Source organism: Odontesthes bonariensis, chromosome 22 (genome assembly GCF_027942865.1).
Source record: "Odontesthes bonariensis isolate fOdoBon6 chromosome 22, fOdoBon6.hap1, whole genome shotgun sequence".
In the NCBI taxonomy this organism is placed as follows: domain Eukaryota; kingdom Metazoa; phylum Chordata; class Actinopteri; order Atheriniformes; family Atherinopsidae; genus Odontesthes; species Odontesthes bonariensis.
The window spans coordinates 2,591,100-2,662,992 of record NC_134527.1 but is presented as its reverse complement, the minus strand read 5'-3'; the positions used below and the strand labels follow the sequence as shown (position 1 = coordinate 2,662,992).

At 40.7% G+C, this 71,893-nt stretch overlaps 4 protein-coding genes and 1 long non-coding RNA gene across 7 annotated transcripts in view; 2 read left to right on the top strand and 3 right to left on the bottom strand.

The window, feature by feature from the left end:
- Positions 1-9,927, bottom strand: part of shroom3 (shroom family member 3) — a 100,479-nt gene extending 90,552 nt beyond the window's left edge. For 2 of the 3 annotated variants that reach the window (XM_075456183.1, XM_075456182.1), the window contains exon 1: positions 9,188-9,926. In XM_075456183.1, coding sequence (XP_075312298.1) covers positions 9,188-9,343 — 156 coding nt within the window. In that variant the 5' untranslated portion in view covers positions 9,344-9,926. Of the gene's footprint in view, positions 1-9,187 lie in introns of all 3 variants that reach the window. The other variant, XM_075456184.1, reaches the window with a different exon arrangement.
- A 3,626-nt stretch (positions 9,928-13,553) lies between these two features.
- Positions 13,554-23,372, bottom strand: LOC142373088 (uncharacterized). The gene is made up of 7 exons (XM_075456155.1): positions 23,260-23,372; positions 21,855-21,974; positions 20,701-21,063; positions 20,270-20,383; positions 17,840-18,418; positions 16,439-16,555; positions 13,554-15,155 (listed from the first exon to the last, which is right to left on the bottom strand). The coding sequence occupies exons 1-7, from the start codon at positions 23,339-23,341 to the stop codon at positions 14,569-14,571; spliced, it is 1,962 nt and encodes a 653-aa protein (XP_075312270.1). The 5' UTR covers positions 23,342-23,372; the 3' UTR covers positions 13,554-14,568.
- A 2,488-nt stretch (positions 23,373-25,860) lies between these two features.
- mfsd14ba (major facilitator superfamily domain containing 14Ba) lies at positions 25,861-45,057 on the bottom strand. Its single transcript, XM_075455730.1, has 12 exons — positions 44,766-45,057; positions 39,025-39,123; positions 38,868-38,930; positions 37,543-37,670; positions 36,160-36,274; positions 35,056-35,274; positions 32,845-32,958; positions 32,686-32,757; positions 31,709-31,821; positions 30,250-30,347; positions 29,985-30,148; positions 25,861-28,612 (listed from the first exon to the last, which is right to left on the bottom strand). Exons 1-12 carry the CDS (start codon positions 44,862-44,864, stop codon positions 28,340-28,342), a joined length of 1,557 nt encoding a protein of 518 aa, XP_075311845.1. The 5' UTR covers positions 44,865-45,057; the 3' UTR covers positions 25,861-28,339.
- Positions 45,058-56,555: 11,498 nt separating this feature from the next.
- LOC142373299 (uncharacterized) lies at positions 56,556-66,015 on the top strand. The gene is made up of 9 exons (XM_075456503.1): positions 56,556-56,617; positions 58,568-58,640; positions 58,721-58,760; positions 59,167-59,245; positions 60,702-60,790; positions 60,896-61,042; positions 63,686-63,737; positions 63,845-63,945; positions 65,873-66,015. Exons 1-9 carry the CDS (start codon positions 56,556-56,558, stop codon positions 66,013-66,015), a joined length of 786 nt encoding a protein of 261 aa, XP_075312618.1.
- Positions 66,016-67,868: 1,853 nt separating this feature from the next.
- Positions 67,869-68,294, top strand: LOC142373201 (uncharacterized). The gene is made up of 3 exons (XR_012768427.1): positions 67,869-67,952; positions 68,033-68,118; positions 68,207-68,294. It is a non-coding gene; the product is annotated as an uncharacterized LOC142373201 (long non-coding RNA).
- Positions 68,295-71,893: the final 3,599 nt, after the last annotated feature.

Here is a 71,893-nt window from a genome sequence, read left to right as displayed (position 1 = left end):
CTGACTGATGTGACTGGAAGTGATAAGAGCCCAAACACACACACACACATCTTTACTCTGAAAGTCCTCACAGGTTTCCTGAGCTTCTCAAAAGTCTGGCTTTTAGTCCACAGCTGTAGATCTCAGGTATCAACATGTCTAATGCAGGTTCCATGATCTTTTATTGGCTAGTTAAGCATTAGTGCTTACCATTACACTGCAAATTATTTGGTTCTTACCAAGAAAAAAAAAACTTACATTTAGAAGTGCTAGATATTTTTTTCTTGTTCTAAGAATTAATTTCTTATTTTAAGTCTTCAACTTAACAGTATAATCTTGTATCAAGCAAAACTTTACTTTTTTTGTCTCAAACAGGCAAGGGAATCATAAAATGAGACAATTAACACTTAAAATAAGATGTTTTACGTTTCTCCTCCAAAGTCTCATCAAAATAAATCTTTGTTTTAAGATTCAATAACAAACTCAACATGCTTGATTCAAGAGTCACACAGAAATTATCTGAAAACACACTTTATTCCTTGGATTTTAAGCGTATGACAAATGTTTGTTCACGAAACTGCCTTTGTTAAATCTAGAAACAAGACTCCTACAATCTTAATTTAAGAAATCTTGCCAAATCAAATTATCTTGCTGCATGGAGAGATTTTTTCACTTGTTTTGAGTACCTTTTCCCTTAGTTTCAGTGTTTTTATCTTGTTTGAAGACCCCTATTTTTAGCAGTGTACAGACTGTGTGTGTTCTTTTAAGAGAGAACCTTGGTTTTCAATCACGAGTACAGCGTAGTTATTATATCATAAAAAAAGGATATCTTTAGAATCCAACTGCCACAGCAAAGCATCATCCCGTAAAATCTGAAAAACCGTCTTAATGATCAACTCCCAGATTTAAAACTTCCAAAGTTCCAACATTAACGTTCCACTTTAATTTGATAGCATAACCCTGGCACACACACATGCAGTTTGATGCCAGTCATGAGACCTTCCGATTAACACTCATTAAAACTATTCAATCTGAGCTAAGCAACCTGGATTAACACAAACCTTCACCGTGACCTTTGACCTCGGCCAAGAGTGCCAAGAAATGTGTGGCGCTGATGATGGACAAGCTAAAAGGGGGGCCGGATTTACACTCAAACTCACAAGCCAGTGTTGTAGTCAAGACCACCTCAACAAAGATCAGCGTCCCACACTGCATGACACACTTATGATAAAATGTGGAACATGCAAACCATAGGCGCCCCTCAAATAGACCTGTAAGCAATATCCGATATGATTGGACTCATCGCTGAGAGACAACAGACCCGTCCTAGGCTTTACACTGGGTTAGCCCCCCATTTATATTGAGTCCCGACTGTTACCAGCCTATGGTGAAATAAATATATATCACATTTATGTACAGATTATAGTTTTAATTTACCTTTGTCATTGTTTATATAATCATATGCAGAAATTTTAAGTATTTTGTTCCCGGACCTCTGACATGGGGTCCTGAAGGGGGATTAGAGTAACAATTTCCTTTTCCACTTCTTGGAGGTGCCACAATTTTCTTTCCCACCCCTTGGGGGCGCCACAGCACGATTCTGAGCATAATTTTGAAGTCACCATTGGATTCCTTGACCAAGAAAACGTAGGATTGGCCGTGTTAAATTGAGTTTTTAGGTTGTTTAGAGGCCAAGGTAGCTGAAATTCTGTATTTTATGGCGCCCGTTTTGAAATTCCAAAATGGCCGCCATACAGGTGTCTGTTTAAGTGGCAACATTGGTTTTTGGAATCCCCAAGGTCTGCAGATTCCAAAAATGTATAGGTCAACAAATCCCACAAAAGTACATTTTTGTACACAGTGAACCTGACTATAATAACACTTCCATAAAAAACACCCACAGAAAAAACAAATGTCAAATGAAGATTCCTGTTCATTCACCTCTTTTGTTGACCTGTATTATATATGTCTGTATAATGAAATGTGTTGATAAAATAATCAAAAGGCACAGCAGAGATGAATCTCATGTGTGGGAATTTTCCTTTTTTTTTATAAGCAAACAAATACAAACACTAAGTAGCTGGAATCAACTTAACCAAAAATAGCACTTCTTAAAGTATGTGATGTGTGGTTATAGCCAGGAAAAGCATATTTAATGTGTAACATCGTAGAAGTGGAGCATTAATGTTACTCTGCTGACGCGTTTTGTTTACGTCAGAGTTGACCTTGACATAACATTACTATTTAAACATTAGCTACATAGCTTTACGCCAACCTAAAGAAGTTCGACTCTAACATTAATGTAAACTGTACCTTTTGTGACCTTTGCCCTGAGTCCGTTACTCATTTGTTCTGGTTGTGTCCTCATTGTAAAGATTTCTGGCAACATTTTTGTAATTTTGTTGACTTAAAAATATCAGCAAGCTTCCAGAGGTCCGTTTCACGAAGCAGGTTTAGTGAAAACTCTGAGTTATCACCCGAAATGAGGGAAACTCTGAGTTTTCCGTTTCACAAAGGGAGGTAACTCAACCCAGAGAAAGAGGGGTAACTCTAGCCTGTTTCACAAAGAGAGGTAACTTAACCTCTCGGTCCGTTACCGTAGTAACAGACTCTGAACATAACCTGGTCGGGAACAGGTTTTATTCAAGAAACCTCGAGTTTCTTTCTGTCTCCGCCCTCTTTCAGCCACACACGACATTTGATTTCCTCATTCATTCAGTCAGCAGAGCGAGTTCTTCTACTTCTAGAAGTCCATAAGGCACAGCAGGAGATGACTTTTTTCACGAACATGTCCTTTTGACAACGATCCCGTGGATGAAGGAGCAGCATTACTGCGCAGAGAAATAAATATTCATCAGGAGATGGTTATCAGACCGCGTATAGATGTTTTTGCATTTACAGACAATTATCTTTTTGAGCGGCACCATCAGAATGTGTTGGGACAAAAGAAAAAAAAGATATAAAAGACAAATAAATATTTGAATGAATAGGCTTAAAAAAGACATATATAGGCCTGTTATATTTTATAAAGGCACTCACTTCGCTTGGCGCTATTTTTGCCTCCCTTGATATCAATGCGTCCAATGTAAAATTGTGCAGACCGAAGAGCAGACGGAGCACTCCCTAGCCATCTAGCGATAGCTGCACCTGTTACGGTGTTTACTGCTCGGAAGCAGGGGACTGCGCGGTTCAAATGAGTCAAGTTATTGGTTGTACTGGAAGCAATATGTTTTTTACGCAAAATCACAGTAATGATATTAACAAGTAAACACAAAAAATTCACAGGCAATTTATTGATATCCCAACAGTTGTGGTCTTGAAATAAAATCCTGAGTCCGCTTTGTCCGAGACCGACAAGACCGCGTAAGAACGGAGTCGATTCCGAGACCAAAACCGATCTCGAATACTACAACATTACTCACAACTGCTACAACATCATAAGTTGACCAGTAAAGAAAATAATATTTTCAAAGTCAGGTGGCATTAAAACACCACAGAAGAAGAGGGTGCAACTACATGTGGATGGCTGTGTTCGAAACCGCCTACTACATACTACATACTACATACTACATACTACATACTTCCATACAACATACTTCCATACTACATACTACATACTGCATACTGCATACTACATACTACATACTTCATACTCATCGATCAGACAGTATGCAGAGCGTTTACCCACAATGCATTTCGCTCCTGCCCGAGCCGAAATCAGCCGGCCTGAAGCTGATTTCTCTTAAACTCTAAACTCTGTAAACTTTAGCAACATTTGAAACATTTTCAGGCGAGAAAGTATTCGTTTAGATCCCCAACGTGTTGAAAACCTGACAAAATACCGGCTGTTTACAATTTTGTTCGCTCGAATTCGGCGCTACTAAAGCTAGCCGCAGTGAGCAACGCACTTCCTGTTATTTTCACAAAATAAAATACCCGTTGCCTTTTATCATAGGGAAAGCCATTACCATACAATTGGTGCTTTTGTTTTGAAAACAGGAAGTGGACCTACCCTCGTTGTAGCTAGCTTGAAACTGCCGTTTTGACAGGAAATGACGATCGGCGACGTCACGTTACGTTGCATCTTGGGTAGTTTGAGTATGAGTAGTAACCTCATGATGCATACCCAACATTTAGGAGAATCTAGTATGCATCCGGGAACTTCTCGCTTACTCAAACTCGCATACTAACTCAGAAAGTTAGTAGGAGTAGTAGGAGAAGTACGCGGTTTCGAACACAGCCTGGATAACAGAAAATGGCCGCCGTTGATTTCAATGGAGCTGCTCGCCTGGCGCATACGCTGAAAAAGTTTCTGACTTCCGGGTTTACTTACGCGTTATGCGGCCCATAGAGCATACGCAGTAGAGTCACCCCCCATGACGCTTTGGGGCCTCCCATCATGCCCCAGGGCGATGAGGACGTGCACGTACGTACACATCACAGTGCACGTGCACAGCTGTGACATCACGCTGGGAAAAGAGACTTTTCTGGGGCTTTTCTGGCCGTTAGAAAACTTTTTGACGGATAAAAAGTCCATGACTTAAAAATATAGAATACATAGATTATTAAATAACAGCGGTTACAGCTGGAGGCGTCCTGTGAACAGTTTTACAGGCATCTCTTTTACTATTGCGGTCTATGGGAAAAACGCTTTTTGGGCCACAGGGGATTTTTGGTTGCAATACCACAAGTGGCCACTGGGGAAAAATCCACTTATAATACATCCATGGATTTATATCAACTAATGGAAACAACTTTTCCCTCCGAGCCAAGTTCAAGAATTTTTTTGTCAATCCTCAAAAGCAGGTAGCTGTTATAAAGAAGAAGAAGAAGAAAAATGGAGTCGGACAGTGAGAAGAAAGAAAGAAAAAGACATCAGGCGGTTGTTGGGTCAATAATGGAGAACTGTGCTGATACTGACCTCAGTGCAGAACCAAATAAAAGCAGGACTGTGTTCAAAAGCTCCAAGGAAAACACATTATTCACATTCTTGTCCTATTTTACACCCATTTGGCCTCCATCCCAGAATAACCTCCGCACACACACACACGCACATGCACGCACCAGCTTGATGATTTGCATTTTAATAAAATCAGGGACGGGACGGTTTATAAGGACTGAAGAGGCATCACTGATGGTCATTTTCCATCTGAGAGCTGATGATTTCTGTGTTTAACCCGACTCTGACAGCATTCAATCCGCAGTCAGTCAAATAAAATGTAATTTAATTTAATAAAATTCAGTTTATAGAATGGAATAGAATAGAAAAATATTTTATTTATTTATATACTGTAGCTACAAATCACAACCAAAGTCACCCCGAGGCGCTTCAGTGAGATTATCTGATCCAGTCAAATCTAAATGTCTCATTCAGAGGCTGCTCGAAGCTGCACCTTAAAAGATTTTACTTTTTAAATGCCAACTTTTAAAAAAAGAACCAAACTGTTGTCCTAAATCTGGTTCGTCTGGTACTAACCCATGTGATCTGTGTCCGAAGTGTGCGAACAAACACTTTACAGCGCGAGCACCGCAGGTTTCTGTGGGTTAAAGAAATAACTGATTGTTTTTTAATTGCACGACTTTGGATTCTTAGTTAAATATGAAAAGAACAAATGATTCACGGATCATCCTGAATACGGATGGGAACTGATAAGATTACATTTTCGAATCGGTTCTTTATCGATTCTCTTTGGGGGGAAAAGGACAACAAACAGGTCGATTAGCATCAACTTTGTTTAGTTTAGAAGTAACATGAGTCATGTTAGTTAAACTGTTTTATATTATTTTATGTGTTTTTAATGCTTCTTCCACTCCCTGCTGCAATGCTTTTATTTGATGTGAAGCACTTTGAATTGTTCTGTACATGAAATGTGCTATATAAATAAATTTGGCTTTGACTTTGGGGCTTTGTACTTAGGGTTGAGAATCATTGTCATCTCCCTAGAAAACATATAGTGTGAAACATCTGGAAAACATGCAACTTTGACATTCTCTGACTCAGCATACAATTCATTCTACTGTGACAAATGGGCCTTTCACCACAAACTCTGTGACACTCGTGTATCCAGTTTAGCTAAAGAAGGGAGAGAAAATAGGGCCAAGCGATTGTGAGGTCTGACTTTTTCCTGGAGAACCATTTTGTGATGCAAATGTATTACTCTTTTGAACGCATATTGTTTAGAGAAGCAAAACGCTTTATTTTTTAAACCCCAGCCAACTAGCCGGACTACCTTCATCAACACCAAAACGAGGCTGGAACTCTGCTCACAGGACGCAGCAGGGGGTAAGAAGATGTTCAGAAATGATGTTGCTGATATGGGATGTTACACAGCTTCATGTCAGAAGAGGCGAACTGTCCCTTTAAACTCTGAGTTCTGGTGGATTTTGTGGAAAGAAATTGGCAGGTTATTTTTATCCATGTATCCATCTATCGTCTGTGGAAGTCGGTCTGAAACGTTTGGCTAAAAGAAAATCTATCGCTCAGTGGTGTAACTCTCAGCCCGTCTTCAGCTTAATGCTCAAAGTTCCCATAAATGGCAAGAAAGATACAATTTTTAATTGACCTAATAACTATTTCCCTCAACTCCCTCTCATTTTCCACAAAAAGTCCAGTCTTCACAAAGTTAGTGTGAGCTCCTGAGTCATCTACAATTTGAATAATCTTTCAGGAAAAGCTTAATGATCCATTATTAAGAATAATTTCTTAAAAAACTACTTTTAGGTCTAATAAAAGAAAGCTTGAACAGCCGATTTGACTTAACGGGAGCTTTAAACTGTCCGTCCTCTGCTTAGATACGACACTGTAAAGATTTAAAAGCAAGGGAATGATCAAAATATGACTTTTATCATTGTTTAAGGCGAGAAAAAACAAACAAAAACAGTGATTTTTCATGCAGTGGTCAATTTTTAGATTTTGGGCCAGTCTACTCCTTCAATATGTGTTATTTTAAAACGTTTATTTCATCACATTTTGTTTAATCGCGGCAGTACGTTTCGCCCAAATTTACCAAAATGAATTCCCCTATTTAAATCTTTAAATGCCGTTTTCTCAAAATCAGTTTTTTGTATTTTTCCAGTATCAATATCTCAGCCTATGGAGCACCTACTCACACCAAACTCTCCAGATATAAACTTAGCAGTATTCTGAAGATATTTACAGAAGGATTTGTTGATAAATCATTCCCGGCCTGATTTATGTGACATTATAATAAAAAAATATGGCGAAAATCGATGTTTTTTTAGGCTATGGACAGTATATTTTGATTTCCTAGGAAATGAAAGCAGATATCCTGAAATCCCTTCGTAATTTTCTTTTCATTTTGTGTGTAAACAAAATGAAAAAAGAATTTTGCACCCGGCTTTATCATATGTTCAGATATATATTCTGGAAATATATGCAAATGTGCGCATATTTAATGAGATAATGCATATTGCATAATTAAACATACAAATCTTTAAAACTTGTAATACATTTTTTTTCATACTTCTATAAGTAATCACCTGAGGACGTTTCATTGTGATATCTATTATTTTAAAATATTACCCTATTCACCTGTAGTGTCTCGCCTTAAATGAATAGAATAACCTTATAATAAACTGGTGCTAATGGTGCGTGTGAAGGCTGAAGTTATAATACATCAAACAGACTCACAGGCATCCGACATGTACAGCTGATTAAAGATGGATTAAGGACAAAAGATCAGCTGATCCAACATGCAAACACATGTTTACGTCTCGCCTTTAATACGATTCTCATCATTTCAAAGGGGCCACAGTTGGTGCAGCTCACACTGGGCCAATAAAACTGAACAGGCAGATGTTAAATGCAACAGGCAGATGCAGTTTTACAGATTGCTTTATTAACCACAGCTTTGTCTGCTTTAATGGACGAGCTGCCCCCTGACAGAAGCACCCGAAATGATTTTTAATCAGAGTTCACACACACCATCTGAACTGGCTCATGTGGAGCAGCTGCTCCCTCTTCAATCATTTTGTTCTCCGCCTCTTCTGTTCGGATTCTTTCATTCTTCTGGATTTGGTAAAACATCTAAACTTATTAAGTAAGAATTATGATTACAATTAATTGAATTCCAATTGGCTTGAATTGGACTTTATTATCTAAGTGCCTTAAGATGACATTTGTTGTATTTGGCGCTTTATAAATAAAACGGAATTGAATTGAATTGAATTGAATTGAATTGAACTGAACTGAACTGAATTGAATTGAACTGAACTGAACTGAATTGAACTGAATTGAACTGAACTGAATTGAACTGAATTGAACTGAATTGAATTAATTGAATTGAACTGAACTGAACTGAACTGAATTGAACTGAATTGAACTGAATTGAACTGAATTGAATTAATTTAATTGAATTGAACTGAACTGAACTGAATTGAATTGAACTGAATTGAACTGAACTGAACTGAACTGAATTGAACTGAATTGAACTGAATTGAATTAATTGAATTGAACTGAATTGAACTGAACTGAATTGAATTGAACTGAATTGAACTGAATTGAATTGAACTGAAGTGTGCACTGTAAAGAATTGCTGTATATTTACGGTGGATTTACAACAGTATCCGACTCTATTTGACAATAATTGTCCCTTGCATCCCTTGCATGTAAATTAACAGTTAAATCAGTCATTTAACAACACCAGCAGATAACTGTAATTTAACAGCATAAAACAGTATTTGTAATGAATTGATGTCCAAATCCAAAATACGTTATTATACTATTAAATAAATTACGGTAGATGTGCTGTAAAATTACTAAAACACAGTTATCCTACCGTCATGTACTGTAAAAACAATAAATATAAATAAAAAAATTCATTAATTAATAAAAAAAAACATTTTTATGTGAAAGTAAAAAAAAAACACAAACTGTTTACTTTTGAGTATGTCATTGTTCTGTCTATGTGACATGTTTAAATAAATAAATAAAATAAAAAAATATATAAATAAATACTAAATAAATAAATAAAAACATCTTTATGTGAAAGTTAAACAATACAAACTGTTTAGGCTACTTTTGAGTATGTCATTGTTCTGTCTATGTGACATGTTTAAAAAAAATACAAATAAATACAAATAAAATAAATATAAATAAATAATAAAAAAAAAATCTTTATTTGTGCTGCCTCCTTGTCACGTGCAGCTCAGGTTGTAAAATGAGAAACACACTTTTCCTGTCACCCACCTTGGAGATGATGAGCGGCTCCCCGTGCTCCAGGCCGCCCTGCAGGGTGAAGCCCCACGGCGCTCCGCCCTGCAGCCGGGCCTCCACCAGCACCCATCCGCCTGCTTCTCCTCCTCCGCCCGCCGGCTGGAGCCCCGCCCGGCCGCCGCTCTCCATGCCCGGCCGGTGGGAGCGCTCGCCCCGCACTCCTCGGTCCTCAGCCCGGCCGTGGCCCCGCGAGGTGCGGAGGGGAGGAACCGGAACGAAGAAAACTTTATATCCTTCCCCGGCGCATCGCCCTCGTTAGAGGAGAAGCGCGCAGGAGGTGTCCGGGAACCGAGCCGCGTTTCCTGCAAAGTGCATTCCTGAAGCGGCGGACAGACTTCCCGCAGCACCCCGAAACTGTCGCACAAAGTTTCCCCCGAGAGAGCAAAGAGATCCGAGTGGAGCAGGAGAGGCAAAGTCAGAGCAGATGAGATCCGCGGAAGCAGAAATCCAAAACCTCTCCTCTGTCTGTCTGCGTCTCTCTTCCGAAAATCAGTTTAGCATCACAATGAGATTTCCTGCGACTCAGTGAGCAAAGAGAAAAGAGCCGGAGAGAGGAGGAGTGAGGCTGAGGGAGGTAGAGAGAGGCTGAGGGAGGTAGAGAGAGGCAGGGAGAGGCAGGGAAGGGCAGAATAATAAAGGCAGAGGGCAGAAAAGATAAAAAATGAACTTTTAGAAAAATAATCTTAAAAGCAGTGTTTCCTGTGCAGGTTCTGATCTGATCTGAAGCTGTTTGCATTCACACTGAAACCAGATTAAAGTTCCCGTTTACATGGTTCTCAATAAACCAACAACCACAGTTTGAGGATCAGGTTCATGTTGGAACTTTAGGGAGAAAGAATGTTCTTTCCTCGTTTCCTTGTCTGTTGCATACAGCCTCAAAGCCCAAAGATTCTGTCCAGAGGCTCCTGAACTGAGTAGTCCAGGCTTCTCGTCCCTTAAAGGGACAGTTCGCCTCTTTTGACATGAAGCTGTGTAACATCCCATATCAGCAACATCATTTCTGAACATCTTCTTACCCCCTGCTGCGTCCTGTGAGCAGAGTTCCAGCCTCGTTTTGGTGTTGATGAAGGTAGTCCGGCTAGTTGGCTGGGGTTTAAAAAATAAAGCGTCTTGCTTCTCAGAACAATATGCGTTCAACAGAGTAATACATTTGCATCACAAAATCGTTCTCCAGGAAAAAGTCAGACCTCACAATCTCTTGGCCCTATTTTCTCTCCCTTCGTATCACTGCCTGCTGTGCAGACCGAGCAGCAAACACCGTAACAGGCGCGGCTGTCGGCAGGCGGCAGCAGGCAGTGATACGAAGGGAGAGAAAATAGGGCCAAGAGATTGTGAGGTCTGACTTTTTCCTGGAGAGCCATTTTGTGATGCAAATGTATTACTCTGTTGAACACATATTGTTTTGATTTATGCTCCTTTTTACCCAATAGGTCACATGACCTGGAAGCTATTGTGCTAAAATGCTAATATTTATTTTTAAAAAAACGAGTGTAGGGGCATAGTACTAAACTTGTTTTATGAGACACACATCTCTCTTTTTTTTACCGTTGATGCTGTTGAAAGTTAGCGCTGAGTTTCTCAGTCGTCCTCGTGGTGTTAGATAATAACTAAGAACAGTGTATCGTCACAGAGAGCATAGCATATTTTCAAATGAAAAAAATGTTACTTCCTTCCTTGTCTGTTACAAATATTGCAAAATAGCACATTAAAAAATAAAAACCTTGCTTACTTCCATTTTGCAAACTGCAGTACTCTTCTTCACGAATCTACTTCTTCCCCTCCACACATTCTTCTTCTGTGGTTCAATGTGTTGTTCTATGTTGAGCCTCAACGTTGATCTCCGCCCCGATCTGTGGTCTCGAGTCAGGGGCTACTCACAAGCCGGAACTACCTTCATCAACGCCAAAACGAGGCTGGAACTCTGCTCACAGGACGCAGCAGGGGGTAAGAAGATGTTCAGAAATGATGTTGCTGATATGGGATGTCATACAGCTTCATGTCAAAAGAGGCGAACTGTCCCTTTAAATAACTTAAATAACTTCTAATACACATTGACATGGGATTTTGTAAGCTACATGTGGTATCTTTTTTGTACCCTTTTGTGTTTAAGATCATAAATAATAAAATAATACAAATAATATAATATGTTGTTGTGTTAGTGGTAAGTCTATGTTTTTGGGCGTAAATCTAGCCATGGCTGCCCCGCAAAGATGGAGCCTGTGGAGCCGCTGACTTGTTTCCTTACTGGAACTGATGAGTCACCGCCAGCCAAACTGAAAGTGAAGCTTCAGCCTCAGAGTGAGACGTGCCTCAGCCGCCGATCAACAGGAAGCCAACGCAGCCTCTGAGCGCAGCCAGCGGCTCCGTGGCGTCACCGCGGTGTCACGGCCTCACCGCACGCCTGCAGCAGGAGCGACTTCCTCTGCGATCTGAAGCTGCAGACGCAGGGAAAACCTCCTTCGTATCACTGCCTGCTGTGCAGACCGAAGTGCAGACCGAGCAGTAAACACCGTAACAGGCGCGGCTGTCGGTAGGCGGCAGTGATACGAAGGGAGAGAAAATAGGGACAAGAGATTGTGAGGTCTGACTTTTTCCTGGAGAACCATTTTGTGATGCAAATGTATTACTCTGTTGAACACATATTGTTTTGAGAAGCAAAACGCTTTATTTTTTAAACCCCAGCCAACTAGCTGGAACTACCTTCATCAACGCCAAAACTCGGCTGGAACTCGGCTCACAGGACACAGCAGGGCGTGAAACAGGCTGTCAGCTTTGGGAAGCGTGTTCCATCCCTCCCTCGGTGTGGAAATGACAGTTCGTTAAGAGAAGTGCAAGAAGTGCATCCATGCTCACGCATCCCTGCTCACGCATCCCTGTTAACGCATCCACGCTAACGCATCCCTGCTAACGCATCCACGCTAACGCATCCCTGCTCACGCATCCCTGCTCACGCATCCCTGCTCACGCATCCCTGCTCATGCATCCACGCTAATGCGTCCACGCTAATGCATCCACGCTAACGCATCCCTGCTAATTCCGCAGCGTTGTGTGGAAAATGTTTGTCGCACTGCGAGGCTACAGGAGGTTTGAAGTCAAAATAAGTTGCGTGAAGCCTGGTAAATGTCCTCAAAATGACAAGTTTTAAGAGGAGAAGCCTCAGAAAGAAGTGAGCGAACTTGATCTGAATTCAGTGAAGAATACGATGAGTTTAACAACCGTAAAAGAAAGGAAGCAGCACCGTCTGTGGGAATGTGAGTCTGTAAGCTAACAGCTCAGAGGCAGCAGACAGGTTTCCCAGGGTTGTTTCTGTCTGCTGCCTTAAAAACAAACCAAACAAGGTCCAATCAGACGGCAGAGAAGGTTGATTTGATTAGAGACTGCCCTCTAGTGGAATGCAAGAGAACTGCAGCCACTATGACAGGGCACAACTTACTGTTCTGAGGGTTGGAACGATGGTGGAGAGACAGTTTTAAATTTAGTGGATGATTTACACCTTTCAGATGATTCTTGTTTAGGAAAAGATCTCAAAAACAAACTTTCATCAAACCAGTTGAAGGCAGAGTTTATATACGTTGATCGAACGATGAAAAATGTGGCCAAAAGATTCAGAAAAACAAAATAAAAGAGTGTTTATACACTTAATACAACAACGTGTGTTTGTTTGTCATTCTGATAAGGCACCGAGTCAACTTCGAAACGATGTGCAAACACTCAGCAGCAGAAACGGAAACGTTTTAGGTAGAAAAACACGTTTAAACGAGTTTAATTTAAACAAAACAGAAATGTTTAACACAGAAAATCATCAGAAATGTATTTTTACACGTTTCAGAGCTGAAACTTCAACAAAAAAACACATTTTCAGAGCTGATTTTAGTATTTAGAAGACATTAGATAAATATAACCGTCCATAATAATAATGATGTTACATACAGGTGATCTGCGGGACTCCAAACTCAACGTGTGCACGAATAACTCAAAGGTTCGTCCAGCCTCCAGAAAGAGACAAAAATGTGTTTTTTTGGCTGAATACTGGAGGTTTGAACAGGATCTGGATCCGAGCCTGAAACTTACCGCAGAACTAAATCTTCATTTTCAAAAACCAACGAGTTTCCATTCAAACTCAAACGTGTTTCACTTTGAAATTAAATCAATCAAACTGGAATGATAAGAAGCTCCGGCTGTTCCTGACCTATTAAGCTGATTCTTTGGCAACAGATTTCCACCACTGCATCGCTTTAAAGGGACAGTTCGCCTCTTTTGACATGAAGCTGTATGACATCCCATATCAGCAACATCATTTCTGAACATCTTCTTACCCCCTGCTGCGTCCTGTGAGCAGAGTTCCAGCCTCGTTTTGGTGTTGATGAAGGTAGTCCGGCTAGTTGGCTGGGGTTTAAAAAATAAAGCGTTTTGCTTCTCAGAACAATATGCGTTCACACCTTCATCCAAAGATGGACAATTTCTCAAAAAGATGGGCCCTGTAAGCAAATACCTAAGTGTTTGCTAAACTGTTATTTCTTTGATTGTTCAGTTTATACATTTCATGAATAACATTGGACTTTTGTTTTTTATATGTATGTAACAGAAAGAAAAATCTGTTGTAAACTAAAAGTTATGTGTAAATACATATGAATACCAATAAAACTTGGTTTAAAAACAACAAAAAAAACAATATGAGTTCAACAGAGTAATACATTTGCATCACAAAACCGTTCTCCAGGAAAAAGTCAGACCTCACAATCTCTTGGCACTATTTTCTCTCCCTCCGTATCAGGTAGTGATATGAAATTAATTTATTATTTATTAAATTATTTATTTATTATTTAATACATTTTTATTATTTAATAAATAATATTAAATTATTATTTAATATGATTGTTATTATTTAATAATAATAATAATATTATTAAAATAAAATATTATAAAAATATAATATTTTTATAAAATATATTTTATACATGGCGCTAGCCGGAGAGAAAATAGGGCCAAGTGATTGTGAGGTCTGACTTTTTCCTGGAGAACCATTTTGTGATGCAAATGTATTACTCTGTTGAACGCATATTGTTCTGAGAAGCAAAACGCTTTATTTTTTAAACCCCCAACTAGCCGGAACTACTTTCGCCACAACGAGGCTGGAACTCTGCTCACAGGACGCAGCAGGGGGTAAGAAGATGTTCAGAAATGATGTTGCTGATATGGGATGTTACACAGCTTCATGTCAAAAGAGGCGAACTCTCCCTTTAAATGCTGGAATGTGAGAACAGCGCGGGCGCCGGTAGGAATGTTGAACCCTCAGAGTCGGTCTGAGGTGTAAGATCGCAGCGGTGAGCCGGCCTTCGGCGCCCTAACGGACGCTAAACGTCCTCCGCCGCGCTGTGAAGCGTCTCGATGATCTTCTTCTTCAGTTTCTTGACTTTGTCCGGCGGCGTCTCGTTCAGACACTCCTCCACGTACTTCAGGAAGCCCGCGTGCGGCGCCGCCGCCGCCGCCGCCTGGTTCTGGCAGACGGCCCTCATCAGCTCCAGCAGGTCGCCGGCGGCGGCGGCCGTCACCGGTTGGCTAGATCGCTTGCGCCCCGACGACGCTCCGCTGTCCGTGTGAGAGGACGCCGTGGACGGGGAGGACGAGGGGGAGGAGTGGCGGGAGTCTGGGGGCGTGGGCGAGGGCGGCGCCTCCTGCGTGGTGATGCTCAGAGCGGCGCCGCTGTGTTTGGCGGCGCAGTAGCGCAGCGAGGCGTCGAACTCCGGCGCCCCGTGGAAGCGCAGCTCCTTGGGCGGCTCGTCCTCGTCGCAGGAGTCGCACAGGAACATCAGCTCGTGGTAGTGCTTCCACTTCGGGAGGTAGAAGTCCTCCGAGCCGCAGGTTCGGTTGGCGCTCACCGCCTTGTGCTCGCGCTGGAAGATGGTCCGCAGGTTCCTGAACTTCGTCTTCACGTCTTCCACTGAAGGAGGAAGGAGAGCAGAAGCTGTGGGCCTCAGAGGAAAAAGAGTTCAAGCAGGCCAGCATCAGATTCAGCACTGTGTGTTTCTACATGTTTGTTTAGTGTGAAAGTTCACACGAATGTCAATTTGAATGGATAAATATGGAAGTTTTTCTGTGCCATCAGAGTTTGAATACGAATTTCTAATATTGAATTTTTACAGCATCAAAATCAGACTTTGAATTTGAAAAACCAACAGTGTATAAAAAAAAAAATCCAATTTTAAAAACAAAAATCAGTGTAAAAAAATTCAACATCTAAAAATTCTGAAAGATCTGTCCAATGGAGCGTAACTTGATTGGCTGCCGTTGGATGAATTGAGACGGGGATCGATTGCTTCTCCCTGTTTACCCGGATGTTGAATTTTTTTCCATTGAATTTTTGGAAGTTGAATTTTTGAAGTTGAATTTTTTTTCACTGAATTTTTTTAAGTTGAATTTTTTTTCCATTGAATTTTTGGCAGTTGATTTTTTTTTTTCACTGAATTTTTGGAAGTTGAATTTTTTTCCACAGAATTTTTTTAAGTTGAATTTTTTTTCACAGAATTTTTGGCAGTTGATTTTTTTTTTCACTGAATTTTTGGCAGTTGATTTTTTTTTCACTGAATTTTTGGCAGTTGATTTTTTTTTCACTGAATTTTGGGAAGTTGATTTTTTTTACACTGATTTTTTTTAAGTAGAATTTGTTTCCATTGATTTTTTGGAAGTTGAATTTTTTTCCATTGAATTTTTTTCCATTGAATTTTTGGAAGTTGATTTTTTTTACACTGATTTTTGTTTTTAGAAATTGATTTTTGTTTTACACTGTTGGTTTTTCAAATTCAAAGTCTGATTTTGATGCTGTAAAAATTCAATATTAGAAATTCATGTTCAAACTGATGGTAGAGAAAAACTTCCATGGATAAAACGTTGATTAGAAATATGTGGAAGGTTATTTAATTCATTTGATTGAATTCATGTCATTATTTTAATAGAATTTTGTAACATTTTGTTGTTTATATTACTGTCGCATTAAGAAAACAGCGCTTTAGCGCACACAGGAGGCAGTTGAGGCTTAATTTCTAACCGCGGTGCCTTTTCGGATGAGAAACTTTAATTTGGAATACTCCTGTAACAAGATACCTTGGAAAACTTTGGAATAAATACATTGTGTTCATCTTTTACACCGGAGTCCTGTGGTTTAAAGCTTCAGCGCCCACACTCCTGTTGGCTCCTGAGCTGAGCGAGAGCAGCAGGAAGCGTTACCTGTGAACGCCGCCGGCTCGTTCTCCGACAGGACGCCGCTCAGCGTCTCCAGCAGGCTCTGCCTCAGCAGGCGGTTTCTGTAGTTCTCCGACCGGTGGTTCCACAGACAGCCGTGTTCTGCCACCAAACAAACAAACATTCAGTCATCATCCCAACAGAAACAGAACGTCAAACTTTGATCTACCAACAGACAAGCAGCAACTTTAAAAAGCTTCTAAGAATAAATAAATAATAATGACAGTAAAGGGAGTTTCTGACGCTTACAAGCTTTAAATAAAGTATTTTGATGCTAAATCTGTCCAGAGGAGCTGGTCTGTGGGGGGTCAGAGTAAAAGTGATTTGCAGCTGATGAGAATCTAACTACCTGCTGGGGCTGTGATCGGCTCCTCGTTTGTCCCCAACATATTTCTGATTTGAGCGTAAAGATGTGAAGAAAGAGTGTGACCCGACTGTCCAAATATGCTTCCTTCATAAATCAGATAAAGCTAAACTAACTGAAATATGCTTTAAAGGGACAGTTCGCCTCTTCTGACATGAAGCTGTGTGACATCCCATATCAGCAACATCATTTCTGAACATCTTCTTACCCCCTGCTGCGTCCTGTGAGTTCCAGCCTCGTTTTGGTGCTGATGAAGGTAGTTCCGGCTAGTTGGCTGGGGTTTAAAAAATAAAGCGCTCCTTAGCTGTGTGTTAGCCTGCTCGTCTCCACTATTCTGAATCCCTGGCAAGGTTTTTTCATTTTCACACCGTCCATTTACCTCCACATTTACTTCTAAGCGATGGATTTTAGCCTAGCGGTTAGCACCTTTCCAGGCTACTTAGCTTTAGCTCAGTGCTAGGTGCCCAGACGCTGTAAATCAGGCTTCAGCTGTGTGTAGGCCACGCACACGGAGCGCTGAAGATAAAGAACTATAAAAAATGTTGCTGTTTCTGTTAAAAAAAACTTTAATCCCAGAGATTTATAAGTGTCCAGAAGCTATCGCAGGTAGGCTCACATGGAAAAAAGGGGAAAAAATCTCCATAAAATCAATAAAATAAGCAAAGCAAGTAGAGAGCAAGTAGAGCCTGGCCCTATTTTCTCTCCCTTCGTATCACTGCCTGCTGTGCAGACCAAAGTGCAGACTGAGCAGCAAACAGCGTAACAGGCGCGGCAGGCGGCAGCAGGCAGTGATACGAAGGGAGAGAAAATAGGGCCAAGAGATTGTGAGGTCTGACTTTTCCTGGAGAACCATTTTGTGATGCAAATGTATTACTCTGTTGAACGCATATTGTTCTGAGAAGCAAAACGCTTTACTTTCTGTCCCTTTAAGAGCTGCAACACAAAGTGTGACGAGCTGGAGGTCATTCATTAAACTTCCATTCTGAAAGGTGCATCATGAGCAGAATGAGACGGTTACCTACCAGAGTAAAACGCTATAAGCTGCTGAACTTTGGCCTCGCTCCAGAGGCAGCGGGACTCGGCCGTCAGCCGGCCGTCCGGCTGATGGGAGCCGGACGCGGAGACATTTAAAAGGGAGGCGCTCCCACACGGCTTTCTGTCGGGCAGGGATCTGGACGGAGAGGCCGGGAGCGCCGGAGCGGCCGCTTGGCTGGCTAGTCTGAGATTATCTGGAGTTGTGGAGAGGAAAATGTGGTACTGGCTGGCGTCGGTGTTGGCGTCGCAGTGGCCGGAGCTGGAAAGAGCACAAGTGTTGCTGAGCTTAATGCTGTTGGTCTGGGGGGAGCTGGAGGAAAAGCTACTTAGGTCGGAGGAGGCGGTCCGGTCCTCCAGCTCCACGTCCTTGCCTTCTGGCGCCACAAGTATGTGCAGGTCGTCGGGGGGGTCGTCTTCGTCGCAGGACTCGCAGAGGAAGAGCAGCTGCTGGTAGTGTTTCCATTTGGACGCGTAGTGTTTGTCCGAGGCCTTGCCGGCCTGCACCGCCTTGAATTCCCGGTTAAAAACGGTTCGAAGGTTCTTGAACTTGCATTTTACGTCTTCAACTGTAAAACAGCAAAAAACAAAACGTCACTTTGAACGAGCTCGTTAAGGGGAAACGCTCACAGTGAATATTCCAATAAGGATGAGTTGAGCAAGGGTAATTATTATGGCTGGGCAGCGATTAAAATGTTTAATCTAATTAATCACATGATGTCCCTGATTAATCACGATTAATCTCATTTGTACGTAGAATCCAAAAATGAATCCAAAAGTAGCGTATAGCCTTTAGCATTTAGCTTTATTTTAAATGTGCTGCCATATGAATGAAAGTGCCATAACATTTGTTGTGCAAACACACTTTTAACATCAGCATCTTTCTGTAGTTTTTATGTAGAAGCCTCGCTCCACTGTCTGTTTCCTTGAATGACTTGCTGCTATCAGTTGTGTGTTTTGCCTTTAAGTGATATTTTAGACTGGAACTACTAGCCTGACTACGTCATACTTAAGATTCTAGTCAGAATGTGAGTCTGATACTGCTCAATAGAGATTTGGGTATGGGGCGTGTTTCAACCGAACCAGGAGAAAAAATGCCTCTTCGCTCAAGTGGATAGACCTACAACCAATCAGAGCAAGTAGTATGTGACGTAGATTAAGCGACACACACTTGTTGTAGGAAGGAGGGCAAAAACATCTTTTCTATCGATAAAAGCCTTTATCGCGGTCCTCTGTTCGTCTTTCAAAATGAATGCAATGTGGAGATCCTGTAGAACAGACTCGATGGCAGAATCTACACACCCTAGCTCTCCAGCGGCAGCCGTGTTCAGCTCTTTAGTGACGTAGTCGATAATGTCCCTGTTGATCATCTGTCCATCATCGTATAAAGCCCGCCCTGGCAAGCTGATTGGTCCGACCAATTCTTGGTCGGGCATAATGATTTCCCAACTGAGCAGAGCCAGACCGAACTTCCCGACCAAAACTTTTATGGGCGGGGCTAAGTTCGGCTGGCACCCAGGCTATGGAACTACTACGCTGAGAAGACAATTCAACTTGGCAGTGTTTACAGATGACTTTGGTTCTGTCGACTCCGCCGTCTGGAAGAACTTTAACATGAAAATGGCCGAGTAAAAGTTCCGTACCCTTCTCCATGTTTGGTGGATCCAAAGATTACTTTCTTTTCCTGTTCCACAGCAGACAGCAACAGACTTTTGCAAAATAAAAGCCTGTGAGCAGTAGACTTTTACAAAATAAAAGCCTGTGAGCAACAGACTTTTACAAAATAAAAGCCTGTGAGCAGCAGACTTTTACAAAATAAAAGCCTGTGAGCAGCAGACTTTTACAAAAATAAAAGCCTGTGAGCAACAGACTTTTACAATAATAAAAGCCTGTGAGCAACAGACTTTTACAAAAATAAAAGCTTGTGAGCTACAGACTTTTACAAAATAAAACCTGCGTTAATGCGCAATGAAATATTTATCGGCGTTAAATAATTAATGAGTTAACGCGATAATAACGAGTTAACTCGCCCAGCCCTAATATATATAAAGATATATAAATGTATATGTAATGTAAATATATATGTTTTATATGTATATGTAAATGGAGACATTTTTAAATCCAGGTTAAAGACATTTCTGTTCTCATGTGTATATGTATGAAATCTGCACGATATCTTTGAACTTATCTGGACTGTTGCTTGTTTTTAAATTAATTTAAATTATTTTATTTGTTTCTCTTTATATTCTTTTTATGTATTTTTAATGCTTCTTCCACTCCCTGCTGTGATGCTTTTATTTTATGTAAAGCACTTTGAACTGTTTGTACATGAAATGTGCTATAAAAATAAATTTGATTTGATTTGATATATAAATGTATATAATTGTATATGTAGTATAGCAGGGCAGGGTGATGCTGACCTGAGAAAGATACGGAGCTGTCAGACAGCTGACTCCTCAGTGACTCCAGGAGTCTCTGCCTGAGCTGCCGGTTGTTGTGGTTTTCAGACTTCTTCTTCCACAGACAGCTGTGCTCTGCAGAAACAACACACGGCTGTAAGCTACCAAACACTGAAGATATATATCTATATATATAATATATATAGATATATATATATACACGGCTGTAAGCTACCAAACACTGAAGATATATATCTATATATATAATATATATAGATATATATATATACACGGCTGTAAGCTACCAAACACTGAAGATATATATCTATATATATAATATATATAGATAAATATATATACACGGCTGTAAGCTACCAAACACTGAAGGTATTTCTCTGCTGGAACACCTAATCATCTCTAAACTTAACAGTTTGGTGTGTGTGTCTGCTGACCTGAGTAGAAAGATATCAGCGCGCGCTCCCTCTCTTCGGTCCAGTAGGACTTCACGATGACGTTGGAGGGGACGCAGGAGGAAGAGGTGGAGTTGGAGGATGTTGACGGCGTGGGGAGGAAGGAGATGATCAGCCCCGGGGAGGTGAAGACGGGCGGGCTCTCCTCCTGTGGAGACAGCTGGGGCTGGTCTGCGTCATCGTCGTCCTGGTCCCAGCTGCCCTGCAGGAACATCAGCTGCTGGAAGTGCTTCCACTGCGGCACGAACACGTCCTCCGAACTGAGCCCTCTGCTCGCCGTCACCATTTTATACTGACGCTGAAAGGTGGTGCGCAGGTTCTTAAACTTGTTCTTGATGTCTTCCACTGGAAAAAAAAAGACAAACAGAGCAGCATATAACGTGAATTCTTTATTTTTTATTGTTTTATTTTTTTATTTATTTATTTATTTTTTTTTTTCTTAATTTTTTTTTATTTTATTTATTTGTTTTATTTTATTTATTATTGATCACAGCCCTCTTTGGGCACTCGGTTCTTCTGTGTTTCACCACCTGTAATGTTGGACCTAAATGACACTGATGTATTCATCTAAAATATGTGTAAACATTTGAATGAATGAACTGATAATGAAATCTGAGTCCTCTTAATGATCATTGCAGACGAAGATGAACGGCTGGAATTTCAGAGGGCTATCGGGGGGCTTATCAATTCAAAATGTATTTATATAGCACATTAAAAGAACCTCAGCTGACCAGGAAGTGCTTCACAACAGCAACTGCATCACATATTAAGAGAGTCATCAATAAAATAACAAAAAGAATAACTTCATCACAGATAAAAATACATTTTGAGATAAAATTAGCAATAAAAGCAACAATAAAAGTAGATCATATTTCTCCAGTTTAAGCTTCTCTTCACTGGCTCCCTGTTAAATTCAGAACAGAATTTAAGATTCTTCTCCTCACATATAAAGCTCTTAATGACCGAGCTCCATCATATCGGTTATCGGTGAGTAGATGAACGTATTTTATGGCAGAAATAAGGTCCAGCTTTAAAAAAAAAACAAAAAAACGAACTTCCCCTTTAAGTTCGTTGGCCATTAACTGGACATTATCCCCTTGAACACAAATATCAGCGGACTAAAGACATGTGTTTACCTGTGAAAGGAACAGGAGGGGGGTGGGATGAGAGCAGGATCCTCAGGCGTTCCAGCGTTTTCCATCGCAGCTGGCGGTTCTTGTAGCTCTCCGACTTGTGGTTCCACAGACAACTGTGCCCTGGGACACAACAACAGGATACTCAAAGGCTGCCATCTCAAAATATTTCATCAATTCTTATTCTAAAGCGGCTGGAAGACTGGAACTCTTTGCTATTTTGTATGAAACTGCAACAGTTTACAAATATTTATATATTTACGTATGTTTGGTGAACATATTCTGAACATATTCTAAATCTATAGTCTAAGAAGGCTAATATGTGCATCAGTGATCAGTGAATTCAAGAAAAAATACCCCAAATTATTATTATTATTATGGATCTTTGATTAAAAAAATGCACAAACATGCAGATTCCCAGAAACGTGCCAAGCACACAGCTATGTACGCCCACCGGGTCTCATCTCATTTAGGGAAAGCGGTGCATTCTGGGACATATTAAGATGGTTGGATGTATAGTTTACATGTTTTTTTTTTTTTTTTTTTAAGTCTGAAAAAAAGGTTAAAGTGTCTGAAAACACGTTCTTTAAACGGGGAATATTTAAAGAAAATAAAATGCCTCCAATATTTGTCAAAAACACTGCAGAGAAAAGGGTGAAAATTACAATTGTTAATTAAATATAATCACAATAACTAAACTCCAGTGTGAAACCTGTTTGCTGTGATAAATCCTGTAAATGGAGACATTTTTAAATCCAGGTTAAAAACATTTCTGTTCTCATGTGTCTATGCATGAAATCTGCACGATATCTTTGAACATATCTGGACCGTTGCTGTTTTTAAATTCATTTAAATGATTTTATTCGTTTTTCTTTATATTCTTTTATGTATTTTAATGCTTCTTCCAATCCCTACTGCAATTCATTTATTTTATGTAAAGCACTTTGAATTGTTTGTACATGAAATGTGCTACATAAATAAATTTGATTTGATTTAAATCTGGAACGTCAATGACTTAGGTTGGAAAACGGAACAACAATAAAAAGAACAGCATTTTATTCATTTCCACTCTAATTTTAATGTATTTTAAATAAGGAAGCTTTTATTATTATATACTATTATATATATATTATATATTATATACTTATATCCAGTCATTCCGGTGAAAAAGTTCAGAAAAACACTCAGAGAAACTGGTAACAAATTTCTAAAATAATTTGGGAGAAAAACAGCTGACTCTACTCCAGTTGCTGGTCGCCATTGCTGTAAATGTTTTCTGTCGCTCGTTGCTACAAATCGGTCTCGTCCAGCAACGGTTGCCCACAAATGTTGCTGCTTCCGCCAACACGTCAACGGCAACGGTTCCAGTGTGGACGTTAAAAGTTACAGCGTGTGGTGCCGGACTTACTGGAGAAATACGCTATCAGCGCCCTCTCTTTCTCCTCCGTCCAGTACCTCTCCGGGGTGAAGCTGAACGGAGGCGCCTCCATGTTTGTTGTTGTCTTCTACTCGGCTGAAAGGTCACATGACCCACAATCCGAGTTCTGATTGGACGCTCTTGAAACGAATTCCTGAACACTGACTCGAATTGCCCAGTAGAGGTCACTGTTGAGATTCCCCCCCCCCAGTCAACAGCATTCCTTCTACATTCCCGCGCAGGAACTTGGTTTTATTTATATTCCTGTTTCAGATATGTTTGTAGGAGCTATTTGTAAAGTTAGTTTTTGTTTTTTTGTTCTAGTTATAATTTCAATTTGATAATAATGAGTGACTTTATTTGATTAATTTCAGTGCTTTATTTAGATTAGATTTTTTGCTAATATTCTTTGTTAGTTATTTGTTTAGAATATTTTGGTAATTGGGTCACACTGGGCACCTGAAGCTATTTGGATAATAATAATAATAATAATAATAATAATAATAATAATAATAATAATAATAATAATAATAATAATACTATTTTAGTAGCATTATTGTTTTAAATTATATAGCTTTTGTATGTCTTTTAATTTATTCTTGTATTTTATTCTTTAAATATTTTTAATTTATTTTTTAAATTTTTTAATTCATTTTTTTTTTCTCTGTACAGCACTTTGGTCAACTGAGGTTGTTGTAAAGTGCTTTATAAACAAAATTGGATTGGACAGCATGCACCTGGGTGGGCCAGTGTCTTTTTTTTTTTTACCAGGGAAAAGAAGATAGCAGCAGGCATGGTTTTCTTTGTTAAGATTAAGATCCGCTTTATTGGTCATGCATACATGCATACACACGAAATTTGTCCTCCGCTTTTAACCCATCCAGGTTGGCACCTGTTGACACACACATGCACATGCACAGGGTCACACACTCAGAGACAGATGCCAGCCTGGAGCGGTGGGCAGCCATGAAGCGCCCGGGGAGCATAGGGGGTACGGTGCCTTGCTCAAGGGCACCTCGGCCGTGACAAGGAGGTGGACTGACACCCCTCCAGCTATCAGTTCCACCAATCTTTTTTTTTTTTTGAGTGGCGAGAGTGGGAATCGAACCGCCAACCTTCCGGTTATTGGACGACCGACTCTAACCACTGAGCCACGGCCGCCCGTGTTCTTTTGTTTGTTTTATTGTTTTGAAATAAATCATCAGAAAACGCAAGAATTCATCTTGGACATTCATCTTCTTTTGCCTACGTTAAACCACATCCCCCATGGTGCATCAGTGGCCTATTGATTTTGTTTGGTTTAAGTTTAATTTGCTTTTTTATGGACAAATGGTCACTACACTGTTTAATGCTCTTCAACTTTGTGATTTAAATAGCAATTGTTTTTATTATTAATTAAAAAATGTTTAATATAATGCAAAAAAATGTAATGTAACTCTTTATAGAGAACAGGAAAGGACACAAAGATCAACAACTACTACCGAAAGGGCCTGTTGTGGTTGAAACTTTAACTTCGTTTCTTTAGAAAAAGAAAAATCAAACCTAAATCCTAATTTTCAGTCTGGGTATAGAACAATATTTTGTTCATTAATAGTTGGCTAATAGTGGTAGTAATAGTTCAGTATAATCAAAGTTCATATTTAGACAATGTTAATGCATTTAGATCTCTTTTTAGGGTAGTTACATAAATACTCTATGAGCATTCATTTTCAACAGTACCTACACAAGACTCATAAGGAGATGGCAGCGAAGTACAGGACTGTGCAAAAGATTTATACAGATATTTTGCTGCAGTCTACTTCAGATTCTTGAGCATCATAGTAGTTGGTAGTTTCTAGGTGTATAGATTGAAGTTCTGTGGTGACCTGTAATCGTTTCTCTTTGGCTCCAAAGACAATTACCTCAGTTTTGTTTTTGTTTAGCTGGAGAAAGTTGGGGCACATCCAGTCATTAATCTCCTCAATGCATTTACCAAGAGCCTGTACAGGGCCTCGGTCTCCTGGTGACATTGTAATATATATCTGCGTGTCATCTGCATTCCTGTGGTAGTTTATTTTGTTGTTTTTTATAATCTGTGCCAGTGATAGCATGTAGAGGTTAAACAGAAGAGGTCCCAGGATGGAACCTTCGGGAACTCCACATGTGATTGTTGTCTGCTCAGATGTAAAGTTACCTGTTGACACAAAGTACTTCCTGTTCCCTAAGTATGTTTTGAACCAGTTTAATACAGTTACGGACAGACCCGCCCACCCAAGTCTCCAGTCGTTTGAGTAATATATTGTGGTCAACTGTATCAGCATGAGTTCAAGCTAAAAGTTTTCCAGTAACAGACGGCAACAATGCAATAAAAGATCATGGAGTCAGTCAATGCTTCAATTAAATAAAATAATAATAATTAAATAATAATAATATTTAATTTAATAATAATAGTATTTAATTTAATTGAATAATAATAGTATTTAATTTAATTTAATAATAATAGTATTTAATTTAATAATTAAAATAAAATTGAAGTTTTTTTAATAAAGTTTCTGGATCTTTGGTGGAGGCGTTGAACAACTTGAAAAAAGCATAAAATTCACAACACAGGTGTCAAACGTGGTTGTACTGTTTATTATCCAACAAATGGCTGGTACACTTCCAGACGAGACAACAGACAACGTGTATCAACATGAACCTCATGTACATCTCTTATCTTCACATGTACAGACATTCAGTCATTGTACAATATTTACATAGTTGACCCAGTTTCATTCCTCCTGAAATAACTGATCATTCAGAGTTAGTGTTCACACACACAACACTATTATCCGCCTTATGACCTGGGCTCTGGGAATATTTGCAACTGAAAAAAAAGAGAGAGTTATCGAATTATTTTATTCTAAAAGAGTCATTTAAAAACATTTGTAGAAAATCACTAAAAATCAATTCAATCCGACACAACTTGATTTTTTTTTTTGTTGAAAAAAGCAGCTGTAGGTATCCAGATGACCACTTTGTCTTTGTTTCATGTTCATCGTGTACCAAACCACAGAAAAAGAGAGACTGATTAGCAGGATGTTCGATAAATATACTGAAATGTAAAAAAAAAAGGATGAGATTTCATGTCCATAAGACATGATGGTTGGTATTACATAACTGTTTAGCTGCACAAGGAATTAAATCACCATCCAAGACTGTAGCCAAGCCGCTGAGGTACACGAACTGAAGGAAAACCTCCGTAACAGCCTCAAAAAAGCAAGCTTATCTCACCATCCGTGCCTAAATACGTGGCAAGAGGCCTTCTTTTCGTGGTTTCTGAAGATCATTTACCTCCCGTCCAAAAACACAACTGCTCCAGTTCTAACTTGGTGATGGGTTCCAGGCATTTAAGCTCTTTTGGTTTTATTTACATCGAGAGATTCACTGAGGTCACGTGTGTTGCTGACGCTCTCAGATGAAATCTGGTTCACCCTGAGGATAAAACACCTGAACGCAAGCAGAGGAGCAACTTGACATCCCTCTCTGGGGAGTCTGAATCCGGTCAATTCAAGCTACGGAATCTGAAATATCTTCAAGAACGAGGAGCAGAAATCCAATTCCCTTTAGTTTTTAGCACTTGGGATTACCTTAAACTCTACACTGACAAGCCAATCCCACCACTTCACTTACATAATATACAAACCACCATATCATTCAAAAGTGCGTTTTACATTTTAAAGTCATGAAGCAACTAAACTATGTACACTCTGTGGCAGTTAATATATATTTTTAAACTCTTCAGTTCATTTATTGAAATCTCCTCTAAAGCTCTCAAAGTCTCCGATGAATGCTTCAAGTATAAGTTCATTCACAGAAATACCACTGCTGTCAGGGAAAAGCCTCGTTTTCTGATTTCTACGTAAAAATCGACGAGGATTTTCCACTGCCAGCAGTGAGCAGCACTTTAATAAAGTGGCTTTGATATAAAAAAAAAAGATGGAGGATGATGATGGAAGATTGAGAAAGAAAAAAAAAGAGGTAGTGTGACTAACAGCGACGCTAACTGGTGAAACTTAGAGTAAAACACTTAGAAGGTGAGGCGGTTTCTTTGAGGTTCCCTTATTTCTCAGCTTTAGGTACCATTTGGCACCATTTGGTACCATTTGGCACCATTTGGTGCCATTTGGCGCCATTTGGCGCCATTTGGTACCATTTGGCACCATTTGGTACCATTTGGTACCATTTGGCACCATTTGGCGCACCATTTGGCACCATTTGGCGCCATTTGGCGCCATTTGGTACCATTTGTAGTCCCTTGTGTGTTCAACCTTCCGGTGAGATTCATACTGATATATTTTGACATATGTTGAATTTCAGGTGGTCGATTCATCTGTAAGCCTGTCACATTCTTAAGGTTAGATACTGTACACTTTGATTGGATAAAAGTCTCTTTCAAAAGAAAAAAAAAAATGAAATGAAAAGAGTATAAATCAACGCTGATGTTTTGGCTGCCATATGTATGTTTCCTTGGTGCGATTGTCAAGTAAACCTCAGCAGTAAAACACCGATTTCAAACGATAGAACTAAAAAGGTAAGAAATAGATTCTGTTCTGGTTTTATCACAAAAAACACTTCAAGCTGAAAATAAACTAAAAATCCTTCGATAAAACCCTCAAACATACTTCTTTTTTTTCTCCATTTTTTGGGATTTCAAGTGGGTGCTTCTTCAACACCGACCGCATCGTTCCGTAAAAAAGGAAGAAAAACAGTTCCTCGCTGTCACTGAACACGATTCCCCGTTGGCTCCGCCCTCTCTCGGTCAAACTTTAACTCCTCTGTCCAGTCGTGACATCTCACTCGCTGCTCGATGCTTTTCGCTCTGCATAGAGAAGCATCTTCAGTGGTCACCTGATGTATCTGCGGGCCACTGAGGCTAAATGAGCCGAGGCAAAAGGAGCCCGTCGTCCATCACAATCTTCTGACGATAAAAAGTACACTTAGTTCCGCCGTGTGGCAAAAAAGGTTGAACCGGCTCTTTGCTTTTGTTATGAAATGTCAATCAATAAAAACGTGAAGTTAGCGTCACCCTTCTGGCCCGTCTGCGCGTCCTTCAGACGATGCTGTCGTGCAGCAGCGGCTCAAAGTCCTCGTCGCTGGTGTTGGGGGGGCTCTCCTCGTCGCTGCCTGGCAGCGGCGTGTTGATGTGCACGCCGGCCAGCGAGGACATCGACTCTTTGCTCTCCGGGTTGGGCTTGTCGCTGACGGAGAGGTCGGAGGAAGACGAGGAGCAGGAGGGTTTCTCGGGGATGAACAGAGCGACGATGAAGGCGACGAACACGGTGCAGGATCCGAGCAGGAAGGGCGGCCCGGGGATGAGCGCCCGCTGGGACGGAAAGAGAGAGAAGAAGAGATTATTATTATTATTATTATTCTTTCGGTCGTTCATCCTCCAGAACATAAGTGGCCGAAGCATGTCTACTAAATAAAGGATTTTCTGATGATAAAAACTGACAAGACAGTTGTTAAAATGATGGAACTAATTTCGACTCAATCAAGATCCAAAACGCCCTCTAAGCGTTGCCATAGTTACGCTCATCAGAACGTGTCCTCTTTGGCCCAAGCAGTCTTTCAGAGGGGTGAGTCCCTATCGAAGGCTCTTTTTTTGACCCATTAGTCTCACTAACCTCCATCCATCCATCCATCCATCCATCCATCATCTTCCTCTTCTCCGGGGATCGGGTCGCGGGGGCAGGAGCTTGAGCAGAGAAACCCAGACGTCCCTGTCCCCGGCCACTTCCTCCAGCTCTTCTGGGGGGACCCCGAGGCGTTCCCAGGCCAGCCGAGAAACATAGTCTCTCCAACGTGTCCACGGTCTCGCTAACCTGTGGTCGGTTAACTTTATTACTAGGGCTGGTCGAGTTAACTCGTTATTATCGCGTTAACTCGCTAAATATTTAAAGCCGACAAATATTTTATCGCGCATTAACGCAGTTTTTTAAATTTTATTTTTATTCTTTTTATTTTCTATTATTTTTTGGGGCTTTTGTGCCTTTAATGGATAGGAAGGTTCAGAGAGACAGGAAGCAGGGGGCAGAGAGGGGGAACAACACGCAGCACAGGGCCGTCCGATGCAGGACTCTTGTACATGGTGCGCCTGCTCAACCCACTACGCCACGGACCACCCCTGTTTTATTATTTATTTTATTATTGTAAAAGTCTGTAGCTCACAGGCTTTTACTTTGTAAAATAAAATATCACTTAAAAGGCAAAACACACAACTGATAGCAGCAAGTCATTCAAGGAAACAGACAGTGGAGCGAGGCTTCTACATAAAAACTACAGAAAGATGCTGATGTTAAAAGTGTGTTTGCACAACAAATGTTATGGCACTTTCATTCATATGGCAGCACATTTAAAATAAAGCTAAATGCTAAAAGCTATACGCTACTTTTGGATTCATTTTTGGATTCTGCGTACAAATGCGATTAATCGTGATTAATCAGGGAAATCATGTGATTAATTAGATTAAACATTTTAATCGTTGCCCAGCCCTATTTATTACTTGTGAGATGTTCCACCAGATGTTTTTTTTTTAGCAACTTTTCTACAGTTTTCTGCACCCGTCACAACTTCTTCAAACTGTTTTGTTGACACTAAAGTTCAGCTGCACGCTTGTTTGGTGTTTTTAAGATAGTGAAATGATTCCCTCCCACTTTGTAGCCTGTGTTTAGGATGAGATTTTAAGGCCCGTGTACCTCAGTGGGGCTTTGCAGAGGCAGCGGGTCGATGTTGAACTCTCCCTGGATGGGGTCCATGGTGTTGAGCTCGACGTCGAAGAGGAAGAAGACGAATCCGTACAGAGCTGGACCCAGACCGTTACAGAGGCCTCTGATCCCGGTGATCATCCCCTGGACAACACCTGCACAGGGACGGGACAGAGTTACACCAACGTCTGTGCAGAATATATCTGCAACGACCTTCTGACCTATTAATCTGAGGTGGGGGGAGATTTTCTGTCACCTTGTTTGTCGGGATCAGCAGACGACGACACTAAAGCAGAGACCGCCGGAAAGGTGATGGAGGACATGGCTGCGACAGCACCAGCCGCCCACATCATCCTGTTAACACACACGTGCACACGGTGAGGTTGAATACTAATGATACTGTAGATCACAGAATCCTGTTGCACAGGCTGGAAAACTGGGTTGGACTTTCTGGAGCGGTCCTTAACTGGTTCAGGTCCTACTTAGAAGGCCGGAGTTATTTTGTTACTATTGGCAGCTATGAATCTGAGCGAGTGGCCATGACTTGTGGAGTCCCCCAGGGGTCCATTCTTGGACCTCTTCTGTTTAACTTGTATTTGCTCCCTTTGGGTCAGATATTGCAGAACTTGAACACCAATTATCACAGTTTATGCAGACGATACACAACTTTATGTGTCTCTGTCACCATGGCGACTGCAGCCCAGCAGACGTACTGTGTCAGTGTCTGGAGGAAGTAAACACCTGGATGAGAGAGAGTTTTCTACAATTAAATGAAAACCAAACTGAGATCATTCTGTTTGGGAGCAAAGAGAAGAGGGTCAGCGTTGGTAAATATCTTGAGACTCGGGTTTCCTCTCCCAAACAGACCAGGAGAAACTCATCCATGCATTCATCTCCAGCAGACTCCATCACTGTAACGCTCTTTTAACTGGACTTCCCAAAAAGAGCATTAAACATCTGCAGCTCATCCAGAACGCTGCTGCTGGAGTTTTAACCCGGACTAAGAGATCTGAACACATCACAGCAGCTTTAAAATCTTTACTCTGGCTTCCAGTCAGTCACAGAATAGATTTTAAAAGCCTGCTGATGGTTTACATCTGTGATGTGTTCAGAGAATATAAAGCCAGCAGAGCTCTTAGATCCAAGGACTCAGGTCAGCTGGTCCAGTCCAGAGTCCAGACTAAACATGGAGAAGCAGCATTTAGCTGTTATGCTGCAAACAAGTGGAACAAACTGCCAGTGGAGATTAAACTTTCACCAAATGGAGACATTTTTAAATCCAGGTTAAAAACATATCTGTTCTCATGTGTCTATGCAGGAAATCTGCACGCTATCTTTGAACTTATCTGGACTGTTGCTTGTTTTTAAATTAATTTAAATTACTTTATTTGTTTCTCTTTATATTCTTTTATGTATTTTTAATGCTTCTTCCACTCTCTGCTGCAATGCTTTTATTTTATGTGAAGCACTTTGAATTGTTTTGTACATGAAATGTGCTACAAATAAATTTGATTTGATTTGATTTGATTAACTGCATACATGTGGGATCTTTCTGAAGAACATGAACAGCTGATGAACTAATTAAAACAGCTGCTGTCAGAGCTGTGATGGGGGAAAAATACGTGTTAGGTTTTACTTTGTGGAAGGTCGTAGTTCCCTCTTTGCTGTGATGTTTTAGTTGGTTTGGTGCCACCACACACACACTCGGGTCTTACCATGGCTCGGATCCAAAGCCGTACCAGGCCAGCTGAAGGATCTGGAAGCCCAACCCCAGCAGGACGGTGTTTTTATTCCCCAGAGTTCTCATCAGCAGAGTGAGGAAGAGAGTCTGAGCACAGAGAGGAAGGAAAAACATCCATTTACTATCATAGTGTATCTAACTGTGATGGCCGACTCTTCTGAGGCTGTTAATGTCTCTAACAGGTGACTGAACCGTTCAAATATTCATGTTAAATTGGATGAAAACATAAAGTAAAAGATGCATTAAATGTAAATGTAAATGTATTTTATTTATACAGCCCTTTACAGACAATCCTTATGATGTACCAAAGTGCTTTACAGCAGGTAATAAATAAAGAGAAGAATAAGTAAAAACAAATAAAAACAATAAAAGAACAGCGAAAGCAATAAAATACATCAAAATCAAATAAGATAAAATAAGATAAAAGTGTCATCATACTACTGGGTATTAAAAGCAATGCTTTCAGTGAAGAAAACGATGAAACAAATCCATCCAATATTTCTGCTTCCAGCCTCTAAAAGGTGAAAATCTGCTGCTTAAAATCTGTTTTAGACAAAAGAATTTGATGTTGTGATCTCAGAAAATAACTGATCTTTAAAAAATAATCTTTAGACCAAACGAATAAACAAATCGAATAAAAATCTAAAAGTGAATCGATTGCTGGTTGCAGCTTTATTTAAATGAATCCATATGTAAAATGTAAATATAAATGTATTTTATTTATACAGCCCTTTACAGACAATCCTTACGGTGTACCAAAGTGCTTTACAGCAGGTAATAAATAAAGAGAAGAATAAGTAAAAACAAATAAAAACAATAAAAAAACAGTGAAAGCAATAAAATACAACAAAATCAAATAAGATAAAATAAGCTCATCATACTAAAATCATACATAAATGTCGATATAATGCAGCTATAAACAGAAGAGTATAAATGGAGGCTGTGCGTTACCTGTGCTACGATGGACAGGATGCCCACCACTCCTATGAACACAGCGAGCGTCGTGGAGGAGAAGTTTATCACCTGCAGGCAGAGGCAGAAGTCTTTGGTCACTCTTATTTTCAGCTTCGCTTTGAAAGCTCAGCTCAGGTGAGAGTGAGTGGGTCTCACCTGTCTCAGGTAGAGGAAGAAGCTGGAGTACTGGCCGGCCTCCGGCAGGTAAGACAGGAACACGGTGATGCAGATCAGTAAGACCGTGGGGTCCTGACCCACCTTCCTCAGAGACTGGATGAGAGACAGACAGAAGGAGGGACAGGAAGTACAGTTAGACCGTTAGTTCGCCTGGGACTCAAAGCACAGCTTCTCACTACTATCCATTCATTTCATTTCAATAATATAACATATATAATATATAATATAATATAGATTAATGAGCCTCCAGTGTCATTTTATAGCCAAATTTCATCATTAACTGATTGAAATAAAGTTACTGGCTGTGTTCCAAACCACATACTCCATACTGCATACTGCATACTGCATACTGCATATTACATACTGCATACTGCATACTGCATATTACATACTCAATACTGCATACTGCATACTGCATACTGCATACTGCATACTACATACTGCATACTACATACTCCATACTCCATACTGCATACTGCATATTACATACTCAATACTGCATACTGCATACTGCATACTACATACTCCATACTGCATACTGCATACTGCATACTGCATACTGCATACTACATACTGCATACTGCATACTGCATATTACATACTCAATACTGCATACTGCATACTGCATACTGCATACTACATACTCCATACTCCATACTGCATATTACATACTCAATACTGCATACTGCATACTGCATACTACATACTCCATACTGCATACTGCATACTGCATACTGCATACTACATACTGCATACTACATACTGCATACTACATACTCCATACTACATACTGCATACTACATACTACATACTGCATACTACATACTCCATACTGCATACTACATACTCCATACTGCATACTGCATACTGCATACTGCATACTACATACTTCATACTGCATACTTCCATACGGCATACTGCATACTACATACTCCATACTGCATACTGCATACTGCATACTGCATACTACATACTCCATACTGCATACTGCATACTGCATACTGCATACTGCATACTACATACTCCATACTGCATACTGCATACTGCATACTGCATACTCCATACTGCATACTACATACTCCATACTGCATACTGCATACTGCATACTACATACTCCATACTGCATACTGCATACTTCCATACGGCATACTGCATACTACATACTCCATACTGCATACTGCATACTGCATACTGCATACTGCATACTACATACTCCATACTGCATACTGCATACTACATACTCCATACTGCATACTGCATACTGCATACTGCATACTACATACTGCATACTGCATACTGCATACTGCATACTGCATACTACATACTGCATACTGCATACTGCATACTACATACTACATACTGCATACTGCATACTGCATACTACATACTCCATACTGCATACTGCATACTGCATACTACATACTCCATACTGCATACTGCATACTGCATACTGCATACTGCATACTGCATACTACATACTACATACTGCATACTGCATACTGCATACTGCATACTACATACTCCATACTACATACTACATTCTGCATACTTCCATACTTCCATACTACATACTCATCGATCAGACAGTTTGCAGAGCGTTTACCCACAATGCATTTCGCTCCTGCCCGAGCCGAAATCAGCCGGCCTGAAGCTGATTTCTCTTAAGCTCTAAACTCTGTAAACTTTAGCAACATTTGAAACATTTTCAGGAGAGAAAGTAGTCGTTTAGATCCCCAACGTGTTGAAAACCTGACAAAATACCGGCTGTTTACAATTTTGTTCCCACGAATTCGGCGCTACTAAAGCTAGCCGCAGTGAGCTAACGCACTTCCTGTTATTTTCACAAAATAAAATACCCGTTTTGACAGGAAATGACGATCGGCGATGTCACGTTACGTTGCATCTTGGGTAGTTTGAGTATGAGTAGTAACCTCATGATGCATACCCAACATTTAGGAGAATCTAGTATGCATCCGGGAACTTCTCGCTTACTCAAACTCGCATACTAACTCAGAAAGTTAGTAGGAGGAGTAGGAGAAGTACGCGGTTTGGAACACAGCCACTGTGTTGAGGTGCCTTAACCTACATCTCTACTTCACATACTGTGTCCAAACAACTCTATGCAGCTCCAAGATAAAACCGACTGATCTGCTTTTAGCTCATTATTCAGCCAACAAATACTTTACTGACCACAAAGGGGTCGGCCTGCTCCCAGGATATGGGCATCCCCCAGGTGTTGAGCCTCATCTTGTCAGGCAGAGACTCGGGCACGGCCAGCAGGATGAAGCAGATGTCGGCCAGAGCGATGAGCGTTGCCAGCAGAACCACCAAGTTGTCCCCGTACCAGGCCGACAGGTACGCCCCGATGGCCGGACTCGTCACCAGGCTGGCTGCAAAGGTGGCGGACACCTGGAGGATTCAGAGGACAGAGACGATGGATTTCACCGGATGGAAAGAACAACAGTACAGCATTTGTCAAGCCTTTACAAGCAGGGATAAATCATAAAGAACTAGGACCCGGTTGATTGACGGGTGAACGGACGGCGTTAATGGGAAAAGCAAAGGTAATAATGTGGAGTCATCATGGATCATCATCATGGTGAAAGACCAAAGAAGCCATCAGGTGCCCAGTTTAGAAAGAGAAGAAGAGGAGAAACGGGCAAAAGATAAAGGGATGCAGATTTCTATCAGTGACCTGAGTGACGTAGGCTACAGGCTATCTGTTAGCCTCTTGCTAACATGTTGCTATTAGCCACCACTGTGTTTTATTTTTAGTTTTGCTGAACTAGAATTAGAATTGAGGCATCATGTCATGCAGCTAATTTCACCCAAAGGCAACCTGGTCTGGTTTGTGTTTGCAACAAAACATGTTAATGTTACTGCCAGCTGTAATCAGGCTGAAAACAGCTGCTACAGTCTGAACTCTGTTGTTAGCATAACTGCAGGAATCTGTTTTTTATGCTCCATAGAGTAGCCTTTATTTTTATTTCGGTTATTTTTTAGGATTTTTAGGTTATTTAAGGATTTGTGATTGATATTTATATACTGTATTTCATTTATTTATTGTGTTTTCTCAGTTCTTTTTATATTTAAGATCATATATAATAAAATAATACAAATAATATAATATGTTGTTGCGTTGATGAGTCTTTTTTTTCCGCCCAGGGCGTAAATCTAGCCAGGACCGCCTGTGTCTGCGTGCTTCTGTATAGTTTTGTGCTGTCGTCCCCAGTATGTTGGCATTGATAAACTTTGCTTTAATTCAGGGTTTACACATCAAACAGAGGCTCTTACCAAACCGTAGGCTGTGCTCCTCTCTCTTTCATCCGTTACATCAGCAACATAAGCAAAGATGACCGAGAAGGTGACGGAGAAAGCTCCAGACATGGAGATCATGGCGAAGTACCACCTGGAGGGGGAGCAGGTAAGAGAGAAAAAGCTGCAGGTTCAGGCTGTCAGAGAGTTTCCTAAAACTAACAGAAACCTTCAAGTGGCCGAGATTATTCAGCCTTCAAACTGGGGATGCACGATACACTTTTTTCACCTCCAATACCGATAACTGAGGTTTCGAATCGTCCGATACCGATACAGAAAAACAGGAATTATGGTAACAAACGGTAAGTTTCATTGTGTGGAAAACACTTGACGTAAACTAGGGCTGGGCAAGTTAACTCGTTATTTATTTAACGCCGATAAATATTTTATCGCGCATTAACGCAGGTTTTATTATTGTAAAAGTCTGTTGCTCACAGGCTTTTATTCTGTAAAAGTCTGTTGCTCACAGGCTTTTATTCTGTAAAAGTCTGCTGCTGTCTGCTGTGGAACAGGAAAAGAAAGTAATCGGCGGATCCACCAAACATGGAGAAGGGTACGGAACTTTTACTCGGCCATTTTCATTTTAAAGTTCTTCCAGACGGCGGAGTCGACAGAACCAAAGTCATCTGTAAACACTGCCAAGTTGAATTGTCTTCTCAGCGTAGTAGTTCCAGTCTAAAATATCACTTAAAGGCAAAACACACAACTGATAGCAGCAAGTCATTCAAGGAAACAGACAGTGGAGCGAGGCTTCTACATAAAAACTACAGAAAGATGCTGATGTTAAAAGTGTGTTTGCACAACAAATGTTATGGCACTTTCATTCATATGGCAGCACATTTAAAATAAAACTAAATGCTAAAAGCTATACACTACTTTTGGATATATTTTTGGATTCTGCGTACAAATGAGATTAATCGTGATTAATCAGGGGATTAATTAGATTAAACATTTTAATCGTTGCCCAGCCATAACGTAAACTTTCTTTCCTATTTTTTTTAAAACAAATAAACAGATATAAAAGTACTGAAAATAAATATCAATCAGCTCTTTATATAGTTTAGTTCAAATGGGAATTAAACATGAATTTCTTCAGTTTTTTCACCACTACAGGGGGCAGAAGGCCGTTGGATGAATGCCGATCCAGTAAAAGAACATTTCAAGATTTTGCCGTGCTGAGGCTTAAGTCACGCACGTGCTGACACTCAGAGTCAGTGACCTGCTCAAGCTTAGGTTTAAGCATCCCCTGGCAGAGCAAACGGCATGAACAGTATTCAGATTACAGTTCTGCGGCCATGATGCAGCAATTTTCTGATACAAATATGGGATCGGTGCATCCCCACTTCAAACAGGGAGTCCTACCAGGGGCTGAGCCTCATCAGAGGGATCGGAGCGCAGGTGAAGAAGACGGTGACCAGAAGGAAGGTCCGTCTGCCCCACACGTCCGATAAAGCTCCGATCAGAGGAGCCGACATGAAGGACAGCAAACCCTACAAAGCCAGAGGTGGAGTCAGTGACAACATAAACAGACCAAACAAGCTGATATATATCCCATATATATATAACAAGCTGATATATATATTTCATTCTCAGTCTTTAAATCTGAACATGTATTTTACTTTTTAACCAACATCAGCACCTTTCTGCATCCCTAAAATTTGAAATCACTGGTTTGATCTTAAAATGCATCAGTGGGGTTACATGGCACTGAAAGGATCGGATTATTGGCTAGTTATTAGAGTTATTAAGTTCATGTAGACACCTTAATATAACTGTAAATTGGATCGGATCGGATTAAGGGCTAAATTACAATAAGATTGAGTTATTAAATTCATGTATACACCTTAATCTGACTAAGAATTTGATCGGAACAGATTATTGGCTAAATTACAATAAGATTGAGTTATTAAATTCATGTATACACCTTAATCTGACTAAGAATTCGATCGGAACAGATTATTGGCTAAATTACAATAAGATTGAGTTATTAAATTCATGTAGACACCTTAATCTGACTCAGAATTTGATCGGAACAGATTATTGGCTAAATTACAATCAGACTGAGTTATTAAGTGCATGTAGACACCTTAATCTGACTAAGAACTGGAGCGGATGGGATTCAGACCCTGAGATAACTGGGCTGAAAGTCACTCTAAACCTGCTTGTAGACGCTGAAGCTCGTGGTGAATCAGACTTTGCGTTCTGCGCATGCTCCAGATGTTTTCCCGGGGTCGTGACCCGGAAGTCAAAGGAGACGATATTCCTGTTGTTGTCGCCGTCAGAAAGAAACAAACAACGCGATGGAGAATGCTCCGTTGGGCATCGAGTTTGTGCAACAAGCAGCTCATCACAGACCAAATGTAGAGGGACGTAGCTTCATCTGGCTCTGCGTTCTCCATCTTTCTCCAATGCCTGAGTTTGTTGTTGTTGTTGGTGGTGAAGAGGTCAACAGGAAGTGGCTCTATTAGCAACAGCTGGAATGGGTACAGCGCCACCTATCATACCGGGGTATGACACGCTTTGTGCCTCTGATCCCATTCATTCACCGCCAGATATCCAAGGAGAATTACCCTCGCTCAGCTCAGTCTGACTGTAATTTAGCCAATAATCCGATCCTCTTCAGAGCCATGTGACCCCACTGAGTGAATCACCATCAGTGCAAGTCAGAGAACTGTTGCAGCTCTTACCTTCACACCCTGAATGAGTCCGTTCATCAGGAACGTGTGCTGGGGGAAGGTCTCGTGTAAAACCTATACGTATATAAAAAAGAAAAAGTATTAATGTGAATAACATCAAAAATGAGACAGACAGCTTTCTGGAGTTCCTGCCACCGGTGTTACTCACAGTGAGCATGGGCGTGGTGAGCAAGCCCCAGGCGAAGAACTCTAGGAAGATAACCACCACGGCGTGATACACGCTGGGCCGGCCGATACCCTGCTGAGGCTGGAGAAAACAAACGGAAAAACAGAACAAACATGTTTAAGAAACGCCTTTAACTGGGATTTCAACAGGTCAAACGAGGAACTCCTTCTGTTTTACACATGAAGGTGAAACCAGGTCCGATCTGGTGTGAAACCAGCTCAGGTCTGGTGTGAAACCAGCTCCGATCTGGCGTGAAACCAGTTTCGAAACCATCTCCAATCTGGTGTGAAACCCGCTCCGATCTGGTGTGAAACCAGCTCAGGTCTGGTGTGAAACCAGCTCCGATCTGGCGTGAAACCAGTTCCGAAACCAGCTCCAATCTGGCGTGAAACCAGCTCCGAAACCAGCTCCAATCTGGTGTGAAACCAGCTCCGATCTGGCGTGAAACCAGTTCAGAAACCAGATTCGATCTGGAGTGAAACCAGCTCTGATCTGGCGTGAAACCAGTTCCGAAACCAGCTCCAATCTGTTGTGAAACCAGCTCAGGTCTGGTGTGAAACCAGCTCCGATCTGGCGTGAAACCAGCTCCAATCTGGCGTGAAACCAGTTCCGAAACCAGCTCCAATCTGGCGTGAAACCAGCTCCGAAACCAGCTCCAATCTGGTGTGAAACCAGCTCCGATCTGGCGTGAAACCAGTTCAGAAACCAGATTCGATCTGGAGTGAAACCAGCTCTGATCTGGCGTGAAACCAGTTCCGAAACCAGCTCCAATCTGGTGTGAAACCAGCGTGAAACCAGTTTGGATCTAGTGTGAAACCAGCTCCGATCTGGAGTGAAACCAGTTCTGAAACCAGCTCCAATCTGGAGTGAAACTAGCTCCGAAACCAGCTTCAATCTGGTGTGAAACCAGCTCCGATCTGGCGTGAAACCAGTTCCAAAACCAGATTTGATCTGGAGGGAAACCAGCTCTGATCTGGCGTGAAACCAGTTCCGAAACCAGCTCCAATCTGGTGTGAAACCAGCGTGAAACCAGTTCGGATCTAGTGTGAAACCAGTTCCGATCTGGTGTGAAACCAGCTCCAATCTGGTGTGAAACCAGCTCCAATCTGGCGTGAAACCAGTTCCGAAACCAGCTCCAATCTGGTGTGAAACCAGTTCCGAAACCAGCTCCAATCTGGTGTGAAACCAGCTCCGATCTGGCGTGAAACCAGCACCGAAACCAGCTCCAATCTGGCGTGAAACCAGTTCCGAAACCAGCTCCAATCTGGCGTGAAACCAGCTCCGAAACCAGCTCCGATCTGGCGTGAAACCAGTTCCGAAACCAGATTCGATCTGGAGTGAAACCAGCTCTGATCTGGCGTGAAACCAGTTCCGAAACCTGCTCCAATCTGGTGTGAAACCAGTTCAGATCTAGTGTGAAACCAGCTCCGATCTGGTGTGAAACCAGTTCCGAAACCAGCTCCGATCTGGAGTGAAACCAGCGTGAAACCAGCTCGGATCTAGTGTGAAACCAGCTTGGATCTTGAGTGAAACCAGCTCCGATCTGGTGTGCAGTCGTGGGTGAATATATTCACTACTTTGCAAAATGTTTACTTGCTTAAACACTGTTATTTATCCCATCAACACCATAATGACATCATACATGAAATAGCAAACGAGCCATTTTGTAAATCTCTTGAGTTCCAGCTGATTGACACAGACTACTGACACAGATACGCAGGATTAAGGTGACAAAATGGACCATTTTCCATCTTTAGTTGGACTAATGGCTGCTGACACAGATTCACACCACTTAGATAATGAGTCCCCCCCCCCCCCCCCCCCCCCTCTGTACGATTCATTTTTATGTGGAGCGAGAGGAAGACTATTACCGAAGTTAAGGTGAGATTCTGCTGACACATAATGTGAATCAAGTTTAAAAAAAACTGGTACTTCATCTATTTTTCTTCCTCTTTTTGCTGCCTTTTGGACTGAGCTGTCACCAGTTCCAATAAGGGATTTAAAACTTTTAACCTTGTAGCACCCAAGCATATGAATATGACCCAAGAAAATGATTGCTGTGACAAATGTCGGCACATAAAATGTAATGTAAATGAATATTACACATGAATGTAAATAATGTATGTAAATTTAAAAAAAGAGAAAAAAGAAAAGAAAAGAAAGAAAAAAAAAAGAAAAAAGAAAAAAGAAGGAAAAAAGGGAAGAAAAAGGAAAAAAAAAGGAAAATCAAATAATGTAATGTAAATAAAAATATAAATAAAAATATAATGTAAATAAATAATGTAAATAAATAAAAAGCTTGTTGCATATCTGCAACTGTGGGTGCTACAAGGTTAAGAAAATGTGCAAATGGAGCAACTGAAGCGTTAAAAGTCCAAATGAATGGCTTTTAGAGCGAGATTAGAAAAACAAACAGCAAATATTTCTCAAAACTATAAATTAGAGTAAATAAATCTTATAGCTCTACAAAATTTGATGGAGAAAAACACTGAAGCACAACGTTCCCTTTGTTTTCTGTGTTACTGATAACGTGGCATCATGTTTAAAAGTGAAAACATGCCTGAATACAACAGCTGAACAAATCAGGAACGGGTTCCTCTGAAATCAGAATTGAATGCGTCAGCAGATGAAAACTAGTTGTAACATAGCAGCCGAGCACACGTCTAACGCCAACACTTTCAGCACCTCTGGGGCTCATATCAGGTGGTGGCTGAGGCGAGTTATTTTTGGCCTGTGGCAGGTTCGAGCCACATGCCCGGTAATCAATCAAAGTAATTAGAAAGCCGTTTGGGGGAAACGGGGCCGGGTCTGTCGGGCTCACTGGTTAACATGCGATGAAATATTTTAAAACTCGTATTAACCCCTTAACGCCTATTGTCGCATATATTTCTTCAAACCTTTTGACCCAATCAACCAGCTGAGATAGCATCTTTATTCCCCCAATACCAAAAATTCTATTTATTTTTTGTGCAAAAGTGAAATTAATAATCTCAGCATTATTTACCATCTACTTAAAGGCTAAAACACACACAAAACATTTTTTTTTATATGCAGCTATATAAATTCAGGTGTTAAGGGGTTAAAACACATTTTTGTTCCCCTGGCTTTTAACCCAGCATGAGACTCTGTTTCTGTTATTGTTTTTATTGTTTTTACATTGTTCTTATGTTTTATGACTTACACTTTTTTGTTTACACTGTTTTAAAGGGCTTTATAAATAAAGTTGAGTTCCTGCTTTGATGCATGACTGTTTCCACTGTTTTCCCTGCTCATGAGGCTGGTTAAATGAGTTTTCTGTCCAATAATTGCTCCCTCTTAGTTTAACTGGAGTTTATGTGCAGCTATAAAATGCATTATGAGGAGCTTATAAGCATCATAACTTGTTAATAAGTTGTTTTTATCCTGTTGTAAAGCACTTTGAGTACCAGTGGGCTATATGAATACAATTTGATTGATTGATCGATAACTTCAGCTCCTTCCTTACAGTCTCACATCTCAGCTGGTGGATTTGGTGTGTTTCACAGGGACAGAAACACCTCCTCAGTCCCACGTCTGCACATAATCCACCAGCCTTTCAGTGGTGTTACGCTTCGTATTTGGGTGCATCAGGACATTTTGATCTTCATGCAACAGTAAACTTAAAGACAGTAAGAATTTGAAACATCATTTGTATGCGTATACACATTTAAGTGCACTATTATTAGGATTTTTTTACACTTTAATAGTAGAACTTTCTACTTAAAGCTCTCTCTTGATTCTGTTTCTGAACCTACTCCAGAGAGTCTCTCACATTGGAAAATGCAGATGGCAGAATGTCTGATTGCGTTAGTTTAACAGCTGGGCGCTGAACTTCACCACATGCCGCACAGCACCGTGTTTGACACCTCGTGCTTCATGAGAACCTCCTGAATTCTCTGCCTGACGTCAGGCGGCCACGACTCCCTGCAGCCGTGTTCGGACCCGAAGCGGCAACACAGAAGGCAACTTATTGGCTGCATTGGGATTCTGTAAGGAACATTATTTAAATGCTAAGGGAGGAACGCACTGAAATATATAGATAACAGAATTCTGGCCCAATACTTCTGTTGATATTTAGAGTTAAAGCCTTAAAGGGACAGTTCGCCTCTTCTGACATGAAGCTGTATGACATCCCATATCAGCAACATCATTTCTGAACATCTTCTTACCCCCTGCTGCGTCCTGTGAGCAGATATTATGATCTGAGACCAAGTCCCCGTTTATTTGGGCTTATCATTCGCCATTTGGACTCCTTATGCCTTATTTGTGGCATTACAACTCGAAATGATTCTCATTTGGGATATTGTTTCTTATTATTTTATTTCTTCTCATCAAAATGATCCAGTCTCAAGGTCCTGGCTGTCCTCGTATATCTTTTATTTTTGGTATAGCCAGGGGCGCCGCTAGGGATTTTGGGCCCCATGAAAATCATTTTTACGGGCCCCCAAACAGCCGGCCAGGAGGTCAGCGAAAATTTGTGATGCTATTTTACATAAAACGATGCATTTTAATGGTATTTCTGACTATCGTTCCCATATTTGTGAAAAAAGAAAAACATGACAGCTGAGGTAGTTAACACTGAGCACGAGGAATCCAATGGAATTAATTTATTTGCTGCAACACTGATACTCTGATTCTAAACTCTAAAAAATACAAAACATAAACGTAATGTTTCCAAAACAAATAAAGTTATTGTTACCAGTAAATTGTAAATAAAATATATTTGTGATCATAAGTTAGTTAATAACTTAGTGTCATATCATTTTTTGTCAGTCTCATAATTTTATTAGGGCCTCTCTGGGCCCCTCTTAATCATGGGCCCCTAGAATCCTTCTCCTTTTACCCCCTTTTTCGGCGCCATATAGCTCTAAAAACAGCTGAAATCTGTATCTTTTGTCGTTTTGCAACACATTTTAGGAGGGCAGTGTTAGAAATGAGCCTTTCCCTGGCGTCTTCCTCCTGCAGGCGCGTCTCGCTGGTGCGCATCTGCTCCTCATGATGCTAAAATGGAGGCTGACCGAGCCGCGGAGGCTGCGGAGCGCGTCTGTTCTGCGCGTCTCTGCGCGCTCTGAGCTGATTGCAGGCTGAGCGCGGTTATGTAACAGATAATGGATCCATCCTGACCGCATCAGCATCGCGCTAAGCCGGGGCCGTCTGCGGCCACATTAAAGCTGCCCTGCCGCGTCTCCATTACAGCCCAACACAGCCATTTTGGACCAGATCCGCTCTGTTCGGTCTCATTTTCACTCGTTCAATCTCTCTCTCTCTCTTTTTTCTTTTTTTTAAACACCTGCAGCATTAACCTGATTTATTCTCAGCACCCTCCTGTTTACCCTGCAGCCCTACAGATGATATACAGACACAGATATCCTCTTTATCCTTATGTCTGTTTAGGATTGGCTGTGTTTTTTTAATAGTTTACCTTTGAAAATACTTGCTGATATATGATATATGAGCCTGAAGTCACGTGCTTTAATTCCTTGTTATGTCACACACGAATGTTATTCCATGCATCTTTTATTTTAATATAAATGAGAGTTTATACTGACATGTAAATCAGAGCTGGATTAAAACACAATCTGCATTATTCATAGAGTATTGATTTAAATGGGATTTAAATGGGATTTAAACAGCTGTCCGTGTTGATATTGACAAGTGTAATAAAATAAGAATAAGAATATAAAAATGGCGGGTCGTCCACCCACCACTGCTCCGTCCTTCATGACGATCTTCTTGACCAGCACCACCCGGCCGGTGGCCGCCGGAGGCTCCCCCGGCATCTCCTCACACCTGCCGCGGGCCATGAAGCATCCTTTCTGCGTGGATATCCGCGGTTCTGCGGACTTCTCCAGGATGGCTCTTTAACTGAGCCCCGAAGAGGCCAAACCGAGATAATAACAAAAAGAAAAAACGTGACAGATACTGTCCTCCACGTCTGCCGGGGAGTATTAAAGGTCCAGCTCAGCCCGACAATCCGCTGCACTGTACTCACTGACACCGTCAGGCTGGCACGCGCATGGCAACGACTTCCGGTGTTGGTTCAGCTTCTTTTCAAAATAAACTACAACTATGCAATACACATAGTTCACAGAATTGACATACATCTATATAGGCCTATATATATAGAGAGAGATCTATCTATATCTATAACTATATATATAAATTAATTTATATATATATTTAAAACGGTTGTTTTAAAGGGCTTTATAAATAAAGTTGAGTTGAAAAAACTACTACTCACTAATAATAATAATAATAATAATAATATTTAGTTATTTATATCGTATATATAGTATATATACAAATAATCTATATATATGTAGATTAATAAAATAGAAAAATACTTTATTCATCCCCCAATGGGGGAAATACAAATTAGTCAAGTAGCTCAACAATGTATTATTTACAATGTTTGTATATTAACAACAACAATAATAATACCAATTCTAATAAAAAGCACATTTCTCCCATTTCAGCCTCCCTCCACTTTAGAGTCCATTTTAAGATTCTTAAAATGCTAAAAGGCTTTTAACCCAGCATGAGACTCTGTTTCTGTTTTTGTTTTAATATTGTTATTGTTTATTATTGTTTTTACATTGTTCTTGTGTTTTATGCCTTATACTTCGTGTTGTTATTCATGTACAGCACTTTGTTTCAGCCACGGCTGTTTTAAAGGGCTTTATAAATAAAGTTGAGTTGAGTTGAAAATACTACTACTAATTAATAATAATAATAATAATAATAATAATAATAATAATAATAATAATCATAATAAATGACTAAATAAATTTAAAAACATTAAGCAATTAATTTGACAAAAACTCAGCAGTCACTGTTAAAAAGCCTCATGGCTGTGGGGAAAAAGGACCTCCTGAACCTCTCAGTCCTGCATGCATGTTTTTAGGCGCTGGGAGGAAGCCGGAGCACCTGGAGAGGTACTAACGCATTAAAGAAGAGACACGCCAACTCCACACAGAAAGGCCCCAGCCGGGATTTGAACCTGGAACCTTCTTTTTTAGCCGATGACAGCGTTGAAGTAGCCCGGGAATTCCCATGCTGCTTTGCGCTCGATTTCATTCTCACTGCAAAGTCAGCCTGGAAACCACCGCCCTTATTTTTGCCAGAGTTTGGGAACCAATCACAGAACGGGGGGGGGGGGGGGGGGGGGGCAGCAAGACGATGACGACGTCTATGGCTACACCGAAGCTTGTTGAGCGTTAATCCAACATGACAGCGGACACAACGTTACCGTTCGATGCAGCCTTAGAAAGTGGTTCGGAGTAGATTCAACCTGGGGTCATTTGAACCGTGACATCCAGCCAAGTAGCCCACCCGAAGTTTTTTCGATATTGGCTGAACATCAGCTGAGTTACTGAGTTATCCCGAATAGCTTCGTACAAGTGCTAACGGACCCTGGCAGTATCTCCAAAATTACCACACTAAAATCACATGTCATGACACCAAACTTCTACAGTAGTACAAATATGGTCTGTACTCACAAAACGATGCATTTGGAAGTTTGTACATAGTCCAGGGGTCCGTTTCACGTAGCAGGTTCAACCAACTCTGAGTCTATTCCTGATCTCTGAGTTGATCTACTCTGAGATAGAAAACTCTGAGTTTTCGGTTCCACAAACGCTGATCTGAGTGAGGTTAATCAACTCTGAGTAAGTTCACCTTGAGTTTAGTGCGTGCACCACAACTTTAAAAAGCCAGCATCAATGGAGCCCCGATTCGACGAGTCACCTTGGCAACGGGGAAGAGGAGGGGCTACGTTTTTCACCAACCTCGAATTGGAAATCTTAAAGCGCTCATATGGCGAGTTTCAATACGTTTTTAGAAATAAGTGCAACACCGCTGCAGCAGCAAAAGTGTAAGTTTAAATGTAGTCCTTTGCAATCACAATAATATTACAGGGAAACTGCTTGAATGGTAGCCCATTCATTTATTTCATTTAGGTGCAATCCCGCAGGGGAGAAGCGCTCTTGGCAGCAGTTTAAGATGAAATATAAAAACATTGTTCAAACAGGTGAGACCTCGGCATGGAAGTACCTCATTTTGATCATGTTTTACACTGTAAAGTAAATATTAAGTGGCTATTTCACTGTGCAGTTATTTTATTCCCAACATAATGCTGTTTTCACACACATAAACTATGTCTTCTCATCTATATCATCCATCCATCCATTATCTGTACACCGCTGAATCCGTCAGTCGGGTCGCGGGGGGGCTGGAGCCTATCCCAGCGGTCAATGGGCAAGAGGCGGGGTACAGCCTGGACAGGCCGCCAGTCCATCACAGGGCCACATAGAGACATACGAGACAAACAACCACACACACTCACAGTCACTCAGAAGGACAATTTAGAGTCATCATCTATATCATGTTCTGTTAAATAATTAAGCCTATTTAAACTAACACAGACTTCAACTGAGCCAACAGAAAGAAGGCAGATGCCCGTAAAACGGGTGCTGCCCAGCACCGCCACCTCTAACGGGAGGGCAGTGGCTGAGGGAATCCCCGGAGGGAGTCCACCCCCAAGACACGAGTGCCTTTATAAAATATAATAGGCCTATGTGTCTTTTTAAAGCCTATTCATACTAATATTTATTTGTCTTTTATGTCTTTTTTTTCTTTTGTCCCAACACATGCTGATAGTGCCGCCCAAAAAGATAATTGTCTGTAAATGCAAAATCTGTGCGCGGTCTGATAACCATCTCCGACGAATATTTATTTCTCTGCGCAATAATGCTGCACCTTCATCCACGGGATCGTTGTAAAAAGGACATGTTGGTGAAAAAAGTCGCCTCCTACTGTGCCTAATGGACTTATAGAAGTAGAAGAACTCGCTCTGCTGACTGAATGAAAGAGGAAATCAAATGGCGTGTGTGGCTGAAAGAGGGCGGAGACAGAGAGAAACTCAAGGTTTCTTGAATAAAACCTGCTCCCGACCAGGTTATGTTCAGAGTCTGTTACTACGGTAACGGACCGAGAGCTTAAGTTACCTCTCTTTGTGAAACAGGCTAGAGTTACCCCTCTTTCTCGGGGTTGAGTTACCTCCCTTTGTGAAACGGAAAACTCAGAGTTTCCCTCATTTCAGGGTTAACCTACTCAGAGTTTTCACTAAACCTGCTACGTGAAACGGACCTCTGCTACGTGAAACGGACCTCTGCTACGTGAAACGGACCTCTGCTACGTGAAACGGACCTCTGGAGTTTATTATTATCAACACAAGCCTGATAGCTTCTCTGCTGCTAAAGCTGCGTCAACGTCACTTCCTTGATCTGGGAGCTTCAAAGTAAGATGAGGGTTGATCTACTACTGTAGACAACAAAGCAAGGCTGCTCAATTTCTCCATTGATAAAATAATTTCACAACTCTACAACATAAAAATTCATGTAGAATACAGCATATAGGCCTACTTTGTTGTCAATTTAAGTAGCTTAGAGCGCAAGTTTACTTTTATTTTCCATTTTTTTCTTCTTCCTCGTCGAATTTCTGTCGTCATCTGGTATAAGTGATACAATTGGCTATGAATTGCGCGCAAAGCGGCATGGGAAGAACCTGACGCCGTTTGATAGACATTCGTAGCGCCCAATAAACGGCTCTAGGCATTCGTAAACCACGCCTCAAATACGAGAAAACGCACACCTAGTTCCCAGACCACCATCTCATCGAGATGTGGACGCGTCAGCCAGGCTAGCGTTGAAGCCAAATTTCACTCTGAATCAATATGATTGGTTATTACTTATCTGAACTAAACTTATTAAATTAAGTGCATCCCATGGATATTAATGATGGACATTTTAGAATCAGAAAAGATTTTATTGCCAAGTAATTTTCACATCACTAGCAATTTGGCCTGGTCTGTTTGGTGCAATAAAACAAAAAATATAATAATAATAAAATAAAATAATAAAATGTAAAACAATAAAAATATAGGTACAAAGTATTATTTTCAGTGTATTTGAACAAGAAAAACACTGAATCGTCTTTAAATGAGTGTTTGTTAATAATGGTGATGTAATTAAATGAATGTCACTTTTAAACTTTTCATGATAAAACCATTTTATTGTAAATAAATGATAAACAAACAGAATTCAGGTAGAGAATAGAATAGAATAGAAGTATTTTATTCATCCCGGCCGGGAAATTACTTCACAGTTGCAGCATACAGACAAGTAAAAATATAAATATAAATATAAATAAATAAATATAATAAATTAAATAAATAATAAATTAATTAAATAAATATAAATATAAATATAAATATAGATAAAAATAAAAATAAGTTACAGCTTCAAATAAATCTAATTAGAATGAGTGCTTCCAGATCAGGGTGCAAGCATTAGAAAACTCCTCAGGAAGTGATAAGGAGAACCTGACCGATCTAAACCTAGACCCAGTGTTTATGATTGAATATGTGCCATATATGCCCTTCGGAGACAAGCCTATGGATGCCTCAACTTCATCGTTTGGATGAATTAATCTCAAAGAATAGAGGCAGATTCTTTCCAAAAATAAAAACTTTGGCTTGTCTTATATTCTAATTTCAGTATTTTGCTTTTTCCTTTTGATTTCCCAACCTGTTGACAGCATTTTATTTTGAAAGTCACGCTGTTTCACGCCCCCGCTGATCATCGGGACCTTGACGTTTCGGTCCGGTTCGGTCCGGTTTTGTTGTGTCTGTGGAGCTGGACCAGGGTTCCTGTGACGGAACAGAAACCAAAAACCACAGAAGAAGAGTTTTAATGCATGAGAATCACAACGCACCACAACAAACTGACAGGAACACCGTGACATAACTCAGAAACCGGAGCGCTCTCCATGAGAAACGAGACCGGAAGTGAGAGACATCTGCCTTCAAAATAAAGTTACATCCAGAAAGAAAACGTTGTAAAAAACGCTAGAAACAACTTTGAATTTATATTTACGAGTAAGAAGTCTTTAAAAACACGGTTGGTGTTAATCAGTGAGTTCCCCAACTGCCTGAAAGAACTGAGCTCGCATAGTGGCCGACAGGCATCTTTTATTTTGAAAACGGAGCAGCATCCCAGCTGGTTTTGACGGAGGCAGACTGAGGTCACATCACGTGTAAGTGTCTGTGGTTCTTGCGAGCGTGCGCGCCTGTGGCAATGAATAAAAGATGCAAAAAGCTGAGTGGTGACGGAGGAAAACGTGACCTGCCGGCTTACATCATCAATCAGCTGAGAGTCGCGTGCAGACCATTTAAAGCCAGATCCGAGTTATTCATCTTCAGTGCCAGATAAGAATGATGATGATCTTATTTATGCCTTCATGATCATTCGGGAGATTGGACTGAAGACAAGTTTCGGTGCAATCTGTTGGTTTCCTTAGCTAGGAAATTGTTTTTGAATTGGCTCTTGGATTATTTTGTAAATAATTATGATTACAATGAATTTAATTCCAATTGGCTTGAATTGGACTTTATTATTTAAGTGCGCTATATAAATAAAAATGAATTGAATTGAATTGAATTGAATTTATGGGTTAGCCTACACAGAAGAGACAATGGATGGGTGTAGTGGCCATTTGTCCATGAAAAAACAAATTAAACGTAAACCAAACCAAATCAAAAGGCCCCTGATGCATCATGGGAGATGTGGTTTAACGCAGGCAAAAGAAGATGAATGTCCAAGATGAATTCTTGCTTTTTCTGATGATTTATTTCAAAACAATAAAACGAACAAAGAAAACCTGCTGCTCTCTCTTTTTCCCTTGGTAAAAAAACCCATTGGCCCACCCAGGTGCATGCTGGGATTCCAGGTGCCCACTGTGACCCAATTACCAAAATATTCTAAACAAATAATTAACAAAGAATATTAGCAAAACAATCTAATCTAAATGAAGCACTGAAATTAATCTAAATAAAGTTACTCATAATTAGCTAATTCAATTTACAACCAGAACCAAAAAACAAAAACTAACTTTACAAATGGCTCCTACAGATGATAAAGGCTCATACTCACATGGATTGTTTACCTTTATACACTAAAGCATTTGAGCGTAGAAGTTCATTTTGACCTTGAGACCAAAGCTCTTTTACATTTCAAGGTTTTTCATCATTCCAAGTGAGCTGGATTTGGTCTGGATTCCTAACTCTCCAAATGTCACAGCTATTAAGATGCAAACATCTGTCCATGTGTTACCCTTTGCTGGTTTTTGTTGGAAGCACTTTACTGATGCAGCTCCAATATCCTCCAAGTATTAATTTAGCATTCCTGAAAGTAAACTATATCGCCAAAAGTATTGGCTTATCTACTTTTACACGCATGTGAACTGAAGTGACATCCCACTCTTAATCCAAAGGGTTTAATATGACATCACAGTCATATTAAGCAGTTGACGGAAGTCACAGTTGACTCCGAGGACAGAAAATGACCAACCATGCTGCTGGACTGCTGGTAAAATGATAATATTGATACTAATAATAATCAGAATCAGAATCAGAATTCGTTTTATTGCCATTGTTAGTGAACAGTGTTCACTGACTAGGAATTTGCTGCGGCGTAAGGTGCAAACATGTAGCATAGGATATAATGATAAAAATAAAGAATAAAAATATATGATATATAATATAATATAATATAATATAATATAATATAATATAATATAATATAATACAATATAATAATATTAATAATAAAGAAAATGTCTTTTTGTGGTAAAAAAAAAAAAATCCAGGAAGTGTGCATATAAAAGAAAACACATAAAGTGCAATAATAGTTTATTTTAGAACAGGTATAGCTTAAAACACTTTTTAGTGTGTGTGGTCAGTCGTTATATGCGGCCACCGAAGCTCCACTGCAGATTTTATGCAATAATGGATGCTCTTTCAGAACATTAGAGCACCAGAACATCATACAGTCCATGAATACAAACTAGCCAACATCATCATTTGAACATCAGACAACATTAGCACATTTCTTGGTGGTATGTCACAAAATCACTCATATTCTCTATTTATAGCTTCAATATGTCTAATGTCATAATGTTAAAATTATGTCCGCATCACTGTAAGGTAAAATAAAAATCTAAGGCAACATTAAAACATACTTTCCTACGCTGCATTACTTTATTTGTTAAGGAAATGCTAAGTACGGCTTGTCCAAAAACGGACACTTCCAATAAAATATTAGATCATAAAATATGATCATTTTCATGTCGTAATTTCACTAATTTCCCTGAGATCTCCACAAACAACACTTATGTCGTGGCTTAGCACAATAATAAAATGTGTGAATGCCATCAACTTACCGTGGTTAGTTTTGTTTGAGCGTTTTTTTTCCCGCCAGAAAAGGGAGAAAGTTTGCCGCGTTCCTGCTCTCTGCTGATTGGTCACAGGTCTACGACGACGTCAGCCGTAACGTGGGTGATCTTTGCTGATTGGCTGGGTGAAGACCACGTGTTTGGGAAGTGGAGAAGTGACCATAGACACTCTGGAATAAGCTCCCCGTCCAGCTGCGTCTTATTTCTGACCTGGGCTTCTTCAAATCTAGGTCACATCTAGCCATCTAGATGGCTTTAATACCCAGTAGCATGATGACACTTTTATCTTATTTTATCTTATTCGATTTTGTTGTATTTTATTGCTTTCACTGTTCTTTTATTTGTTTTTACTTATTCTTTTCATTATTTATTACCTGCTGTAAAGCACTTTGGTACACCGTTAGGATTCTCTGTAAAGAGCTGTATAAATAAAATACATTTACATTTGGAAAAAATGCCCCTCCAAAAATAAGTGAAAAAACAACAAATAAAATATGTTTTTGCTTGAAATAAGCAAAAAAATCTGCCAATGGAACTAGTGAAAATTGGCTTGTCAAGATTAGGACTTTTGAGTTAAAAGTGATCTTGAAATTAGCTTAAAAACCTCTTCAAATGACAATAAAAAGCTTGTTTCATGTGAAATATGACTCAAAACAAGATTCAAGGTGTCTTAAAACAAATCCCTATATCTGGCTGAAATAGTACATGTTGTGTCTTATATTATGTCTAATGAGATATTTTGACTAGATATCTTTCCAGTGCATTTGTTTCACACCAAACGGGGATCTTTCCCTTGTCCTAAACAGCTGATAGCTTCTTCGTGCGATTTCAATATATCTTGGAGCCCCGAAAGAAGTGAGAAGATCTGAGTTTCGTCTGAGTTTAAAAACTGTAAAAAGCAACAAACACTACACAAAATCGTGTAATTTCAACATTTCTCAGCCAGAAGAGCCAAACTCGTTACAGATGCTGAGGGACATGCAAAAATACGTGAGAAAAACCCAACAAATAAAATACATTTTTGCTTGAAATAAGCAAAAAAAATCTGCCAATGGAACTAGTGAAAATCGGCTTGTTTCATATGATATGTGACTCAAAACAAGATGTTTTCAAGACTTTTTCATTTAACAAGATATTCCAGATGTATTGTATTAAAACAAGTCCCTATATCTGGCTGAAATAGTGCTTGTTAGGCAGTTGTGTCTTATATTAAGTGTAATGAGATACTCAATGAGACATATATACTTGGTAAGATTTAGATTTTTTCCAGTGTACATTAAATGCTGAGCTGCTCTGCTCAGCAATGTGTTTTGGAGGTGGTTGCTGGGCAACAGTGCGCCTGCAGAAAGAAGCGCAGGTTACCTGTAAGCCGAGATGCTGACGACAGCTTGTTGGGCTGTGAGCTGATGTGACTGGTGTGAGTCTTCCTGCTGCCTCAGAGAAGCAGCAGAGACGGAGAAGCCGGCATCCTGAACAGGTAGGCAGCTTCCTGAACAGGTAGGCTGCGTCTTGAACAGGTAGGCTGCGTCCTGAACAGGTAGGCAGCTTCCTGAACAGGTAGGCTGCGTCCTGAACAGGTAGGCTGCGTCCTGAACAGGTAGACAGCTTCCTGAACAGGTAGGCTGCGTCCTGAACAGGTAGGCTGCGTCCTGAACAGGTAGGCAGCTTCCTGAACAGGTAGGCTGCGTCCTGAACAGGTAGGCTGCGTCCTGAACAGGTAGGCAGCTTCCTGAACAGGTAGGCTGCGTCCTGAACAGGTAGGCAGCGTTCTGAACAGGTAGGCTGCGTCCTGAACAGGTAGGCTGCGTCCTGAACAGGTAGGCTGCGTCCTGAACAGGTAGGCAGCATCCTGAACAGGTGGGCTGCGTCCTGAACAGGTAGGCTGCGTCCTGAACAGGTAGGCAGCTTCCTGAACAGGTAGGCAGCGTCCTGAACAGGTAGGCTGCGTCCTGAACAGGTGGGCTGCATCCTGAACAGGTGGGCTGCGTCCTGAACAGGTGGGCTGCGTCCTGAACAGGTGGGCTGCGTCCTGAACAGGTGGGCTGCGTCCTGAACAGGTGGGCTGCGTCCTGAACAGGTAGACTGCATCCTGAACAGGTGGGCTGCGTCCTGAACAGGTAGGCTGCGTCCTGAACAGGTAGGCTGCGTCCTGAACAGGTAGGCAGCTTCCTGAACAGGTAGGCTGCGTCCTGAACAGGTAGGCAGCTTCCTGAACAGGTAGGCTGCGTCCTGAACAGGTAGGCTGCGTCCTGAACAGGTAGGCTGCGTCCTGAACAGGTAAGCTGCGTCCTGAACAGGTAAGCTGCGTCCTGAACAGGTAGGCAGCGTCCTGAACAGGTAGGCTGCGTCCTGAACAGGTAGGCTGCATCCTGAACAGGTAGGCAGCGTCCTGAACAGGTAGGCTGCGTCCTGAACAGGTAGGCTGCATCCTGAACAGGTAGGCAGCGTCCTGAACAGGTAGGCTGCGTCCTGAACAGGTAGGCTGCGTCCTGAACAGGTAGACTGCATCCTGAACAGGTGGGCTGCGTCCTGAACAGGTAGGCTGCGTCCTGAACAGGTAGGCTGCGTCCTGAACAGGTAGGCAGCTTCCTGAACAGGTAGGCTGCGTCCTGAACAGGTAGGCAGCTTCCTGAACAGGTAGGCTGCGTCCTGAACAGGTAGGCTGCGTCCTGAACAGGTAGGCTGCGTCCTGAACAGGTAAGCTGCGTCCTGAACAGGTAAGCTGCGTCCTGAACAGGTAGGCAGCGTCCTGAGCAGGTAGGCTGCGTCCTGAGCAGGTAGGCTGCGTCCTGAGCAGGTAGGCTGCGTCCTGAACAGGTAGGCAGCGTCCTGAACAGGTAGGCTGCGTCCTGAACAGGTAGGCAGCATCCTGAACAGGTAGGCAGCGTCCTGAACAGGTAGGCAGCGTCCTGAACAGGTAGGCTGCGTCCTGAACAGGTAGGCAGCATCCTGAACAGGTAGGCTGCGTCCTGAGCAGGTAGGCTGCGTCCTGAACAGGTAGGCAGCGTCCTGAACAGGTAGGCTGCGTCCTGAACAGGTAGGCTGCGTCCTGAACAGGTAGGCAGCATCCTGAACAGGTAGGCTGCGTCCTGAGCAGGTAGACAGCATCCTGAGCAGGTAGGCAGCTTCCTGAACAGGTAGGCTGCGTCCTGAACAGGTGGGCTGCGTCCTGAACAGGTAGGCAGCGTCCTGAACAGGTAGACTGCGTCCTGAACAGGTAGGCAGCGTCCTGAACAGGTAGGCTGCGTCCTGAACAGGCTGCATCCTGAACAGGTAGGCAGCATCCTGAACAGGTGGGCTGCGTCCTGAACAGGTAGGCTGCGTCCTGAACAGGTAGGCTGCGTCCTGAACAGGTAGGCAGCTTCCTGAACAGGTAGGCAGCGTCCTGAACAGGTAGGCAGCATCCTGAACAGATAGGCTGCGTCCTGAACAGGTAGGCTGCGTCCTGAACAGGTAGGCTGCGTCCTGAACAGGTAGGCAGCGTCCTGAACAGGTAGGCAGCGTCCTGAACAGGTAGGCTGCGTCCTGAACAGGTAGGCTGCGTCCTGAACAGGTAGGCAGCGTCCTGAACAGGTAGGCTGCGTCCTGAACAGGTAGGCAGCGTCCTGAACAGGTAGGCTGCATCCTGAACAGGTAGGCAGCTTCCTGAACAGGTAGGCTGCGTCCTGAACAGGTAGGCAGCTTCCTGAACAGGTAGGCTGCTTCCTGAACAGGTGGGCTGCATCCTGAACAGGTGGGCTGCGTCCTGAACAGGTAGGCTGCGTCCTGAACAGGTAGGCAGCTTCCTGAACAGGTAGGCTGCATCCTGCTCATGTCCTTCTCATTCTTCAGCCAGCTGGGCGAAGGAATTTAAATTAATTTTGCAGCCTAGTGCCACCTGGAGGGGAAATGGGATCATACTTTTCAGGTCCACTCAGGGGTTGACGCATACACTGTGTCACTATTCAGTTAGATTAAAATAATGTTTGTGATATATGTGAATATGAAATATATAAGAGAGTAAACATTCTTTTCAAAACTGAGCAGAGTTGGATGAAAATCTCAGGACTGGTGCTAATTATTCACTTCTTTGCCTCGAAAGTTTCCTAAAAATGTGAAATTATCACAACATCCTCTGAAACTGTTAAAATCAAGAGAATCTGACTAAAATCTGACATTTATCAACGTTTTTGTGTGTGTGTGACTCAAGAGAAGCAGCAGATAAGATGGCTTTAGCCAGCGGTCACTGGCTGGAGAAAGAGATGAGGGGAGAAGCTCCGAGTCCCAGGTGAGTAACATGGTTTTCAACAGGTCCTCCAACCTAAATGATCATGTGTGGAGTTTTCTGATACAACAGGGTGTAGCAGGGGCTGCACGGTGGTGTCGTCAAGAGGGTTCTGGGTTCAAATCCCAGCTGGGGACTGGACTTCTGTGTGGAGTTTTTCCCATGTATGTGTGGGAATCAGCTTCCTCTCACTGTCCAAAAACATGCATGTTAGGATAAAATTTGAATGCTTCTTCCACTCCCTGCTGCAATGCTTTTATTTTATGTAAAGCACTTTGAGTTGTTTTGTCCATGAAATTGTCAGGGCGTGTGTGTTTTCTGTCTGTCTTTTGTGGGTTTTTAGTCTGTCTTTAAGTTCTATTTGTTTTTGGAGAAGGCTGCCGTTTACAACGGGCAGTCACAAGATGTCGCCAGGTGTCCGTTCCCGGAAGTCGGCGGAGGCCACAAGTCCACACACCTGTGGCTTGTTAGGAGGGCGTGGCCATGAGCCTCATAAGCGGTGCTCAGACTGCTCTCCGACGCCAGAGTGTTAACCAACATTGATTTCCCGCTGACCTCACGCCGAATCCCATCCGTGTTTCCTGTTCTAAGGAGTTCCCCGTGAGTCTGGTTGCCTGCACGGACCTTTCCTCGAGTGTTTCCCCTTCTACATCCCAGGAGGAGCCTGCCAGGAGTCGAGCCCGTGGAGGAGTTGTTTTACCCGGAAGTAAAGGGCTCGCTGTGGAATTATACCTCCCTCAGGATTCAGCCGCACGCAGCTCGCTCAGCTCTACCTCGGTCCACCCTCCGACGCCGCTCGCTCTACCCACTCTCAGTCCTGCCAGACTCACAAAGACAAGCCTGCAGTCCATTCCACTATCCCTGGCTTCAATAAACTATCATTGTATCTGATTGCGCTCCCTGGTTGTTTTCCTGCATGTGGGTACAGAAACTTAACCCCACCATGACAGAAATGTGCTACAAATAAACTTGATTTTGATTTTTTTTTTTTTTACAAAATAAAAGCCTGTGAGCAACAGACTTTTACAATAATAAAAAAAATAATAAAACCTACGTTAATGCGTGATAAAATATTTATCAGCGTTAAATAATTAACAAGTTGACGCGATAATAACGAGTTAACTCGTACAGCCCTAGTTAATTGGTGACTAAATTGTCCCTAAATGAGTGAATGGTTGCGTCTGTGTGGCCCTGTGATGGACTGGCAGCCTGTCCAGGTGCCTGCCTCTCGCCCAATGACAGCTGGGATAGGTGATGGATGGATGGAACATCGTGTAATATGTGGACAAAAAAAACAACAAACAAATATCTGAAAACTAGTTATTTTATAAAAAAAATATGTGTTATTTGACATTGCAAAAGGATTGGTTGGGTTTGTTGAAGCGAGGTAGTGTGAAGAGGCAGCTAGCATGTTTAGATTAGAAATAGAAAAATACTTTATTCATCCCACAGTGGGGGAAATTCAAATTAGTCAAGTAGTTTAGTTTGCTCCTGTGCATATAAACTGGGACATGTTAGTCCATTTAAATGGCAAAGCCAAGCTGTAACCATAGCTCAACTCAACTGTGAAGAGTGTATCACCTGCAGTCAGAGCACTCTCCAGACAAGCTAGCAGCTGCTCAAAACAATAACAAGACAAGAGCATAATGTTGACATTCAAAGCAACTTAGATATCCTAAACCTGTTCAAAAGAATGCTATGCTAATGCTATGACAGCTGAAGTTCACTAAAGAGAAGATTGTGAGCTTGTGTGATGTGGGAGGACATTCTCCCACATCATGCTAACTATGCTAACTAGCTTGGCTAGCTTGCAGATGCTACAAGTTTTATTGGTCAGAGTGTTATTTTATTGAGATTCCCAGTTGTAGCTATAGAAGCTGAAAAGGAGAAACATCAAACTGGAAAAAGATGTTTTATTGTGTTTGACCTCTCGCATGTTTTTGACTCTGATAGACATGGTCACGCGTTAGCCGTAGCGGGAAACGTGGCCTTTCTTTTTGGAGGAGCACGTATCATCAACCAAGAGGTGACTGTAATGTTCAACTTTAACACAACTAAAGGTTTGGTTCACATTTGTGAAAATCTGCCTCCTCTTTATCCATCCAGGACCGTCCTCTTTACTTCAGTGACTTCTACATGCTAACAGGTACACGCTAAATGCTAATGGTACCCCAAAAAAGTTGCTGGTTCTCAAGGTGTTTCTAAATGTGACTCAAATGTTTTATAAGTAGGAAATGCAATTACCCCAAAAGTTCCCGACTAAAAACAACAAAAGCTTGGTGTGATGTGTAAAAGAAGAAAATACTTGTGAAATCTTTACATTTTGAGCATTTTATGACTATTTTCATGGACTTTGGGATAACCAGCTGTTAATGTTTTTAATCTCATGGCCGCCAGGTTTTCACAGATTGATTGTTGCTCACAGAATCTTTATTGTTTTGATTTTTTAACTATTTTTGCTTTTGCATTTGAAGGGGCACTTTATCTGTTATGTGTCCATTAGCTCCTTGGTTATGACACAATGATTCCCAGGTTGTGGTTGTCAATTGCAGTTAGTCCTGATGATGCGGTGTGGGAGGAGATTCCTCAGAGTGGAGAAGTTCCATCTGCCAGAGAAGGACACGCACTTTGGTAAATCATGACATCAGTTAGAGGTATTCATTCTAATTAGTTTCACGTGAAGCTTCACTGTTTTTCTGCCCCAGAGAACCAAAGAAATCTGAGAGGTGGGGGTTGGGTTGTTCATTTCGGGTGGGATCTATTCAGTGGGGTCACATGGCTCTGAAAGGATCGGATTATTGGCTAAATTCCAATCAGACTGAGTTATTAAGTGCATGTAGACACCTTAATCTGACTAAGAACTGGATCGGATCGGATTCAGACCCCGAGATAACTGGGTTGAAAGTCACTCTAAACCTGCTTGTAGACGCTGAAGCACGTGGTGAATCAGACTTTGCGTTCTGCGCATGCTCCAGATGTTTTCCCGGGGTCGTGACCCAGAAGTCAAAGGAGACGATATTCCTGTTGTTGTCGCCGTCAGAAAGAAACAAACAACGCGATGGAGAATGCTCAGTTGGGCATCGAGTTTGTGCAACAAGCAGCTCATCACAGACCAAATGTAGAGGGACGTAGCTTCATCTGGCTCTGCGTTCTCCATCTTTCTCCAATGCCTGAGTTTGTTGTTGTTGTTGGTGGTGAAGAGGTCAACAGGAAGTGGCTCTATTAGCAACAGCTGGAATGGGTACAGCGCCACCTATCATACCGGGGTATGACATGGGCTGTGTTCGAAACTGCATACTACATACTTCCATGCTGCATACTCATCGATCAAACAGTATGCAGAGCGTTTACCCACAATGCATTTCCCTCCTGCCCGAGCCGAAATCAGCCGGCCTGAAGCTGATTTCCCTTAAGCTCTAAACTCTGTAAACTTTAGCAACATTTGAAACATTTTCAGGTGAGAAAGTAGTCGTTTAGATCCCCAACGTGTTGAAAACCTGACAAAATACCGGCTGTTTACAATTTTGTTCCCACGAATTCGGCGCTACTAAAGCTAACCGCAGTGAGCAACACACTTCTGGTTATTTTCACAAAATAAAATACCCGTTGCCTTTTATCATAGGGAAAGCCATTACCATACAATTGGTGCTTTTGTTTTGAAAACAGGAAGTGAAGCTACCCTCGTTGTAGCTAGCTTGAAACTGCCGTTTTGACAGGAAATGACGATCGGCGACGTCACGTTACGTTGCATCTTGGGTAGTTTGAGTATGAGTAGTAACCTCATGATGCACACCCAACATTTAGGAGAATCTAGTATGCATCCGGGAACTTCTCGCTGACTCAAACTCGCTTACCAACTCAAAAAGTTAGTAGGAGAAGTATGCAGTTTGGAACACAGCCACGCTTTGTGCCTCTGATCCGATTCATTCACCATCATATATCCAAGGAGAATTACCCTTGCTCAACTCATTCTTATTGTAATTTAGCCAATAATCTGATCCTTTCAGGGCCATGTGACCCCACTGACTGATAATGAACTAATCCAATCTTTATCGTGACTGCTTTACTGTTATTGGCTGTTTTTCAGTGTTGTGAAAGGGAGGCTGTATCTGTTTGGAGGAGCTTCCAGCCCCGACGCCGCTGAATGTCTGCCAGGAGTCTACAGCTTCGACATAGGTGAAAAAGTGACGTCTTTTTTAGGGAGATAACACCAAGACAACCTTTGTGCCTTCTCAAGGCCAAACTGCATGTGCCGTGATGATATTTTAAATCTTCCAACAGTGTCTCTGACCTGGGAATGCTTAGCAACCGGGGGCGTGGCCCTCAGAGCGCTGAGACACAGCTCTGTTGCCGTGGGAGACAACATCTACATGTACGGAGGCATTCTGAAGGGAAGTCCGACTGATGACCTCCTGGTCTTCAACACAGGTTGTGAAAAAACAGCGTTTTTCTCTCCTCCACTTCAATCAAAATCAGCTTACAAGGAGAAAAACAAGCATTCTGCCTTTTTATAGTTTTAGGCTGTGTTCGAAACCGCATACTGCATACTACATACTGCATACTGCATACTGCATACGACATACTGCATACTACATACTACATACTGCATACTACATATTACATACTACATACTGCATACTACATACTACATACTACATACTACATACTGCATACGACATACTGCATACTACATACTACATACTGCATACTGCATACTACATACTACATACTGCATACTACATACTGCATACTACATACTACATACTGCATACTACATACTACATACTGCATACTGCATACTACATACTGCATACTGCATACTGCATACGACATACTGCATACTACATACTACATACTGCATACTGCATACTGCATACGACATACTGCATGCTACATACTACATACTGCATACTGCATACTACATACTACATACTGCATACTACATACTGCATACTACATACTACATACTGCATACTGCATACTACATACTGCATACTACATACTACATACTGCATACTACATACTACATACTGCATACTACATACTACATACTACATACTACATACTGCATACTGCATACTGCATACTACATACTACATACTGCATACTGCATACTACATACTGCATACTACATACTACATACTGCATACTACATACTACATACTACGTACTACATACTACATACTACGTACTACGTACTACATACGACATACTACATACTACATACTACATACTACATACTGCATACTACGTACCACATACTGCATACTACATACTGCATACTACATACTACATACTACATACTGCATACTACATACTGCATACTACATACTACATACTACATACTGCATACTACGTACTACATACTGCATACTACGTACCACATACTGCATACTGCATACTACATACCGCATACTACATACTACATACTACATACTACGTACTACATACTGCATACTACATACTACATACTACATACTGCATACTACGTACCACATACTGCATACTGCATACTACATACTGCATACTACATACTACATACTACATACTACGTACTACATACTGCATACTACATACTACATACTACATACTACATACTGCATACTACGTACCACATACTGCATACTGCATACTACATACTGCATACTACATACTACATACTACATACTGCATACTACATACTACATACTACATACTGCATACTACATACTACATACTACATACTGCATACTACATACTACATACTGCATACTACATACTGCATACTACATACTGCATACTGCATACTACATACTACATACTGCATACTACATACCACATACTGCATACTGCATACTACATACTGGACTACATACTGCATACTACATACTACATACTACATACTGCATACTACGTACTACATACTGCATACTACGTACTACATACTACGTACTACATACTACATACTACGTACTACGTACTACATACTGCATACTACATACTACATACTACATACTACATACTACATACTCATCGATCAGACAGTATGCAAAGCGTTTACCCACAATGCATTTCGCTCCTGCCCGAGCTGAAATCAGCCGGCCTGAAGCTGATTTCTCTTAAAGGGATATGCCACCCCCAGGCCAAATTAAGTGTATCCCCGCATTCCCGATACATAAATAAGTGTGTGGGAGCGTTTTCCTGGCGACCCAGGCATTGTCCGAATCTCACAGCACTGACCACTGCTTGGTTGCGCGTAATACATACATGCTAGCGTCGCCAGCGTCGCCAATCGAAATATTTCGCCCAACGTGAATTAATTTACTTGATTTACCTTCTAATTACTGGCTGCTTCACGCTGGTTTGTTTGAGGAAAGTGGGGGTGGGGATTCCCAAAGATGTAGCGGGGAGTGTGCTTCGGCTGTGTTTTCCGCACTGGAAACTAGTTCCCAAACCGACATGAGCAAACCAAGCCTTCGGTGTAGATTTACACAGTCATTTGCTCGGGAATGCGGGGATACACTTAATTTGGCCTGGGGGTGGCATATCCCTTTAAGCTCTAAACTCTGTAAACTTTAGCAACATTTGAAACATTTTCAGGCGAGAAAGTAGTCGTTTAGATCCCCAACGTGTTGAAAACCTGACAAAATACCGGCTGTTTACAATTTTGTTCCCACAAATTTGGCGCTACTAAAGCTAGTCGCAGTGAGCAACGCACTTCCTGTTATTTTCACAAAATAAAATACCCGTTGCCTTTTATCATAGGGAAAGCCATTACCATACAATTGGTGCTTTTGTTTTGAAAACAGGAAGTGAACCTACCCTCGTTGTAGCTAGCTTGAAACTGCCGTTTTGACAGGAAATGACGATCGGCGACGTCACGTACGTTGCATCTTGGGTAGTTTGAGTATGAGTAGTAACCTCATGATGCATACCCAACATTTCGGAGAATCTAGTATGCATCCGGGAACTTCTCGCTTACTCAAACTCGCATACTAACTCAGAAAGTTAGTAGGAGTAGTGGGAGCAGTATGCGGTTTCGAACACAGCCGATGTTTTGGATGTTGACGTTGTCTTTTGCTTTTTTTTCAGTGTCTCTCACCTGGACTCCGGTGAAGACAAGTGGATCGCTGCCTCCTGCCCTGTGAGACACATTTATTCTGACTCAGTAATCTGACTTCAGTCGGGTATTGTTAAGATAATTTGGATTGGAAGGGGACAGTTTAGCATTTCTCCGTTTCTGTTGTAAAGGTGGGGTCAGGATTTTGCTCCGGCTGGTGATCAGGTGTTCATGTTTGGAGGTTACGGAGCAGGAGGAGACTTTTGCAAAGACCTCTACGTTCTTAATACAGGTAAACGCTGATTTATTTATCCTGCAAACAGTGAAACATAATAACTAAATAAAGTGAGTATAGTTAAGTTATTTAGTGTGAAAACATTTAACAAACCTGTCAAGATGCAGAAAATTTAGTTTCAGCAGATATCAAAGCTTTCTTTGAACATGAGCTTTGAGCTTCCACTAACCCCACACCTGCTCAGATTTACACCTGTTGAAGTTATATAAGATATATAACTTAAAATTAAATGTATTTTAAATAATTAGGGCTGGGCAACGATTAAAATGTTTAATCTAATTAATCACATGATTTCCCTGATTAATCACGATTAATCGCATTTGTACGCAGAATCCAAAAATGAATCCAAAAGTAGTGTATAGCTTTTAGCATTTAGCTTTATTTTAAATGTGCTGCCATATGAATGAAAGTGCCATAACATTTGTTGTGCAAACACACTTTTAACATCAGCATCTTTCTGTAGTTTTTATGTAGAAGCCTCGCTCCACTGTCTGTTTCCTTGAATGACTTGCTGCTATCAGTTGTGCGTTTTGCCTTTAAAGCTGCAGTCTGCAACTTTTTTTCAAGCATAATGCCTGGAACTGTCCGGGGATTCTGAAAGTAGTACATTAAATACCCCAATACAAAAAAAAATGAGTTCTCTAGGTCCCCTATATGTCCCGCTAGGTCCCTCCAAAGCCAGCAGGTTTGTTTACAAAATTGCAGACCGGACCGGTAAAAGGTAACCAATCAGGTTACGAGCTGGGCTCTGCTGCCTGTCAATCATCGATTGTGCACGCGCGATACAAGGTAGGCTCGTCCCCACGCTTATTTATCTAGACTATTGAACTTCATTACGGGCTAGTCTACTTACTGTGTCTTCCATGGTCGCAAATGACAGGTGAGTTGATGAATGAGGAGTCGTGTACGCGCATCTGGCGTGCACGTAGACGTGCACGAGTTCTCATGTGTTTTGATGGGGCGGGACAGGAAGTTGAATAACTTTTTATTTTTCGGTTAAAAAATAAGCATTTCTTGCATTTTGCGAATATGGAGGTCACCGTTTTCAACTTCAAGCGTTCTGATAGATCATGTAAACTCTTAAAATGCCAAAAAGTAGGACTTTATGTGTGACAACAACAAATCCTGCAGACTGCAGCTTTAAGTGATATTTTAGACTGGAACTACTACGCTGAGAAGACAATTCAACTTGGCAGTGTTTACAGATGACTTTGGTTCTGTCGACTCCGCCGTCTGGAAGAACTTTAACATGAAAATGGCCGAGTAAAAGTTACGTACCCTTCTCCATGTTTGGTGGATCCGCCGATTACTTTCTTTTCCTGTTCCACAGCAGACAGCAGCAGACTTTTACAAAATAAAAGCCTGTGAGCAGCAGACTTTTACAAGATAAAAGCCTGTGAGCAGCAGACTTTTACAAAATAAAAGCCTGTGAGCAACAGACTTTTACAAAATAAAAGCCTGTGAGCAACAGACTTTTACAATAATAAATAAATAATTAAACCTGCGTTACTGCGTGATAAAATATTTATCGACTTTAAATAATTAACGAGTTAACTCGCCCAGCCCCAGTTAATTGGTGACCCCGGTTCGAGTTCTGCATCGGATGGTCCTGTGCTGCATGTTGTTCCCCCGCTCTCTGCCAAAATGTAATTTTTTAAATATTTTTTTTAATTAAAAAATAAATTAATTTTTTTATAAATAAATAAAACCTGCGTTAATGCGCGATAAAATATTTATCGGCGTTAAACGATAAACGAGTTAACACGATAATAACGAGTTAACTCGCCCAGCCCTATAAATAATAAATTATGATGAAACATTGACTATCCGAAACATTTCACATCAGCTTCGACTCCAGATTTAAAAAAAACAACAAAAATGCAGAAAACTCTGAGCTCTGACCCCTTTCACTGATGTTTTTTAGAGGATCTGCTGTGGCAGAAGTGGGAGGTGAAAGGAGAATCGCCTGCGGCCTGCAGCGGACAAACGCTGACTGCACACCACGATAAGGTGCTCTCACGCTCCCTCAAAGAAAATCAACTTGTAATACACGGATTGTTACAATAATTCATCTGCAGAATCGTACAGAAAAGGATTTATTTTACTGTGTTATTATTATTAGAAGCAGCTGGATTAGATTTGGGGAAAAATGACGGTTTGGGTTAAAAACAGGACCTGAAGTGTCACGGTTACCATGTCAAAATATACACTTCAAGTTGTGTTTTAACACACACGGCCCACTAAAATAGTTAATGAGTAAAGTGTTCTGCATCAGTGGACATGACTCTGAGACGAGTCTTAGAGTCTAAGTTTCTGTTGATGAGTACGTGCACTGCAAAAAATGCCCCTCCAAAAATAATTAAAGAAAACAACAAATAAAAGACGTTTTTGCTTGAAATAATCAAAAAAATCTGCCAATTGAACTAGTGAAAATCAGCTTGTCAAGATTTCTTGAAATAAGATGTGATATTTGGGACTTTTGAGATAAAAGTGATCTTGAAATTAGCTTAAAAACCTCTTCAAATGTAAAAAAAAAAGCTTTGTTTCATATGATATGTGACTCAAAACAATTTGTTTTCAAGACTTTTTCATTTAACAAGATATTCCAGATGTATTGTATTAAAACAAGTCCCTATATCTGGCTGAAATTGTGCTTGTTAGGCAGTTGTGTCTTATATTATTAATTAGATATTTTGACTAGAAATGAGACAAATATACTTGGTAAGACTTTGTCTTTTTCCAGTGTGGGTTCTCTCCGGGTATTCTGGCTTCCTCCCGTCGTTCAAAAACATGCATGTTGGGTTGATTGGCGACTCTAAATTGGCCCTGTGATGGACTGGCGACCCATCCAGTGTATGACCTGTCCAGTCCCGGTTCAGCCTCCCCCCCCTCGTGAACCCAAACTGGATTAAGCGAGAATAGAAAATGGCAGGATGGATGTTCTGTGTCAACTTCTTTAAATTCTTCTCACTTCCTGCTTTTTCTTGCTATAATTACATAAACCACAAGAGGGCGCCAACACAAAGACTTACAATACGCCACTGACACATGCAACCTGTCTTTAGTTGATGATGGGGGGGGGGGGTTGATCAAGCAGAACTTTCCATTATTTCTTCTGTTGTCTATGGAAATTTTTCTGTGCCATCAGTGTTTGAATACGAATTTCTAATATTGAATTTTTACAGCATCAAAATCTGAGTTATGAATTTGAAAAACCAACAGTTTAAAAAAAAATCAATTTCTAAAAACAAAAATCAGTGTAAAAAATTTAAACTTAAAAAAATGCAATGGAAAAAAATTCAACTTAAAAAAATCCAGTGGAAAAAATTAAACATCTAAAAAAAATTCACTTTAAAAAAATTCAGTGGAAAAAAATTCAACTTAAAAAAATTCAACTTAAAAAAATTCAACTTAAAAAAATTCTGTTGAAAAAAATTCAACTTAAAACAAATTCAACTTAAAAAAAATCTGTGGAAAAAAATTCAATGGAAAAAGAACCAGACTCAACATCCATTTAATTTTTTTTCCACTGAATTTTTTGATGTTGAATTTTTTTTTCCACTGATTTTTGTTTTTAGAAATTTATGTTTTTTTACACTGTTTGTTTTTCAAATTCAAAACTCAGATTTTGATGCTGAAAAAATTCAATATTAGAAATTTGTATTCAAACTCTGATGGCACAGAAAAACTTCCATAGTTTTCCAAACTAATTTTGATCATCTGAAAGCAGAAGGCATTAATTATTTATTCAGTTTTATGCAGCTCGTCTGTAATTCTTTCAACTTTCATTTTGTGTACTCAAGCCTAAAAACACAATTTAACTAAACATTTCGTTAAATTAAAATCAACAGAACTATAACAAAAAAAAACAAAAAAACAATATCTAACAAGTGTTTTTGTGTCCATTTTAAATTCCTCACAGGACATTTATCTGTTTGGTGGCAGAAGCAGAAATGAGGACGGCACAGTGACATCATCCAATGAAATCCACAAACTCAGCATCGGTGAGTGAAAAGCTGCAGATGTGTTCATCGTTCTGCAGAAACAGAGAGAAGTGAGCTGAGTTCACTCTGTGTCTTCCCAGCCAAGATGAAGTGGAAGGTTCCTCTGTACGTCGGCATTCCTCCGGCCCGTCGCCATGGCCACACGGCCTTCATCCTGCACAGCCATGTCAGCGGCCCACTGAGTATTCAGTACCAAACGATTCATTTAGATTACTGCCAAATGTGAAATCTAACTCTGTTTGTTTGTCTCACAGCTGTATGTGTTTGGAGGCAGAAATGAAGAGCAAGACTTCAATGATCTGAAAGTGATGAAGCTCATAAACCCCTCTGAGAGACAACCGGGTACATCCTGCTGTCCTAAACTCTTAAAAGATACACATTTATTATCCTTTTTGGAGCATTAGTGGTGCTAAATCTATTGCTTTCTGAGCAATGCAACATTTTCAAATCCGAATCAAAACTGAGCCGGACAATATTTGGATTGAATATTTAATTAAATTAGGTTGAACTGGTTTACTTTCTGTTATGGCTGGGCAACTATTAACATATTTAATCTAATTAATCACATGATTTCCCTGATTAATCACGATTAATCGCATTTGTACGCAAAATCCAAAAATGAATTCAAAAGTAGCGTATAGCTTTTAGCATTTAGCTTTATTTTAAATGTGCTGCCATATGAATGAAAGTGCCATAACATTTGTTGTGCAAACACACTTTTAACATCAGCATCTTTCTGTAGTTTTTATGTAGAAGCCTCGCTCCACTGTCTGTTTCCTTGAATGACTTGCTGCTATCAGTTGTGTGTTTTGCCTTTAAGTGATATTTTAGACTGGAACTACTACGCTGAGAAGACAATTCAACTTGGCAGTGTTTACAGATGACTTTGGTTCTGTCGACTCCGCCGTCTGGAAGAACTTTAACATGAAAATGGCCGAGTAAAAGTTCCGTACCCTTCTCCATGTTTGGTGGATCCGCCGATTACTTTCTTTTCCTGTTCCACAGCAGACAGCAGCAGACTTTTACAAAATAAAAGCCTGTGAGCAACAGACTTTTACAAAATAAAAGCCTGTGAGCAGCAGACTTTTACAATAATAAAATAAATGATAAAACAAGTGTGGTTGTAGTGGGTTGAGCAGGCATCGAGTCCCGGTTCGAGTCCCGCATCGGACGGCCCTGTGCTGCGTGTCGTTCCCCCTCTCTCTGCCCCTGCTTCCTGTCTCTCTTTACTTTCCTATCCATTAAAGGCAAAAAAGCCCCAAAAAATTAATATTAAAATTGTTTCTTTTTTTCAAATTAAAAAATTTTAAATTTAAAAAGAATTAAAAAATTTTTTTAAATAAATAAAAAAACCTGCGTTAATGCGCGCTAAAATATTTATCTGCATTAAATATTAAATTAACTCGTTAACTCGCCCAGCCCTACTTTCTGTGTAAAGTGCACGGAGAATAAATGAGTTGAGATAAACTGAACCAAAGTCACCTGAATAAACGTCTTTATGGATATCATACATGCAATGTCCATTTTTTATATTTTTTATATGATAAAAATCCTCACAGGATTAAATCTACAGTGCAATTCAATATGAAAAAAGCCCCTTTTTTTTCCCCATCCCCCACAGTGATGAAGGAGATTCTGTCAGAGTTTGGTCTTCAGGGTGTCAGCCACAGGTCAGAAGCTTCTGAAAACACCCGTTTCTCTTCATATATACATGGATATATATATGTGTGTGTGTGTGTGTGCAGTTTCAGCCTCTTGTCACGCTCTGTTTGAGTCTCATCTCTCAGTTTTAAAACCTCGGTTTCCTTCTGGCTATGACTGTTAACAGCTTCACTCCCACTAAAGTGCCCAATGTTCGCTACGAGCTGAGTGAGTCGGCTCCGTCCAGGCAGCTGGGAAACACCGCAGCTCACGCACAGGTGACACAAACGTGTTGCATTAGCCTCAGACTGCATGCTGAGGTCATCGTTGAAGATGGTGGGAAAGGCCCCATCAGGGGCTTTGGCTTCAGTTAGAATGCATTCTTGCATTTCCTGCTGCAGGTGTTTGTCCACAGAGACTTCAGTGCAGTACGAGATGAGGCCATGAAGAAGATCCAGGCAGCCTTCACTCTGTTGGACCAGGAGTTCCAGAAACTCGATCGGTATGAGTTGTATTTACCTTTCTTTGGTTTATTTTGGATCCTCACTGGAAAAAATGCCCCTCCAAAAATAAGTTAAAAAAAACCAACAAATAAAAGACGTTATTGCTTGAAATAAGCAAAAAAATCTGCCAATGGAACTAGTGAAAATCGGCTTGTCAAGATTTCTTGAAATAAAATGTGATATTTAGGACTTTTGAGATAAAAGTGATCTTGAAATTTGATTAAAAACCTCTTCAAATGTAAAAAAAAAAAAGCTTGTTTCATGTGATATGTGACTCAAAACAATTTGTTTTCAAGACTTTTTCATTTAACAAGATATTCCAGATGTATTGTATTAAAACAAGTCCCTATATCTGGCTGAAATGGTGCTTGTTAGGCAGTTGTGTCTGATATTAAGTGTAATGAGATATTTTGACGAGAAATGAGACAAATATACTTGGTAAGACTTTGATTTTTTCCTGTGCTTACACCTCATCTTGTGTCGATGCAACTTCAGCAAAGAGCCGATTAAGTTTAACTTAAGATCTTAATTAAATTAAATCTTAACTGCTCGACACGTGTTTTTACTGCTGAATGTTTCCTTTTTCCAGAGAGAAGTCGGAGCTGTCCAAAGCGGGAGTGGCTCTGCAAAAAGAGAGAGAAGCTCATGAAGCTCACAGACAAAAGCAGCAACAGGTTTCCTTCTGTCTTAATCCATCATGTCGCCTGAGCTCATCTGATTCAACTAAAGACACAAATAATTTAAACCATTTGCTCTGATATACTTTCACAGAAAGTCTACTTTTTTTCCAATTCAATGTAATCAAATTTAAACTAATCGACAAAAAATACATGATGTCTTTAATTATACACAAAATTTATTTGTAGCACATTTCATGCACAAACAGTCCAAAGTGCTTTATATAAAATAAAAGCATTGCAGCAGGGAGTGGAAGAAGCATTATAAATACATAAAAGAATATAAAGAGAAAGAAATAAAATTATTACAATTATTAAAAACAAGCAGATAAGTTCAAAGATATCGTGCAGATTTCATGCATAGACACATGAGAAAAGAAACGTTTTTAACCTGGATTTAAAAATGTCTCCATTTGGTGAAAGTTTAATCTACACAAGTTTCTAAGCTGCAAGTATTTATAAAAATTGTGACCTGGGAATGTTATATTTCTGAGTTAGCTTCTCCCATGAGATGAAAATACCATCAACATAGAGGTCAGACAATAAGACAGCCCCCTTTCTGGACCAAATATCAAATACCTTATCCATCAATGAAGGGACGAACAAATGATTGGCCCAGTAAGTGACAAGTCTTTCAGGGAAAAGGATCTTCTAAACCTGCAAATCTAATTTTGATAGCTTTTAAATTGGATGTAATTTAATCTAAAGGACTTTAAACCTAATCTAATCTGTATCAAACTTATATTTTTATATATTTTTTATCATTTATTATATTTAATGGTGTTTGAGTCAGTCCGTTCTGATATAATCTCTAATTTATGATCCAAACCTCATCATTATTGAATCTAATAAGCATGTATTTCACACTGCTTTGGGAAAACTTGGAATAAACATGCATGAGCACACGTTCACATCAGTTCAAAGGAGGAAACGTGTCCAAACATCTGACCGGTGCCACATCTGTGTTTGATTGATTGAGTGTTTATTTCGAGCTTATTTATATATATATATATATATATATTTTTTTTTTCTGGCGGATTACAAAATAAATACATTTCCATAATACATATGAATTTACATATTCATCTAGAACAAAGGTAACAGAAATCAATACTCGCTC

What these genes read in the sequence shown, in the direction of transcription:
- LOC142373088 (XM_075456155.1), bottom strand. Translation starts at nt 23,341, where the DNA reads ATGGAGGCGCCTCCGTTCAGCTTCACCCCGGAGAGGTACTGGACGGAG. An exon ending in GCTGATAGCGTATTTCTCCA is followed by an intron (nt 21,975 to 23,259) that starts GTAAGTCCGGCA and finishes GTTGTGTCCCAG; the next exon opens with GGCACAGTTGTCTGTGGAAC. An exon ending in CGAGCCGGCGGCGTTCACAG is followed by an intron (nt 15,156 to 16,438) that starts GTAACGCTTCCT and finishes TTCCTCCTTCAG; the next exon opens with TGGAAGACGTGAAGACGAAG.
- mfsd14ba (XM_075455730.1), bottom strand. Translation starts at nt 44,864, where the DNA reads ATGGCCCGCGGCAGGTGTGAGGAGATGCCGGGGGAGCCTCCGGCGGCC. An exon ending in TCACCACGCCCATGCTCACT is followed by an intron (nt 38,931 to 39,024) that starts GTGAGTAACACC and finishes ATATACGTATAG; the next exon opens with GTTTTACACGAGACCTTCCC. An exon ending in GGAGCACAGCCTACGGTTTG is followed by an intron (nt 35,275 to 36,159) that starts GTAAGAGCCTCT and finishes TGAATCCTCCAG; the next exon opens with GTGTCCGCCACCTTTGCAGC.
- LOC142373299 (XM_075456503.1), top strand. Translation starts at nt 56,556, where the DNA reads ATGGCTTTAGCCAGCGGTCACTGGCTGGAGAAAGAGATGAGGGGAGAA. An exon ending in GGAGAAGCTCCGAGTCCCAG is followed by an intron (nt 56,618 to 58,567) that starts GTGAGTAACATG and finishes TGACTCTGATAG; the next exon opens with ACATGGTCACGCGTTAGCCG. An exon ending in AGAGAAGGACACGCACTTTG is followed by an intron (nt 59,246 to 60,701) that starts GTAAATCATGAC and finishes GCTGTTTTTCAG; the next exon opens with TGTTGTGAAAGGGAGGCTGT.